At 52.6% G+C, this 69877-nt stretch overlaps 2 protein-coding genes and 1 non-coding gene across 4 annotated transcripts; 2 read left to right on the top strand and 1 right to left on the bottom strand.

The window, feature by feature from the left end:
• Positions 1-18132: 18132 nt before the first annotated feature.
• Positions 18133-18204, top strand: TRNAV-GAC (transfer RNA valine (anticodon GAC)). The gene has a single exon. It is a non-coding gene; the product is annotated as a tRNA-Val (tRNA).
• A 796-nt stretch (positions 18205-19000) lies between these two features.
• Positions 19001-26241, top strand: LTO1 (LTO1 maturation factor of ABCE1). 2 transcript variants are annotated; one of them, XM_063093800.1, is made up of 5 exons: positions 19001-19141; positions 20540-20645; positions 21774-21844; positions 24792-24909; positions 25803-26241. In XM_063093800.1, exons 1-5 carry the CDS (start codon positions 19092-19094, stop codon positions 26022-26024), a joined length of 567 nt encoding a protein of 188 aa, XP_062949870.1. In that variant the 5' UTR covers positions 19001-19091; the 3' UTR covers positions 26025-26241. The 2 variants fall into 2 exon arrangements, with proteins under 2 accessions (XP_062949870.1, XP_062949871.1); XM_063093801.1 differs by having other exon boundaries at positions 25250-25894.
• A 15459-nt stretch (positions 26242-41700) lies between these two features.
• On the bottom strand, positions 41701-51609 carry CCND1 (cyclin D1). The gene is made up of 5 exons (XM_063095379.1): positions 51408-51609; positions 49660-49875; positions 48861-49020; positions 44998-45146; positions 41701-41990 (listed from the first exon to the last, which is right to left on the bottom strand). Exons 1-5 carry the CDS (start codon positions 51603-51605, stop codon positions 41823-41825), a joined length of 891 nt encoding a protein of 296 aa, XP_062951449.1. The 5' UTR covers positions 51606-51609; the 3' UTR covers positions 41701-41822.
• Positions 51610-69877: the final 18268 nt, after the last annotated feature.

Here is a 69877-nt window from a genome sequence, read left to right as displayed (position 1 = left end):
ATAGTGGACTCTTGCTGGGCTCTGGGCTGTCCACCTCTGCCCCAGCTCAGAGGTGCAGGCCGTAAAGACAGCCAGTCCCAGCAGTTCATCCAACAGCTGTCCCGAGAGTCACCTGGTTCTGTTCCCCCAGCCCTTCTGTTTGCCCCTCGTCACCAGCCATCCTGTGGATTGGGGCTTCCCAGCCTCACCCTGCACAGCTCACTCGAAAACCAAGAAAGAGAAAGATTGGAAAGCCCCAAGTCTTGCCAACAACTTGTGCCAGCAGCATGGGGATATCAAGAGTCCTTTCCCCAGCACTTACTTTCCAACGTGATATTTATGAGTAATTTATTTTGATATGTACATCTCTTTTATTTTCTTACTTTATTTATACCCCCGAATTATATTTATGTGTATGTACATGAGGTTGGTTTTCTACATTAAAATGGAGTTTGTTTGTATCAAAAGTTGCATTCTACTGTCCAACTGGGATAAGGTGGGTGAGGGGAGGGCGGGTGGGGAGAGGCCAGCAGCGCCGTCCAGGGAAGAAAGCCTTTCCGTGTTTGCTCTTTACTCTGAGCTCCCGATCACTGCGACAGCCTTCACTAGTGGTGGCGACCACTTGGGACCCCACTGCCCATCTGTGCCTGGGTGCTTGGCTGCCTTATACCACCTTCTGCGCTAGGAGTTTTAGTTGTTAGGGCAGCCACTCTGCCAGTAGTGTTTTCAGCTGCAGGAAACAGAAATACCAACTAGCAAGGGTCGAAATCAGGGGTCTCACCTGCAGTGCTATGGACATTTGGGGCCACATAATTCTTTGGGGGGGAAGGTGTTCCTGAGTATTATAGGATGTTTAGCAGCACTCCTGGTCTCTACCCACAAGATGCCAGTAGCACCCCCTAGCTGTGACAGCCAAAAATATCTCCAGAAGTTGCTGCATGTCTGTGGGAGGCAAAATCACCCCTGATGGAGAACCACTGGCCTAAAATAGGCTTTCTTTCTGTCCAGTAATGAATCCAGAGAGGACCGCTGTTCATTCAGGGCCCAGCGATGCCCAGGAAGTGTTCTCTGTGATTCTTTCCATGTTTCCATCATGCTGTGGCTTCAGCTGAAATGCCTGTGCTCAAACAGGGCGAGGGAATCATTCATTGTGGCCTTGGTCTCGCTGACTGCAAAAGCTAAAGCTTCCTTAGAACTTTCTGGTAAATTCCTGGTTACATCCCGAGAGCCAGAACAGCATCGCAGGACCACCCCCAGCTGCAAGGCAGGCTGGAAAAGCAAGTATTAAGCATGTCACATGGCCACTCTGCTCAAATGGGGACTGTGTTAGCAAGGAAGAAGGGGGACACAATGCAGGGGGTGACTAGGTGGATCCTCATTCTAGATGCAAGTGCATGTAGGTGCAATCAGATACGAAAATGTGCATAAACCACTATGAGCACTAGACATCATAATTCTAAGTTAGTGTTTGCCAGGGGCTAGGGTGGTGAGGAGGGAGAGGGTGAGGAGGGAGCAGCGTGGCTATGACAGGGCGGCAGGAGGGAGATCACTGTGGCGACGGATTGGTTCTGCATCTTGACTGGGGCGTCGGCTGCATCAGATCTGTACGTGTGATAAAATAACAGAACTAGACACATGCCTGGTACTAACATCAATCTCCTGGTTTGTGTATTGCATTACAGTTACCTATGACGTCCCCATGGGGGAAACCCAGTGAAGGGCACATGGGACCCCTTTGTACTGTCTTCGCAACTTCCTGGGAATCTATCATTCTTTCAAAATAAAAAGTAAAAAACAAAACCAAACAACAAAACCCCTGTCCTCTGACAGCGTAAAAGCCACAAACGTTTGCTCCCTAAGTGTGGCTTACTGTGAAGGTGGGCGGCTGGCCCCCCGGGGGCTCCCCAGACCCCCTGTACAAGCTGCTCGCTGACCTCGTCTGAGCCTCTACTTCCTCATCTGTAACTGGGATGATGGTCTCTCCCTCCCAAGGTCCCAAGGATGGAGAGAAACAGGAATGGAAAGCCCAGGGACAGTGCCTGGCGTGTATCAGGGTCCAGTTCACACATTTGGCAGAAACTTCTGGGCGCTGATGTCTGCAGCAGCATTCAGATTATTGCTCAGGTCCATGGAGGCCGTGTCACATGGAGCGTCCCACCCCTAAGCAAAGGGGCCCCGTTCGTCCTCCACACTGATGACATGCCCAGGACTCCTAGCATTGAGCCTTGGTCCGTTCTCTGTGCCATTACCTTTCAAGGAGCCCCTGTCACTCTTTGAGGGTCCTACCTCGTGACGATGCTGACTTGAGAGCCGGGTGGGCAGGGCTGGATGATGTTTGTGGACACAGCATCCTCTAGCCCTGGTTCTACAGATGAGGGAGTGCAGGACCAGAGAGGTGAAGGCACTTGTCCAGAGTTGCACAGCCAGGGAGCAGCATGGAGCAGGGGCTGAGGGGTCAGTGCCTGTTAACTTGCTAGGTCACCTTGAGTAAGTCACATCACCTCTCGGAGCCTGCATCCCCCTGCACACAATGAGATTAACCATGTCTACATCACAGGACTGCCGGAAGAGTCAAATGAAATTATGTCTGCCTGATGCCTGGCACAGAGATCGCGGGGCTGCTGGCCAACAGCAGGGCCTGCAAGGATAGAACTGTCGGCCCTGAGCAATTTCCACTGGTTCTCAAATTTGGTTGCACATTGGAATCACCTGGGGAAAAACACGATGGCTGGATCCCACTCCTGGAGAGTCCAGTTTGATTGGAATGGGTGCGGCTGGGCCACGGGGTTTTGTAAAGCTCCCCTGTGGCTCCATTGGGCAGCCCAGGGTGAGAACCACGGAAAATGAGTTCAAATGCCATCCTTTGTTCCCCAGAGACTAACCACTTCTGGGGAAAAATGAAGAAAAAGGGTCATCAGCACCACCCTCTCTGGAGTCTCCCTGCCTCAGTACCGCTGACTGTAATGAGTAGATGTTGTGACTTTATAAACGAATTCATGCTAGAGTGTTGATGGTTAATATGCTTTCTCTCCAGACCACAGTTTCACTTGACCTGGCAGCGGCAAAGTGGTGATGACTAATTGTGGATGATGCGGACATTTCTGGCAGCAGGTGGAGAAGTTGATTTTTCGAGGCTGCCTCTTCGCACCAACCCCGTCGTCCCGCCCCACTGCCCCTGCTCCTCCTAAGGGGGTAGCCTTGCCCTCTCGCTGCTTCTCCCTGCCCTGCTTTAGACAGGGCTGCCAAATCTAGCAAATAAAAATACAACATGTTTAGTTAAATTTGAATTTCAGATAAACAATGCATTTTAAAAATGTAAGTACGTCCCAAACATCATACTCAAAAATTACTCGCTGTTTATCTGAAATTCAAATTTAACCCGGCATCCTGCGTTTTGTCTGGCAACCCTAGCTTTAGATCCACAGCACTGTCGTGGGGTGAAGTAATGAGAGAAGACCAGGGGCAAAAATGTGGCTGGATTGGATATGTCTGCCCAGTGCTGAGAGTCCAGAAGCAGAATTCAAAAGATCCCAGGGCCGGGGAGGCCTGGGGAGAGCCCTGCTCTTTCTCTGGGCCTGTTGCTGATCTGTAAAGTCAGAATCCTTTCACAACCTCAAGGCCTTGAGACTCTTGGGGATTCTGTCAACATGCTCGTGAGCTGGGGCAGTGCTGCTCTGTGATAGTCTCAGCCAAGAAGGGTGGAACCCGAGACCCTGGTGTTAGGACTCCCACAGGTGCAAGGGACAGAGCGCTCAACTTGCATTGGCTTGAGACAAAAAAAGGAAGGTGTCGGCCCACCTTACTGAAAAGGCTAGGGGACCCAGCTTTGGGCATCTGGGAACCAGGACATGAGGCATCAGTCTCTCTCTGCCAGTTCTTTAGGCATTTTCTCCCTTAGTGAGGACAAGACAGCCCCAGCAGCCTCGGCAGATATGACAGACACTTCTCTCTTACCAGCCGCTCAGCAAGAGTCCTAGAATTGGGTGTCACAAACCCTTCCTATGTCCCTGTGCATGCCAGCCAGGGGTTAGATGCTCTCATTGGCCAGGCCGGTGTCACCTCCTCCAGCCCAGGGATGACTCAGCCCCCAGGAACTCTGGGACTGAGAGGAAGGAGGGGCGTTTTCCCAGGGGACAACCGGTGGGGGGAGGGACGGACGTTCCCTCTAAGCACCTACGTGTGTCAATTCACCATCCGCTCGATGAGCTTCCCTCTTCTGGATCAGGAAGTGACAGCTAGAAAAGTTCCAAAAGGCCAAAAAGGAGGAGTGAGTGGGGATAGGGCCACCCCAGACCCAGAAATTTGTCACCCAGTTACAACGGGCACGAGACAGCATCTTCCTCGCCCTGGACTCAGACTCCCCTCCCTGACTGTCAAGGTGACCAGACAGGAGCATCCACTAGGGGAGTGGGAAGAGGAGGTGTACCTTTTGCCCCTGGCAGAGAGAGAGAGAGAGAAAGAGAGAGAGAGAGTTTTTCCAGTGGCCCGTCACCCTGGGTATTACAATATGCGCACACAATTCATCACGGTCTGCTGCTACCTGCATTTCGACACTTGCAGTCACCTGTAGGAACTTGTTACTTCTATTTAGGTCCCTTCACCTTCCCCACTTTTTAGTTATAATTGTGTTAAGTCTTTCTCCTGCATACATGGAGCACATATATATGCTCAATATATATAACATATATCGGATGTTATAATTTTTACATCAACCATTAAATTACGGTTTTAAAAACTCATGAGGATAGTGCAATATATTTACCCCTATTTTTATCCAGCCTGCTGTTCCTCTTTCCTTTCTGAAGTTCAAAGCCTTCTTCTGTCATAATTTCTTTTTATTTGGAGAACTTCCTTTAGCCATTCTTTGCTTTTTTTTTTTTTTTTTTTTTTTGCAGCTGTCTAGTATGGGTATCCGAACCCTTGACCTTGGTGTTACCACAGCACGTTCTAACTGAGCGAGCGCACCAGCCAGTCTCCTGCAGCCATCCTTCAGCAGGAGGTTTGCTAGCAACAAATTCTCTTAGTTTCCTTCGTCTGAGAATGTTATAATTTTCCCTTTAATCCTGAAGGACATTTTCACCAGTTTTAAAATTTGCATTAACAGTTCCTTTACTTTTCTTTCTTTCTTTTTTTTTTTTTCCTAGTAATCAAATAATGTGCCACTTCCTCTAGCTTCCATGATTTCCAGGGAGAAACCAGTGTCATTCTGATGCCAGAGGAAGGGTTTGGGGAGCCCCATAGCTGGCCTCAACACCCCCGTCCTCTTACCAGGTTCTTGACTCTGCCACAGGAAAGAATTCAAGGGCAGAGTCACAGTAGACAGTGAGACAGGCTTAACGTAAGAGATAAGAAATACAGGTTCTACAGAGAGAGTGTGGCCTAGCTCCAGAGACCAAGCGGGGTCCACACCAACTTTAATACAATAGTAAGTTCAGCACAGACATCAATTCTAACACAAAAGCAAGAAAAACACACTTAAAGTTCAGTACAGAGCGCAGGCTGGCTCAAGAGAGTGAGCAGCCACTTGCTGAAAGTAAGTTTAACACAAAAATAAAGCATACACATCTCAGCCAGCAAAGTGCAAGTTGCCTCCAGGAGAGTGAGCAACAACCCCGCCTTCAGCTGGGATTCAGCTTTTATAGCTTTGCTATCTAATACCTATTCATGCTAACTAATGAATATTCAATTAAGAGGGTGAATCCCTGTTACATAACATAGTCTTGCACATGCTCAGATGGTCTCTTTTTGGAGCACGTTCATTTGTCAAATCCTATCATGCACACCAGACATAGTCAAGAATATTCTGTGCTCTTTAGCACCTCTAGTGCAAGGTCATTCAGAGGATAAACTCCCTTCTACTGAGCATGCTTGGCTACCAGAATTATATAACCCTTCTCTACTGAGCATGCTCAGCCACTGGATTTGCAGAAACCAGTCCCTTGTGGTCTCAATTTCCCCAGTTGGTGCCAAAAATAGGACCAGCAAGCAACAGTAACTTTCCTCTAGGGGAGGGCCTAGAGGAGGCACCTGAGACCTTGGGGAGTGGCTTGAAACCCAGACATGTGTCCTGAAACCTGAACCCAGGGAAACTGAGCACCTCCTATCTTACTTCAAATTGGGTATTCCCTATAAGTAAGGTGCTGTTTCTCTCTGACTGCTTTCGAGTTTGTCTTTAGTTTTCATAAGTTTAATCATTATATGTCTTGGCAAGCATTTCTTTGTTTTTTTCCTATTTGAGGTTTGTTCATCTTCTTGAATCTATAGGCTTATGTCTTTCACCAAATTTGGAAAATATCTGGCCTTTATTCCCCCAAATACTTTTCAGCTCCCTTCTTCTATCTTCTCCTTTTGAGATGCCCATGATACAAGTCTTAGCTCTTTTCCTATTGTTTCGCAGGCCCCTGAGGCTCTGTTCATTGTTTTCTAGTCTGTTTTCTCTCTCTGGTCCAGATTAGATAAATTCTACTGCTCTGTCCTCAAGTTCACTGATCTTGTCATCTCCACTTTACTGTCGAGCCAATCCAGCAAGACTTTGTTGTTGCTATTGTACTTTTCAGTTCTATAGATTCCATTTGGTTCTTCACAACCTTCATGTATTTGCAGAGATTTTCTGTTTCTTGTTTGTTTCTAGAGAATTCACAATTGCTTGTTGAAGCATTTTTATGAGGGCTGCTTTAAAACCCTTGTCAGATCGTTCAATTCCACCATCTGATGCCTCCTGGTGTTGGCATTTGTAGACTCTTTTCTCATTGAAACTGTGATTTTCTTGCTTCTTGGTATGATGTGTGATTTTATTGTGTCCTGCTCCCTTCTTTCCACCCTCTTTCCCTCCCTCCTTTCCACCCTCCTTCCTTCCTTCCTTTCTTCTATCTGCCCTCTTAAATTCCTTGCTAACTTTCTGCTTGCTTTCTCTTTCTCTGTCCATGGCTTTAGGCAAAATGTCACCAGTTCCCACTGTTCCCACCTATGGTTTGAGTTTCCACGTTTAGATATTACCTGTACTCTCTTTGCCTCCATGTATTAGTCATTGAAGTTGGAAGACAAAGATCTAAGAGACATATCACACAGATCAACACATCGACCTTGTTTGGTTTCCAGCTCAACAAAACAGTAGTAAAAAGACATTTTGTGATTGTCGAGGTAAATGGAAATGGTCTGGGTACTGAAGAGTATTGTTAATTTGCTGGGTGGGATAATGGTCTTATGGTTATATTTTTAAAAAATCTATATCTGTTAAGAGAAATGCACTGAAGTATTTATAGGTGAAATAATTTTTTAAAAAGCTGGGGAGTGGATAGCTGAAACACGGACAGCAGGGTACTGATCACTGCTAGAGCAGTGGGCTGTGTGGGTGTGATTGCATTGTCTACACTGTGCGTGTTCTAAATGTCTATAATGAAACTAAAAAAGAAACCAAGAACCAAATCTGTGTTCCTTACTCTCCCTCTTTCTCTAGCAAGCCACCTGGAGGATGTTGCCATGATTGTGGTTGACCCCACCCCTGTATTCCTGTGTGACCACACGGAGCAGAGCCCCAGTGACCCGCACTGGACTTGGATGAGCCCAGTGGAGGAATAAACCTTCATGATCTCCAGTTCTGGGGGTTCAGCATCTGCTTGTTACTGCAGCCCTGCCTATCCTAGCAAGTGCAATCTCCAAAGTATATCGTGAAGTGGAAAAGGTAAATTCAGGACACCATGTATACTATGATATAGTTTTTAATTTAAAAGGATGTGCACTGAGCTGACTGGTTAGCTCAGTTGGTTAATGTGGTGTTAGAGTGCTGTGAAGGTTAATTCTAGGTGTCAACTTGATTAGACTAAGGAATGCTGAGAAACCTGGTAACGCTATCTTTTTAGGTGTGTCCATGAGGGTGTTTCCAGAAGAGATCAGCACGAGAAGCTGAGTGGACAGAGTGGGAAAGATCTGCCCTCAATATAGGCAGGAACCATCCAATCTGTTGGGGGCCCAGAGAGAACAAAAAAACAGAGAAAAAATTCAAATTGCTCGCTATCTGCTGGAGCTGGGGTACACTCTGCTGTCCTGTCTGTGGACATCAGAGATCGAGACTCTTCGGCTTTTGGGTTCCAGGACCAAGGACAGAATTGTCTTCCCTGGTTTCAAGGCCTTCAGACTTGGACTGAGCCACGCTGCTGGCATCCAGTTTGCAGACGGCCTGTCATGAGACTTTTCTTCACAATCGTGTGAGCTAATTCCCCTAAGAAATTCCTTCCATATATTTATAACATATCCTATTGGTTCTGTCTCTCTGGAGAACCCTGACTGATACAAACACTAAGGTCGAGGGTTCGGATCCCCGTACTTGCCAAGTAAAAGGATGTGTACATATATATGTTTATGTGAGCAGAGAACATCTCTGGAAAGAAGAACAGGAAACAGGCACCTGTGGGTGCCTCTGGGGATGGGGGGTGGAGGGAGACTTTTCACCATAACTCTTTTCTCCAGTTTGAGTTTCCTTTTGCAGAAACCATACATGCTGTATATATTGAAGTCTTAATCCCCAGTGCACCTCAGAATGTGATTGTACTTGAAGACAGGGCCTTTAAAGAGGGAATGAAGGTTAAATGAGGTCATAAGGGTGGGCTGTAATCCAATATGACCAATGTCCTTAACCGGAGACATTCAGAGAAGAGGCCACATGAGGACAAAGGAAGAAGACGCTGCCTGCAAGCCGAGGAGAGAGGCCTCAGAAGGCACCAGCCCTGCGACACCCCGATCTCGGACTGCTGACCTCCAGGACTGTGAGACGATCGATTTCTGTTGTTTAAGCTGCCCGTCTGTGGCACTTTGTTATGAAAGCCCTAGCAAACTTTTAATGGGAATATATATGGATGTATGTGTATACACACCCACACACACACACATATACACATCGCCATATATTTTGTTAAGAATGAAGAATGGGTGAGAGATTTAACCTGCACTCGTCCCCATCTTTCTAGAAACTGAACTCCACGAGGCAGGTTTTCGTGTTCCATTCCCCGCTAGACCCCCAGCCCCAGGACTGCAGCGGGGCCATGGTGTGGGTGGAATGGTGGGCCCTCAGCACCCGCCTCTCCTCTGCCACGAGCTCCTTGGGGCAACCAGGGACTGCCCCGGCTCAGCATCCTGCCCCAGTGCCCTGGTACCCAGCAAGTGCTCCCCCACTGAGTGATGGGTACAAACCTAAGTAAGTGAGGATGGCTGAATCTGGCCAAAGGAAGGATTTTAACTTCATCCTGAGAGTCGTGGGGGGCAGTGGTAGGTTTCTGAGCACAGGGGTCCTGCAGGCTCCTGCTCTCTGCAGGTCCTTGAGAAGCTGCATCTGCCTTGGGGTGCAGAACAGAATGACAAGGACGTCATCGCAGGACTCCAGCCCATCAACCCCCCACCTCTCCAGGCCGTGGGATGGGGGTGTGGCCGTTGGCTCCTGGGCACCTAGAGGGACAGAAGAAGACATCCTCCCCAGCCACAGCTCTGACACCAGCCTGCAGGTGATCCACAGTAAACACCCGTGGCCCTCTGTGGGCCTCTATCTCCCCACGTGTAAAATGGGAAGTCAGATTTAGGACTTGTGTACTTTTAGAAGTGTGTATACTTGATTACAATAATAACGACTGGCATATGAATTATTCTCATTGTGAAAAAGCAATTCTGTTGGCAAAGTGGAATCTCTGTCTCCCACTGCACCCCAGCCCCTTCTCCCCCCCCCACACGCGGGGGGCATATTGCTGTATGCGCAGGTACCAAGCTCCACACAGTCACCTGCACTCTCTCCTCCTGCCCTCACCTCCACCTCTCTCCCCAGCCCACCTTCCTTCCTCCACCCCAGCCCCCTGGCCTCCTCACTGTGCCCCCAACCTGACCCCTGACCACTCACCTTTAGGGTCTTTAGTCCCCTCTGCCTAGAAAGTTCTTTCCCCAAATGTTGCATGGCTCCCTCACTTTATCCCAGTCTTTCCCGACCACACCAACTAGAACAGCCCCTCCTCATCCCCACAGGCTCCGTCCCGTGGACAGACGTGCTCTTGGCACCATGGCCGGGTCAGAGGCATGCAGGATGCTGCCACCTGCCCCTCACACCAACAACACTCTAGAAATATCCTTGAGCATGTCTCTGTGCATATGGGCAAGTATTTTTCTAGGGTGGTGTATTTGTTTCCTGTGGCTGCTGTAACAGATGACCACACACTGGGTGGCTTTGAACTCAGTTCTGGAGGCCAGAAGTTCAAGTTCAAGGTGTGGCAGGGCCACTCCCTCCAGAGGCTCTAGGGGAGGGCCCTTCCTGCCTCTTCCAGCTTCTGGGGCCTCCAGGGGCTCGCTGGCCAGGGCCGCATCATTCCAGTCTCTGCCTCCATCGTCACGTGTCTGCTCCCCTCTGTCTCTCCTCTTCTGTGTTTCTCCTGTTCTTATAAGGACACTTGTCATTGTATTTAGGACTCATGCAGGTAATTCAGGATGATCTCATCTCAAGAGCCTTAATAATCTCTGCAAAGACCCCTTTTCCAAATAAGTCACATCCCCGAGTCTCGGGTTAGGACTCGGACATATCTTTCTGGGGGATAGCACACAGCCCACTACAGTGGACAGACATGGTGGCATTGCTAGACTGAAAAGAGCATGCATGTCTAAGATCTCTCAGAGGCTGCCGCTTCGCACTCTGCATCTGTCCAGGGCCAGTTGCAATGCACACCGGGGCGTGGAGTGGGACTCGTCAGGACCAGCCAAGCTCAGTTTACCTTCGGGAAGGCTGAGAACCTCTTGTGGTGGAGCTGGGCCCAGAGCTTCCCCACCACTGATGCTGCCGGGCTGGGAGCCCTGCTTTCCCCAGACATGGGGGCTGGTGGGGCCCTCACAGGGCACAGGGGAGGCCCGAGGCAGGCTGGGGGCTTGGTGGGGAGTCTCTTTCCTTGTCAGCTGTCCTGCTCTGTGGCTCCTGTGGCTGATGTCCGGGGTGGTGTAGGGGAGCCCAGCCTGGCTGAAGCCTGGACCCCAGCGCCAGCCTGGATGAAAAGTCTGAGAGTTGGGGAACAGCTGGGCCCAGACCCAAGCGGGTCACGGGGCAAAGCACCCAGAATGTCAGTGCGCTCCTCCCTGGGGGATCTTGGGAGGCAGGGCTCCACGATCCTGCTTCTCCTATCAGAACTGGTAACCTGTCACCTGGGCCTCCGTCTCCTTATCCCATTGGTGACCTGAGGGCTCTGACCAGGGACACAGGCAGGCCCGGGTGGGCAGGGGCTGGGGCAGCTTGTAACTGAGGGAGGCAGTGCAGCCTGGGGTGGCCAGCCCTGGGCCTGGCTTGACATCTGTCCCTTAGGAGCAGTGTAGCCCGGGGAGTTTCAGTGTCTTCGCTGGGTGATGCTGCTGGTGACTGTCTCTGCCAGGAGCCGTCCGAAGTGCAATGGCGCACCCCGGTGGCAGGTGCTCAGAATGTGCCCGGGTGAGGCCAAGGGCGCTGGGGCAGCATGGCACGTGTCCCACCGGGCCGGTGGCGCTTCACCTGCCCCCGAACAGAGACTTGAAAAGAGTGGAGTCACCGGTGCGAATCCAGCAGCTGCGCTCGCACGCTCCCCTTTATGTGGTCTGCCCCCTCCTGCTCACTTTTGCAGACAAGCCCCCCAGTATCTGAAAAGTCTGGAACACAGCAGGGGGCAAAGGGACAGGAAGGCTCCATCCCTTCCATGACCTGATATTAAACAGTGTTATCAAGAATGTGCTATGTGTATAATACTTATTAATACTTTTACCATGTTTCAACGTCCCAGGTACTCGGGTACCAGTGTTACTCCCACTTTACAGATGAGCAAACTGAGGCTAGGGCGGGGAATTCCACTAATGCTGTCAACAAACATGCCCAGTTGACCAGACCGCATTTTAGATGCCGCAAAAGCTATTGGTGGTTTCCTGGAGCGGCACAACCCACTGACCAGAGGAGGGAATGGAAAAGCTGGTAGGCAGTACTGCCCATCAGTTATCGCACCAACCTCAGTGCCACAGATCCTGTACTTGGCTTGGTTGGGGGCCCCGAGGCTTAGAAAGAGCCACAGCCCTGGCTTTCAGATGTCACCTGCAGATGCGGAGGGGGAATGGTCAGTGCAGGAGAAGGAAGTGACAGAGTTGGCCCCTCACAGCTCTCCTGGCGCTGGGGAAGGGGCCCGGCAGGAATTTCTGCTCCGTAGAGGTGGGAAAGGAGGGCGCCATCCCACCAGCTGGGGGGATGAGAGGACATGTGGAGGGGGAAGGGTCCCCAGCCCTGGGAAGGCAGATGCTGGTGCCCAGAGCTGGGGGCTTCTGAAGAAATGAGCGGGGGTGTTGATCACATGTGGGGACCCTCCTCTGCATAGAGGGACAATCTTCAGGGATGGAGCAGAGCCAGGGTCTGCCGGTACCCCCTCGGTGGCCTCAGCAGAATGGCTCCTGTCTCTGAGCGTCACCATGGTGATAACACCAAGTCAGGAGGCAGAGGCCACTTCCCTTTGTCCCTCCACCCCTTCAGCTGCAGACAGACAAGGGCGCCAGCTCTCCAGGGCCAGGTCGGGGTTTGGTAAAAGGTCTTCGAGCTCTGGAATGAAAACCGTTTACCTGGTTACTCTCTCTATTGAGATGACCTGGATGGAAGGCCACGATCAAATACCATGTCAAACACAGCCACGTGGCCTCTGGCCTGACCTCCTCCAGGTCCCAGGGGGCGTCCTCAGCCACTCTGCGTTTGCTTACTCATCCCACAGCCGTTTGCTGAGTGCCTACGGGGTGCTAGGCCTCGTACAGAGTGAGCTCTGTGCTTTTGGTAACAGCTAACATACAAACTTTCATAGTTTCTTTTAAATCTTTATTTACATCAAAAATCACAGTTCTGGAGAAACGATTTGTAATTATTCTCAGTAAAATGTGTTCAGGACACATCTCTGATGGTGTCTCTTGCATTTTGTCTGGTGGGTCAGGAGAGATGACTGATAGATTCCACCTGTTGTATCACAATGCTGGAGACCAACTCTCTCACCTCTGGTTTCTTTCTTTTTAAATTGGAAAAGCCCTATATTCATAAGATTAAAAAAAAAATCCAAAGATTGCAAAAGCATCGTGGCAGATGCCACAACATCCATGTGCTGTTCTCTGTTTCCTGGGCTCCCTTGCAGCTCGGTTGGGGCCATGTGATGAGTTCTGGACAATAGGATGTGAGCAGAGGTGTTCTGGGACCAGGCAGCTGGGAGCTGCTGGGCTTCCTCCTGTTCCTCTTCCCCTCCTGGGGCAGCAGGGAGGCTCTCGCTCCTACAAGGTTTACTTGTCACTGCAGCACAGCCTAGCCTAATCTGACTGATACAAGGCTACACCGTGAAAAGTTAGTCTCCTCTCGGACTTCCAGTCCCCTCCCACGGAAGAAAGTCTTGTTACCACATCTCTGTGCCACCTTCCCCAAGTATTCTCTGCCTCTGCATAAGCCTGCAGAGAGCTCTCCTGAGACCAGCCAGGCTTCAGGAGTTCTGGTGGGCCCTACCTCAAGCATCTCCTTTCAGGAAAGGAGGTGGGAGTCACCACTTTTTCTCCTTCCTGCCTTTGGATACAATGGCACTGTCCCTGTGGATCCTGGAGCACAGTCAGGAAAACAGAGTGATGAGAGGCAGGGGGCCTGGGGTCACGGGCTGATCCAAGTCTCAGACCTCTTCCTGCATGTCCCTGGCCTATGCCATCCAACCCCTGGGCTCCCTGCTGCCTTGGGGGTGGCCAGGGTGGAGGCCGAGCCCTGCTGACCAGGGCCCCTCTGCAGCCAGGCCGGTGCTCACAGGAGCCCCGACTCTTGGTCCTTGGTCACAGTATTAGGCCCCCCCCACCCCAGGGCTTCCTGAGGAAGCAGGTAGAAAGGGCACCTGCCAGCAGGCTCCCGAGCATTTCTTTTAGGGAAGGGATGCAAGGGAAGCTGCACCAGAAAGGCCAAGGGGACTCAGCCCTTGGATCCTCCTCCCCCTGCCCCATGGGGTCCAACTAGGAGTTAAAGCCCACAAAGTGCCTCTTTTTCCAACTGGGTTGTCCCTTATTTATGACGAATATGGAATGAGATGAAAGTTTAGTTCCTTGAAGTAAGGTTTCCTTAACAACTTCCTTTTAAAAATCTAAAATAGCTTCTTTTTTTCCTTTTTCTGATTCTGAAAGGCAAACCTGCTTCACATAAAACAAACAAACAAACAAACAAAAACACCCCACCAAATCACAAAATATAGAAACACATAAAGGAAAAAAATAAAGCTCACTCATAATTCCGTCATCCAAACAGGACCATTGTAACTTTAGGGATCCTATCCTAGCAGATTATGTCTGTACATGCATAAAAACTTGATATGCTGGAGGTCTTTTTCTTGAACAAAAATAAGAAATGACATTTTTTTTTTTAATTTGCTTTTTTTTGGTCCTAATAAAATGGATATGTTTCCAGGTTAAAAACATGGATCTACAGCTCAGGTGCGATTTGGTTAGTTTCAAAAGCTGTCTAGTGTTTTGCTGCAGAGATATAAACTTTTTTTTTTTGGCAGCTGGTTGGTACAGGGATAGAACCCCAGACCTCGATGTTATCAGCACCACGCTCTAAACAACTGAGCTAACCAGCCAGTCCCAAATTTTTTTAAAAATCAATTCCTATTAGTGAACACTTTTCAATATCAAATTTTGATAGATTTGTTCCTCACTTTAGTTATATTGATCTGGTTTTTCTCAGAACTTGAAAAAGAATATGGGAAACATTTTTGTTTTTAAAAATGTGTTTTCTTTCTTAATGTGGAGGACTCCTGGGAGTTGATTATATCAGTCCCCTGATACCTTGGGCTGTAAATTAAATATTTACTAATAGTGTTTGAAACCGCTGGAATAAATACAGTCAATGCGGCTTTCAAAGAAACTAAAAATTGAAGCTTAGGAAGCTCTATACCTTTCAGAACCTCTTTAGTTTGCCCTTGATCTTGGTGTTATCAACACCATGGTCTAACCAACTGAGCTAACTGGCCAGCCCCCTCTATGATTTTCATTGTATGTACACAGAGTTATCATTTGTGCCTATACAAATTTATTCCATTCAATTAAGTGGGGAAATTCAGTTTGTAATATATACATAAGCAAATATCACAACGGTTTTCTCGAGAACTGGCATAAAACAGGGGGAGATATTAATTCAGATTTTTCATACTTACTTTTTACATGGTCAGCTGCAAAAATAGATATCAAGTTTGAAACCTATTTAAGGATTTTGAAATAAATAATATTTGCACTTTAAAATTCTGCCTTTTTCTACCTTCAAGGCCCTATTTTTAAAGTCTGGTCTTTATTTGAAAAGAAAGCAATTTGTAAATACAATATTGAAAATCCAAAATAACATAATCAGACTATTTCCCTTTAATGTTAAGACAGTCTGGGTTCATAAAAATATTTTAGGAACAAAACCAAGGAACAAATTGGGGGAGAAATCTCTCCAAAGCTTTATTTCAAATTAATAGTTTGAATAACAGCGTTGATTTTTGTAGCATGTCTAATATTTCAATGCTTTGCAAAATTTTTAAAGTTTGAGATAAGATTTATAGTCTTCTGTATAACTATTTATGTCCATTGGCTTTACTTTGTAAGTAGTCTTTTTTTTTTTCTTATTACATCTGTTTTTCAATGCCAAAAGGTGTATTTTCTTTTCTTTCAGCTGATAAATTTATGCTCAAAATATTACATACTTTAAATAGGTAATAAGAGAACAGTTCCTTTATTTGGGAAATGTTTGTAATATAATGTTATGTGAGCAGGGGGAAGGATATAAAATTGTACATATATTAAGATTATGTTTATGTGAAAATTCAAGGAAAAAATGTTACAAAATTAGCGAAAATCAGATGGTGGTCACAGTGTAAGGAGAGTAGATTTTTTTTGCTTGCTTGTTTTTCCCTTTTTTTTACATTCTAAATGTTTTGTGATTTTGTCTGCTGATAAAAAAAAAAAAAGAACCAAAAGTTAAAAGACATTTAAAGAACAAAATAATACAGTCTATTTAATTTCATTTTCCAAAAAATATTTTGGTTTTTTTATGCTTATCAAAGTAACTTACGTTCATTGTGCAAACATGGAATGCTCCAAAAAAAATATATAAAGAAGGAAGTTAAAAAATGACTGTAATTCCAAATCTGGATATAGTCACCAGTAACATGTTGGTGTACCTACTTTCCATGCTTTTTAAGTGAATAATTGTTTAATGAAATTAGAATTTGAGTATATGTAGAGCTTTTATTCCTTTTCCTCAAACACCATGAGAATTTTCCTTGATATCACTTTTGTTTCAAATATTATCTGTAATGGCTGCTTAAGATCTTCAGAACGAGTATCTTATAACCCATGTCATTACTCTACCATTTTGTGAAGTTAAGCTGCTTTCCCTGTCTTGATTTTACAAATCATGCTGCACTGAACATCACTGTACACAGCATTTTCACTTTTCTCTAATTACTTCCTTGAGCTGGCCAATTAGCTCAGCTGGTTAGAGTGTGGTCTTGTAACACGGAGATCTAGGGCTTTGGATCCCTGTACTGGCTGGCTGCAAAAAAAAAAAAAAAAGAAAGAAAGAAAGAAAGAAAAAACCTGAAATAGTTATTACCTTGAGACAAAGTCCTAGAAGTGGAATGACTAAGTCAAAGGGTAAAAAACCTTAAAAATGCCCTTCCTATCTTTTGAACCACCTGACCAAAAGGTCGCTTTAATTTATGCATTTGTGGGCAATGAGTGTATCTTTTAGTTAAAAAAAAAAAGAAAAATATTTGTTTCAATATTTTAAAAGGTAAAAAACCGTATTTCACATTCCTTTCTTAACCTTCTTTTGATTACCTGCAAGGCCTCTGTGCTTACTTCGTCAGCCTCTGTTACCCTTTCTGTGAATTATGGATTTTTTTGCCCACCATCTATACCCACTTTTTTTCCTGTTAGGATGCATTTATTTCTTATCCATTTTAACAAGTTCTTTATAAACCAGAAATGTTTCTCCTTTTGTTATGATCTTTGTGACAAATATTTCCCCGTCTTTGGCTTTTGCTTTTGGCATGCAGAAGCCTGCATTTTCACGTGGTAAGATACGTGGGTTTTTCCCTTCGTGAATTTCTCCTTTGCTTTTATGTGTTAAAAGAGCCTCTCTGTACTCACCTGAATGTTCCATCTGGATTTTTTAATGTCTTATTTATTTATTTTACAGTTAACTCTTCAATTTGCCTGGGATTATTTTGACAAATGATGTGAGACATAAATGAAACCTGACTTTTCCCAAACAGCAAATATTATTTCCATGATAGTTATTAATTCATATCCTCTTTCACCATTAACTTTTGTTTCTTCTTTTTATCATGTGAGGTTTTATATCTGTGCGAGTCTGGGCCATTCTACTCCATTTCATTCACCTGTCTCGTCTTGAACCAACATTCCACAGTATTTAAATTGAGACTATTTTTTCACATCTGGAATGGCAAGTTCTCCATATCATACTTTTTCAAAAACATCTTAGTTATTATCAATTTATTTATGCAGATGGAATTTGGAATTTTAACACATTTTCCCAGATCACATGGAATTTCACTCAGTACCGCATTTGTCCGGTTTTCCTGCACAGAATCATAATGTACCTGTAGTTTGTTTCATACAGACCCTGCTCAGATTGTTAGAAATTGTTATTTCTAAGAAATTTACTGTGACAATTGTAAAGCGGTTTTCCCATCTGCACCCCTAACCAGGCTGCTACTGATTATTGTAACAAAAAGCAAGTGATTTTTTTTTTCTTTTCATTATGTACATAGCTACTTTCTGAACCCTATTATTAATTCTGGGAATGTTTTAGTTGATTATTTTGGGTTCTCTAGATGGGCCATCACTCCTGCCTCTCCCTTTTGATACACTTCTTGCTTTTGTTTCATGTTTTATTGCATTGACTGGGTCTTGCGGAAAAATGTTCTACGGGCCCGTGATAAAGACGTTCTTGTTTTACCCTTGATTTTAATGGCACGCTTCTGGTATTTCACAGGTATGTTCTGTTTGTGGATAGTTTGAATTGGCTTTTTAAAAAAATCATGTTCGGGGTCCGGCCCGTGGCTCACTCGGGAGAGTGTGGTGCTGATAACACCAAGGCCACGGGTTCGGATCCCATATAGGGATGGCCGGTTAGCTCAGTGGGTGAGCGTGGTGCTGACAACACCAAGTCAAGGGTTCAGATCCCCTTACCGGTCATCTTTAAATAAAATAAAATAAAATAAAAAATAAAAGCAAACAGCAAGAATAAACACACACACACACTTTTCTTTCCCATTTTCAAACCACTCTAGCATCTCAGGAGCAGACGGCAACATGCACTCTCCGCCTTCCAGCGAGTACTGAGGTGGTCGGGTTGCTGCGCTGTCACCGCCTATGCTGAGCCGTCCTACCTCCCAATCAGCCTCCTTCCCTGGACAAGAGCCCGGGTCTGCGGGATTCCTGTCAGCGCGGCCCCTGGTGACACCGGCAGCAGCATCTGGTGCTGGACCGTGACCCTCACGTCCCCTGGAAGGGGCCCACGGTCCCCGCTCAGGCTTCTCGAGGTGGGTGACCGGGCGACCCTCTCTGCGTCCAGCCTCCAGCCCGGGAACTGCCCCTTTTCCGACTTTCCCCCCAGACCCCACGGGCAGAGCCTCCTGAGGACGTGGCTCTTGGATAACGTTTCCGATTCCTTCCTTGGTTCTTTCCCAGCCACCTTCGCTAATTCCGTTCCATCTACTGGGGTTTTAAAAAAATGAAAACAGGGGCCGGCTCCCCCCCGCGCGCGCAGCAGAGTGGACGCTCCCGGAGGGCACGGACCGGCCCGTCGCTGGAGCAAAGAGGGAGGTGCAGGGGCCACCGGGCGGGGCTTCGTCCGAGCTCAGCTGCACCCGCCGCCGCGCCCGCGCATGCGTCTTGGCCCCATGCCGGCTGTTTCTGGGCCCTCCCGCGTGCCGTCCTTACCCGGCCTGCCCCGCGCAACCGCTTGCGGAAGTAGACTTCGCCTCCCAGGAAGTGGAGCGTGCGGTTCTAACCTCGTGGGTTGGCGACGGCAGCGCAGCGTGGCCGGAGCTCGACGGGCAGGGGCGGGCCGGGCTGTCGCAATGGCTGGGAGTCAGGACATATTTGACGCCATCGTGATGGCGGATGAGAGGTGAGTGGCGAGGCTGGGCTGGGACCCCGCACCCCCGCCCTGTCTGCCCCTCCCTCTGCTGCTTTGCTGCTGGCTGCGGGCGGGGGCGACCTCGCGTCCCGCCGGCACGTGCGTGGGACAGCGCTGTGCGCTGCTGAAAGCGGCGCGTAAGTGTGGGGCTGAGAGGCTATTGATTCTCCTCGACTCCTCGCCTGCTCTGGCGGGGTCGCGTCCCCAGATGCCCCTCCAGGCCCGCCCCCTTCATTGGGGGCTGCCCCAAGCATCTGCTTGACCTGATGACTCCCTTCCTCCGGGGACGCCCCGTCCTCTGGAGGGACAGACCTTTGCCATCTGGGAGCTGCCACTTTTTCTTGTTCTTGAACCGTAGGACATACGGCAGCAGCGTGTGGCAGTATTCATGGGCATGCTGATAAATGTGTCAGATGTCATCTGGTCCCCTCCAAAGTCTCTGGGGAGCGCCAATGGCTGTGACGGGGGGAGCAGTGGGTTGCCTTTGGTTGTCTTCCAGTGCCCAGCCCACAGGAGACGTCGGTAGATGTCAGTTAAGATAGCGAGGGGACATTTAACAATCAGTTGCTGACATTTGTTTAGCGCTTGCTGAGTCAGACAGGGAGCTCAGTGTTACACCCCAGTTGTCCGTTTTAGCCCTACTTACGAGTTGGGTCCTATTATTCTCCCTGTTTTACAGATGAGACACAGTCACTTCCCAGCTAATAAGTGGTTAGCTATACCCTCTGCCTTATGGAGTGCTCCGAAAAACTCCTTTCATCTTCGGTGACTTCAGTTTAAGATAGTGCCACTTCTTTTGTTGAGCCCTCAAAGTCAGTGCTGCTCCAGGTGCCACGTTCGTTGTACATTTTGTAGTGATCTGATGGCATTTCTCTGTTACTCTAGTGAGATATGTAGAAAAGTACTGTATATATTGCAGAGTTTTTTGGAAACAAGTGACTTGAGTTAGTTGTCATTGTAGAGTCACAGAACTTTGGCTGCCTAAGCTGACTGCAGACCAGAGTCAACCGGGAGATTTTGAAATGTAGATTCCTGGGCCTTGCTCCAGATTTGCTGAGTATCAGAGAACATGGTCTTTGAATTTGTATTTTTCAACTTCTCTTGTGTGTTTCTGGTGCTTCACCAGGTTTGGGAATCACTCACTTAGCTCACGCTCCTTATTGCAGACGAAGAAAATTGGGCTTCAAGAGGTACGGTGACTTGACAGAGAAGAGACTTAGGAAGTGGCAGAGCTGGGAGTGGAAGCTGCGTTTTCTGACTTGAATTTTAGGCTTTTTCTACTATTCTCTGCCTTGTTACTGGGTCTGGGTAACATAAGAGAGAAAAGTTTCTGCAGAAAAAGTACTCTCTTCTGCTTTTTTTATGAAACATGCTGCTTCTCCATCACAGGTTTCACGGGGAAGGGTATCAGGAAGGCTATGAAGAAGGCAGTAGTTTGGGTGTAATTGAAGGAAGACAATATGGCACGCTGCATGGAGCCAAAATTGCATCTGAGGTAAGTGGGAACTCCCATTTAGAAGTGAATCCTCTTCATGTACAGTTTATAACTTACTTTGATGTTCAGTATGATTGAGCCAGAACGTCAGGCCTCTTGAAGCACCAGGACCTTTGTGTGGAAGTTAATAGACTAGATAGAATGACGACGGAGAAGCATTCTTAGTACAGAACTGACAGAGCATGTTGCATGTAGCGGCAATTAAGTCATGCAGGCTGGAGAAGGAGAAAACAAGTCCATGGTCACTTCACTTCCCATTGGAGTGTCATGGTGTCATCTCGTGTCTGAAGACAGCAGAATCCTCAGCCAAAGAATGGGTGCTCTGTGTCATGTGAAAATATTCCATTTATGTTTACATTGGCATTTCATAAAATCGGTAATTTTTCTTCTTTTCTTGCCCTTTGTCCTATGTTGGCCCCCACTTGTGGATAACTGGTCCCAAGTGGCAAAGTCTGAGTTGAGGCAGTCATGATTGTATTAGATATCCGATGCTGTGAAATGGATCACCCCAGAACCTGTTATGGGCTTAAAACAACAAACATTTGTGATCTCACCCAGTTTCTGAGGGTCAGAACTCAGAAGCAGCTTTGCTGGGTGGTTTTGGCTCAGGGTGTCTTGTGAAGTTGCAGCCAGGAGGTCAGCCAGGGCTGCATCATCTGAAGGCTTGACTGGGGCTGGAGGGTCTGCCACCACAGTGGCACGCTCACGTGGCTGTGGGCAGGCCTCTGTGGAGCTGCTTGGGTATCCTCATGACACTCAGGAGGAGTGGTCTGTGAGAGCAAGGCAGAGTGATGTTGTCTCTGTGCGTAGCCTCAGAAGCCATGCACCACCCCTTCCTCTGTGTTCTGTTGGTTGCACAAGCCACCCTGACAGAGTGTCAAGGGGACCGCACAAGGCACGGATGCCAGGGGCGGAGGGTCACTGGGGCTGTCTTGGCAGCTGGCTTCCTCACTGACGAATTAACCTCCTAAATCCATTGCCCGATTGCTCAATAGCTACTTCCAGAGCAGTAATATAGGAAGCACCACTGGCCTCTGCCCCGACCTTTTATTTTGAGATCTTGGTCATTAGATAAAATGTAGCTGGTTGCTTATTAATTTCACTCTTAAATGTTTTTTAAATTCACAGATTGGATGTTACCAAGGTTTTGCTTTTGCGTGGAAATGTCTGCTGCACAGTTGTGCTACTGAGAAAGACAGGTAAAGTTGGAGACTTCTTTCTTTTTCAGTTTATGGACCAAGAGTTCTGGTTCCATAGCTTACAAATAATGACCTTGGGTAATTAACCTGTCTCAGTCTCTTCATCTGTAAAGCAAAGAAAGTAATAATGTCAAACTTTAATGTTGTTAGGAGATTTAAAGGAAATAATAAGTAGAAAATGCCAGGCACTTTTAAGGTGTTTGACGAGCACTGGTAGTTGTTACTTCTCAGGAATTCTTGCTGTCTCCCAGTTGTTACCTGGAATCAGTAGTGTACCAAGTGGCTTTTAGATACCCTGCCAATACGTAATGTTAAAATGATTTTTATCTTCTCATTCATTTTTCCCCTGACCACCTAATAAACACATTATAATAGTCTTAGTATGACTTGGGCTCAGAAATGGTGACTCCATTGTCACCAGTTTTGTAATATAGCCAATTAAGTCTTTTAATGAGATAGTTTATTTAATTGTGTTTAACTCATTTCTGGTACTTTTAAGTACTAAGTAAATGTTAGCTATTATTTGAATTGTTTTTAGCTTTTTTAAACCATTCTTACTGTTTTCTATCTGCTTAAACCCCTTGAGACCCTGTATCTTCTGTCTTCATTGTTAAACTGGACACGAACTCTGAAGTGTGGATAATGAACAGAGCAGGGAACGAACAGTGCATCCCCTGTCCATGTGACTTGTCCTTTTATTGGAAATATTTTGAATTTCTGGAATACGGGCCATACCCATATTCAGATATCAGAACAAGGATGCTTGCAGCTGAGCACATCTCCGACTTGTCCGTGTCACTTGTCTCCTCCATTTGTATGAGCAGCTGGGAGTTGACCAGATTCATAGGTTAGTTAGCAGAGGGCACTTCAGGGGATTTTCCTCTGAGTACTCAGGGAGTGTGGCAGGGCAGCTGGTCAGGTGCAGTTGCAAGAGTTGTTGGCAGCCCGTGCTGCCACCGGGTGGCAGTCTGAGCTGAACTTGGCTCTCCACTCCGGTCCACAGAAGGAGGAGAGGTGTGCTCTTGGGGTTCTCCATCAGTCTTCCTTTCTTCCTTGACTTCACAGTCTGCTGGCCCACGGAGAAGTGCTGTGCTGTGTGTTAATGGCCCCACACCCAGGAGGTTGCCAGCCCTTGCCCCAGAGCAGGGATTTCCTAACCTCTTTAGAGCAGTGCACCCAGTCTGTCTAAAAGGTAGAGGGGGAACTGCTTTGGTTGACCAAGGGCTGGTGGAAGCCCTGCCAGACTCTCCTTGCTGCCGCCCCCACCCCACCCAGCAGTGTTTGGAGTTCTCTTTGGAACCTAAAGCCTTTGTCTTAGAGCAGCAGTTCATAGATGTTTGGATCTTATAAGTCAGTATGATTTTTTTTTTTAATGGTAAAGGGCTGATGTAGGATTTTCTACTTTTTTTTTTTAATGAATGTGAAAATACAAACACTTGCCGTCTGCATTGTCGTTCAGTAGGAGAATGGACATCTTAACACCAAGAAGCTATGGAGAGCAATATCTCAGACTAAAAGGTGGCACTTTCTATTGAGTGACTTTAGCTTCTCAGCAGCCTGAGGACCCTTCCGCACACCAGCACGTGGCCAGGGTTGAGCTCTAGGCTTTAGCACCGTCATTTTGTTCATCAGGTGTGAGCTGCTCACACCCTCTTTGCATGCACTGACGCTGACGGCGTGCCTGGCTGGGTGTGTTTGGAGTAGCGTCACTGACCAGAGAAGAATAAGTTGCTACTTGCAAGTTGAAAGTGGGTGGTATTCTTCATATCATGTTAGAATCCAGCCTTTCCTGCGTTTTGGCATCTGTCTTCAGTCTCCCTAGAAACCGGGTGCTTTGTGGCTTTAATTAACCTGCTTTGACCTTTCACAGTTTTGTGTTTTCTCGGAGAGAGCCATCAGAGCTCTTGTAACGGGTTTGCCATTGGTGAACTTACGCATCTGTGTGCCTAAAAACATTATTAGGTGTACACAGGAGGTCTTAGTTGCTTTGAATTGCTATTGATTCATCCTAAAGATCAGTGGTTTAAAATTGCCTTTGATCAGATATCTAGCACACTTCTGCCACTCAGAGGATTAGGTGTGGTCTAGGGAGGGGTGCTCCTCAGGATCACTTGTGGTGCGTTGAAAAGACCTGGATCCCACCGAGATGTGCACATGTGCAGGTTATTTTTAAACCCCCACAGGTGAGGGCTGTGGTTTCCAGGGTCTGGTGGAAGCCAGGAGACTAACATTTATTGAGCATGTACTCTAAACTAGATTCCAGGCTTCACATTATTTAATCCTCTTGAAAGCCTGTGAGGTCGCTGTTACTCTCCCATGTTACAGATGAGGACACTGAGGTTGAGAGAAGTTAAGTAACTAAGTGTCTCTGCACAGTCCTCAAGGCTGCCCGTCTCCTGAGCATGTGCCCATCCTTCCTGCAGAACCTCCTTGCCTCCCCAGCAAAGTTCATTGTCACTCTTGGAAAGGGGACCTCAGACACCAGAGAATGATTTCTGCCCTTTGGAGGGAGGGAACTTGCTGGTTTGCCGCAGCTGAACTCCCAAAAGCTGTGAGCACGAAGTTTCCAAACGCTGGAAAATCCCCAGATCCAGGGGCAGGCTCGGTTGTGCCCTAGCTATTCTCTTTCTTGCCTCATTCTGTCCATTTCCGTGTGTGACCTCGAGAGCCAGCGTGGTGTGCTCGTGGCAGGCAGTCTCAGTCACTCAGCTCCGTGGCTGGAATACAGGCATATCTGCAAGCTAGATAGGCACTGCTGTTGGGGCGCTGGGTGTGGGCGAAGCACATTGCTAGGTAGATAAATATTATTTAATGAGGAAATTAACCTTCCAGCTTCTGAACTAAGGCATTCAAAGCACAACTATTGCTTTTAAATAAGTAATCAGTATGGTTATTATACAAGTTGAACCTGTATACAAAGGACTGTCTTTATTTCTTTGCTTTACAGTAAAAAGATGAAGGTCTTAGAATCACTGATTGGAATGATTCAGAAATTCCCTTATGATGACCCTACGTATGATAGACTCCACGAAGACTTAGACAGAATTAGAGGAAAATTTAAACAGGTTTGTTGTTGTGTGTTTCTTTTTGCTAGGTGTGCCTGGATGTGGGTCTGAGATGTAGCTGGTGCAAGCCCCGGGGGCCACTTTGTTAATGGTCTTGTGGTTGCGTGTACTTGTATGGGTAGTCAGTAGAGGCATATCGTTTTTGTGTCTCCAAGTGGGAAAACTGAAGACAGTCTAGAGACCAGGTATCAGAACTTATCTCAGGGTTGGGGACTAGGTGAGAAAAGCCACAGCAAGAGGTAGAGTCACATCCTTATTTGTGAGTAAAAATGCACATCCTTATTTGTGAGTAAAAATGCACAAGATTTAAAACCCCATCTCTTTTCTTTTGTGTTTTCAGCTTTGTTCATTACTCAATGTTCAGCCAGACTTTAAAGTTAGTGCAGAAGGTTCTGGACTTTCATTTTGAGGATGACAGATGGACAAAGACAAACGTCAAGGAGCAGATGTCCATATGTTAAGTGTTTAACAACGTGATTGAAGGCAATGCAGCGACGGGCACCGTCGTTCTGCAGGGGCTGTAGCTGGGCCAGCGAAAGGGCTTCCTTCCCCGAGGTTTTCCGCCCGTGTTGCCTTGGTGCCCCCGGGTCCTCCCACACAGGCCTGCTCTTTGTCAGGCCCTGGCAGAGCCCTCGCAGGGCTGCTCACTGCTGGTCCAGAGCATGTGGGCTTCGCCACCCCTCTCCAGCGGGCCCTGGCTCTGCATGGATTACTTCCAAGCCTGGACCCACAGGCACAGTTCTTTTTAAAACGGGGAAACGGGGTTGCTGTGAAGTAGGTGAAGGGAGGTTGTGATGCGTGGAGCCTGCACACCAGGTCCTGTGTAACGTGCTTCGTGTGTTTTGTTTAATCCCTTTGGTAGCTCCTGAGGTCAGTTCTATCCCATTTTACAGATGACAAAACTGAGACCCGCAGGGATTGCCTGGCCTGAGGGCACCCAGCAGCAGAGTGGGACTTCCACCCCAAGGCTCGTGTCTCTGTCTGACACCACGTGCTGCCTCCCGTGGAATGCACAGGTCGGCACCTGCAGAGTTGGGACGCCAGCCCTCAATTCCAGATTGCACAGGTTCCTGCGTGCTTCACGGAGCTCTGGGGAGTTGGCTGTGGCCAGTTAGCCTGGGCATCTGGCTGAGAGGAAAGAGAGGCCAGCCTGATCCCAAGGGAACCCAGACGTGCCCTTCAGACTGTCCCCAAATAGGGGATGGGCTTTGCAGTATTAAAAAATGGTTGTGGGGGAAAGTATTTTGAGCCAGAGACTAAATATTAGGCTGCCATTATGTATGTAAAACCTTTGGAAGTTTAACATTGGGGACACTGTGTTCTCCCTTCTAATATGAGCTCTTTTGTCTTCTGTCAGTACTTAAAAGGCATCCTATACACACAGTGAGATACAGCTCAGTGAAGCAGGTTGTTCTGTCAGTTCTGTGTAAGTTACGTGGATGTATGTGATGCCTTGTGTACATGGCCTCCCACCCATGCCGGTCCCTAGGGTCACCTCTCTTCGCCCCTCCTGTTCCTGAGAGCACTGAGTGGGTAATTGAGGGGATCACCTTGGATCCACTCCAGTTTCTACAACCAATCCAGTGTCTTAGTGCACTGTGCTGTACTGCCTGCACTGGTGGCCGTGCAAGCCAAGCTGGGAGAATCCCTGCGGGAGCTGCAGCAGCGGGTACCCTCCATCTCATCTGGCAGACCTTGAAAGTGTGCTAAGGAAGAGAGAAACGGCTTTTAGTTTTTGAAGGACAAGACTTCAGTTTTATCCTCAAAACTCTGCTAGGTGTGTTGTTCCTCATCTGCCACCTCACCTCGGGGCCAGGGCAGCCTTCGGCCCCTGCCTCTATTGCTTTTGTCAGAGGCAGCTCCCAGAGCCATGAGATCGCCAGTGCTCCCTCTAGGTGGTGGGAGTAGAGGGGCCCTTCTTCTTGTTTCCCTTGGGCGGATTTTTGTGTTTTATAAATCATCTGCTTTGATAATGTGTTGTTTTCATAAGTGGAGAAAAAAATAAACAACATATTTTAAAGCAAAAGGCTGTCTGGGACCTTATGTAACAATATTCAGCCAGTTCACTCTTTACTCCAAGGCATGTGGGATCTGGGTACAAAGGACAGCATGCACCGGATCAAAGCAGGGTAGCTTTCTGTTACGGTTCCGCCCATGCGTCTTCTCAACACCAGGCAGAAAGAGCTGCTGCGAGAGAATGGCTCCTGTCATGTCGGGAACTGGTCAGGTGTCAGGGCTCTGAGCAGCAGGCTGCCGCTTCCTCTTCTGCTTGCTGTCACACGGAGCCCCAGCTACCTCATCGATCATCTTCAGGATTCCTGGACGCTGGACTTGACCTGTGCCTGCCTGGCCCCTTTCTGGAGGACTAGAGCCAGTTTCCAGGATCCTAGACAGGGTTCCCAGATGACGGTATGGACAGAGCCCGCTCTAACAGTTGCTCCCATTCTACCCAGGTGATGCCATCGTCAGCAGTTGGGTCAGGAATGAGCCTGTCTCCTCTCTGGGTAACAAGATGTTAATAGAAGTCTTCTGGGGGTTTCCAGGAAGAGTTGTGTCATTCCTAAGAAAGAGGTGCTGTCTGTTTGGGATGTCATCCCATTGGGAGGGATGTGACACCTGCAGCTGCTACAGGCAGTCTGCACCCGGCTGTGGATAAAGCCACACCTGAGCATGGCAGAGAGTACCAGGGAGAGCCTGGTCCCACGTCTCGCCCAGCCACTGTACTCCCAATCCCTGAACCTCCTCACCTATAGACTTCATGCTCTGGGAGCTGCCAAATGCCCCAGGGCCCCAGGCACTCAAGGCCACTTGGGTTGGGTTTCCATCATTTGCAGACAAAAGTGTCCTGCTTGCTGTCTCCCCAATCCCATCAATCCCATCCTGTCCAGCTTGTTGTCTTGGGTATATTAACCTCTGTCCAGACTGGCCTTGAGTGTGGGAGCTCTTTGGGTTGGATTTCATCCCTTCAGGTAGGTTTCCCAAGGCTTTGGCCTGCTTCTCTTTTCTGTCAGGAGCTCCTACCATATTTTGTGTCACACTGTATTAGTTTCCTAGGGCTGCCATTACAGCGTACCACAGACTGGTGACGTAACAGACGTCCCACAGTCCTAGTGTCAGGAAGTCCGAGATCAAGGTGTGGGCGGGGTTGCTTCCTGCTGAGGTCTCTCTCCTTGGCTTGCAGGTGCCGTCTTCTCCCTGTGTCCTCACATGGTCGTCCTTCTGTATGTCTGTATCCTAATCTCTTGTAAGGACACCAGTCAGGTTGCATTAAGGCCCACCCTAATGTCCTCATTTTGACTTAATTGACTCTTTAAAGACCATTGCTCCAAATACATTCACATTCTGAGGTATGGGGTGTGAGTGCTTCAACATGAATTTGGTGGGGACATGGCTCAGCCTGCAGCAGCCACCCTGTCTGTGGCTGCTGGGACAGGCTGTTAGCTTGGGACTCAGGAGAGAAGAAAGGCATTTCACATACAAGCTGAAGTTCCTTCATTTTGTTTTTTTAGGATGTTAGCAGTTGGGCATAAGCAAGATTAATCAGTCCTCTACTGAAGCTTCCATTCTTGAATTACACGGTCACCATCACCATGGTGGCCACAGAGAAATGTTGCACTAAAGGCCAAGCCACTCTCCTAAAACACGGCCCCATTTTACTTTTTCTTTATTTCTCATTCATCCCTTAGAACTTTGCTTTTCTCCACCGAGTGGTAAGAAAATGAGACTTGGAGGAAGGGATAAGAAGTCCTGTTTACTGAGTGGCAGCTGGTGGCCAGAACTTTCCCATCCTCGTGTCACTGAACTGTCCACTAATGCAGTGAGGCAGGGCTGCTTCCCTCACTTTGCAGGTGGAGACACTGGGGCCCCACTGGGTGACGTGCCGATGGTGGCAGCAGGTGGCCAGCCTCAGGCTTGCTGAGGCACAGCAGGGCCTGAGCGGTTTGCTAACATAACTTCCTCCCTGAAGCCAGCTTTTTAGGAATGTCTCTTCAGCCAAAATGGAGCCTCGTTTTCCTGTTAGTTGTAGCCTGTCATTGTAACCAGTCTTGCATCTAGCAGCTGAAGGCAAAGACAGATGGATTTATGGGAAAGGACCTGTGCTGGCTGCCTATAGGAGAGGCAGCGACTGCCGCCCCAGACCCTGTGAGCAGGTCTCACCCAGGGATGTATGTGGCACTTGGGAAGCCCAGAGGTGAGGTGGGGTGTTCAGCTCTGCCCAGGGAATCAAGGAATGAGAAAGTGGGCAGGGAAGGCTTCCTGGAGGAGGTGGTCTTCACACTGCACATTGTGAGCTTTCATTTGACCTCATGACACCGTGGAGAATTCTCTTCCACCCCAGCTGAAAACATGATGTAACCTGGAGATACCAAAAACTGTGATTGGCACAGGACTTCATCCTAATTCCCACAGCTATTTTCCTTTCTGGATGAAGTGAGGACCTGGTTTGTAACTCAGGAAGCGGAAGCCATTGAGCTCCTATGATTTATCAGAGAGAAATGGGGCACCATGTTCAGTGCCTCTTCACAGGACACCGGAGTCCTACAGATGAGGAACCGGCTCCGACAGGCTTGGTCATCCTGCAAACTGAGGTGGCCAGTGGCTCAGGTGGGGCCTCTCAGATTAATTTTCCAAGAAGGAAAGTTGCTCCTGGCTCATGAACTTTTCCATAACTCTTTCTTTGTGGCTGGTAAAAGGAAACGTTGAAGTCCTAGCCCCTGGTACCTGTGAATGTGAACTTATTTGCAAATAGGATCTTTGCAGATTTAATTAAGTGTGCATTAAGATGAGGTTGTACTAGAGGAGGGTAGGCCCTTAATCCAATATGACTAGTGTCCTTTTAAGAACGGGAGGAGACGTGCAGAGAAAGAAGGCCATGTGAAGACACAGGTATGCAGAGGGAAGGTGGCCACAGGAAGATGGAGGCGGACTGGAGTTATGCAGCTACAAGCCAAAGAAAGCCAAGGATGGCCAGAGACCACCAGGTGCTAGAGAGTGGGGCCCTGCCAACAGCCGAGTTTCACACTCCAGCCTCCAGAACTGTGAGAATAAACTGCCGTGGTCTTAAGTTGCTTCGTTTGTGATAATTCGCTATGCTGAGACCCCTCGCCTTCTGGCTGCAGACTGTCCACCTGCAGGGTGCGCGTGCTGCACGCACGCAACCCAAACCCTCCCCAGCCAGACGTGCAGGGCTGCTCGAGGCACTGGCCTCAGCTCCCCTGGCCTCGCCACCACTGAGGAGCCATGGCAGGGGCACCTCCACCCGGAAGCATGCTATCTCACCAAGTGGGCACCGGGAGCCCACTTGGTCCCTCCCCCAAGAGGCTGCTGCTTTCTGGGGGGCTCAGCTGCCCTGCACATGCGACTGAGACGGGGTCTGCCTGTCTCGAGCCTCTCCCTGGTCTCAGCCCCTGCAGGTGCCATCTGGCCTTGTATCTTGGGACTGGGAGATGGATGTGGTTGGGCAGTTTCTGCAAGTCAGTTTGGTCACATGTGTGCTCTGCACACACACAGCCTGCAGTGGAAGAGGGACCTGGCCAGGAGCACTGAGGACCTCCTCCCTTCAGGAAGAGCAATTTTGCACATACCTTCTGAGGTTTCTCAGTGCTGGACACTGGTGGTCCAGAGATGAGTCATTCCCTGACTCTGTGAGCTCCCAGCCAAGCAAGACAGACATGTTAAAAACCCAGGATCAAACAGTAACTTTGTCAGTGGTTCCTATTGTTTTGTATTAGTAATACATGTTAAATCTAGAAAAGGTAGAAAATGCATATATTCTATAACAATTAAGGATCTTTGAAAACTAAATGGCACAGAGCCCTTGTCAAACTGACCTAATAAAGGACAAGGATTGGCTCCTGGACTAAAAGGGAGATGACTTCAGGAGAGGCTTGACCCAGCAGCTTGTCTGGAGGCATGTTATCCCCTCTGCTCACCAAAGCCCCTCTAGGGCAGCAGAAGAGCTACACCAGTCCCACGCTTACAATGTGTTGCCAGGAGGCCTGAGAAAGAGGGGAAATCACTGTCTTTTCCAGAAGCCCCAGAATATGTCTCCCCAAGTCTCGTTGGCTCCATTAGATTTCACACTCATCCTTGAGCCTACTGCTCTTCCCACGGGTGCAGATGTGTGTTGGATTGGAGTCTATCAGGGCCTGACCTGGAGCTGGAATGGTCAGTCCCCAGAGCAAAGTCTGGGTGCTGTCAGTACCAGGAAAGGGAGTCGTTGCTGGCAAGAAAATCAGGAACTGTCTACTTGATGAGCCAAAGGAGGGAAGCAAGCATGGCTTCGAGGCCACCACCCAGACAGCTGCTGTCCAAGATGCATGGCTGAGGTTGTAATTATCATGATGAGATGACGAGGACGTGTACTGAGCGATCACTGCGTGCCAGGCTCTGTGCTAAGTGCTCCCTACACATTGAGCCATTCAATCCTCGTGACACCCCAGAAAGAATCCCCTCGTGTGTCAAGACCCTGTTCTGTGCAGGGAATTGTCATAGACACCGAAGACACATCAAGACGGAGAGGACCCCCATCAAAGGCTCACGGTCTTGCAGGTTATCCTCATTTTACAGATGAGAAAACTGAGGTTCAGAGAAGTGAAGCTGCACAGCCTGAGAGCTGCAGAGCTGAGATCCAGCCCTGGGTCTTTTACCCTAAAACATGAGTGCAAGGCAAGCATACATGTGTGTGAGTTTTCTTTTCAGACAACGATTGGCTGCCCTCTGACATCCACCTGCCTACCTGGCTGCCTTCTGTAGGGCAGGGGACACAGACACGACCCTGACTGCAGGGGCTGCCAACGGGAAGCCTTGGACCAGGGGGAGCCCAAGTTGTGCGCCCAGCCTTTGGGTGAAAAAATCCAGTAAAGGCTTTGTGCATTTTCTTCTCTGTGAGGCAGCCAACCCAAATGACAGGCGTGCAGGCTTCGGCCACCAGGCCCCAGAGGAGTGCAGGCATGGTCACGTACTAGCTGTGCAGTCTTGGCCCAGTTACTTCATCTCCCTGAGACTCGGTTTACCCAGCTACAGCAGGAGTCAGCAAACACCCACCCTCAGCCCAAATATAGCCTGCTGCCTGTCTTTGTAAATAAAGCTTTATTGGTGCACATCCTCACTTGTTTGTTTACATAACATCAGAGTTTGCTTGCTTGCCATGACAACAGAGTCGAGTTGCAACAGAAAACACGTGGCCTCAAAGCCTGGAAATTCCCTATCTGGCCATTTATGGAGAAATCTGCGGACCCTTGACCTGGAAGATGGCAAGAATTGCACCTGTGAGAATGTTGGCTCCGGGAGCCAGGGCCGCGTCTGTCCCACTTACCAGTGTATGTCCCCACAGGGCTGCTTCAAGATTTGGGGAGAAACTATGTCACCGTTAAGCACAATGCCTGGTACTCAGTACATGCTCAGTAAACTTCAGCTGCCTTTATCCCATTGTGATTAAACAAAGAGAAGGAAGACCGCCCAATGTGCTTGGAGGGGCTGGGGCCCAGACATGGGGCGATCTGGGGTTAGACCACTCGGCTCTTCGAGTGGCTGCAGTTGAGAGGCTCGTCCCAGCTGCCGCCAGGTGAGAATGAAAAGGGTTAAGGGACCCCACCATCTTTGATGGGCTCAGGGCCCACTGAAGCCGCCTCGGCAGAGGGCTCTGTATTTGCTCCTCCCCGGTCCTCCTTGTGTGCCCTGTGAGTGGCGGTGACAATGCCCCCGGATGTGGGCCCCAAGGCCAGCGGCCCCGGAGCTGCCCGCCCACCCGTCCGCCTGCTATTGTCTGCTCCAGCCCGGTGGTGTGGCGCTGGGCTTGTGGGGCCCCAGCGGGCAAGGGGACTGTGGGAACGGATTAGAGGTCCTGGGCTTTCTTTCCCCCTCTTGCATAAACTCTTGATCAAAGACATTCCTGGGATGACAGAGCCCTGTGGCTGCGAAAGACCGGCCCAGCGTGTGGGACACACACCCCACACCTCCGCTGCGCACAGGCTGCCCTTGGAGGGCCACGCTACAGTGTGGCTTTTCGGACTGACCTTGGGGTGTGAGCACTGATGCAGAGGGTGGAAGGGGGTGGCACAGCCGTCCCCCACCAGAGGCAGAGGCCAGGCCCCGATGCCACGAGGCTCTGACGGCTCTGCTTCCTGGGGACTGAGGAAAGTCACATGGTGGGTGGGCGGCTTGAAGGGAGTGGAGGGAGACCGGCCACTGCTGCTGGGCCTGTGGAAGCCTCCCGAGTCCCATGGGCACTGCCCACCTCTGCAACAGGCAGCCCCAGCCGCTCTTTGTCCCTGAAGTGTGGTGCGTGTGCCTGGTCTTCTCGGCCTGGCCTCCCCTCTGCGTCCTCAGGCCTTCCGCCCCTTGTCATGATGCTGCCTGGGCCCCCAGGGAGGCCCTTGACCCTCCTGGCCATGGAGGCAGTCTGCAGGGAGTGGCACCATTCTGCTGCACTTCTCAGCACCCACTGTGCCAGGGTGGGAGCAGGGGGGCAGAGTGGAATCGTGAGACCTCCGTCCCCCAGGGGCTCACAGCCTAGGCAGGAAAGGCCCCGGCATAGCCATCCTGGACTCCCAGAGCTGCAGGCCTGGGCATGGGGCAGGGAGTCCTCAGAAAGGCCTCTAGAGGGGCAGCAGAAATGAAGGGCACTGCAGGCCCAAGGTGGGGGACCAGCACAGAACCGGCGGCTTGCAGCAGCCTGAATGTCACCAGCCAATGGGCAGAAACATCCAGATCAGGGGAGTTGGAGCCAGGGCCCAGGGACCTTGGTCGTAGCTGCAAAGAGACAAGAAGCCCCGGGGGATTTGGGGCAGGGGGCAGGAGTGGATGGGGGCTGCCTGGCTGCAGGGACAAGGCAAGGACCCTGGGAGTACGTGGGGGCTGTGGGGCCAGGTGAGAACAGGTGTTCAGGCTTCGGAGAAGACGTCAGCAGTGACAGGTGACTGCTCGAAGACCTTCTCTCTGAAGATCCTCACAGCCTGGTCTTCACTGTCACTCTATGAATGCAGTGGACAATCCCCCCAAAAGGAATCAGGGACTTCACTACATCCCAGACGGGTCGCAGGTGCCTGGGGTGACCTCGGTTGAGTTTGAGAGTTGGGACCAGTGGCCTTGAGTGGGCAGACAACGTCTTGGGTCTGGCTGCCTACCAAGGGAAGGGGCTCACAGACCAGCAGCACTTGGGCATCACAGATGCCAAGGTAGACAGACAGGGACATGGGAGCCATCGTGACCTCTCACACAGGGCCCAACCACTCTATGTATCTGCTTGTGAAGCTCCTCTGTCCCACTCAGGGCCTCCTCGCTGTGATGCCCCGCTGCCGTGACCCCTCTCTTCTGTCCATATGTAGACCCTTCCCTGACCCCTCTCTTCTGTCCGTATGTATACCCTGCCCTGTCCCCTCTTCTGTCCGTATGTATACCCTGCCCTGTCCCCTCTCTTCTGTGTCCCCATGTATACCCTGCCTTGTCCCCTCTTCTGTCCATATGTATACCCTGCCCTGTCCCCTCTTTCTGTCTGTATGTATACCCTGCCCTGACCCCTCTCTTCTGTCCATATGTAGACCCTTCCCTGTCCCCTCTTCTGTCCATATGTATACCCTGCCCTGTCCCCTCTTCTGTCCGTATGTATACCCTGCCCTGTCCCCTCTTCTGTACATATGTATACCCTGCCCTGTCCCCTCTCTTCTGTGTCCCCATGTATACCCTGCCTTGTCCCCTCTTCTGTCCATATGTATACCCTGCCCTGTCCCCTCTTTCTGTCCGTATGTATACCCTGCCCTGACCCCTCTCTTCTGTCCGTATGTATACCCTGCCCTGACCCCTCTCTTCTGTCCATATGTATACCCTGCCCTGACCCCTCTCTTCTGTCCATATGTATACCCTGCCCTGTCCCCTCTTTCTGTCCGTATGTATACCCTGCCCTGACCCCTCTCTTCTGTCCATATGTATACCCTGCCCTGTCCCCTCTTCTGTCCATATGTATACCCTGCCCTGACCCCTCTCTTCTGTTCATATGTATACTCTGCCCTGACCCCTCTTTCTGTCCGTATGTATACCCTGCCCTGTCCCCTCTTCTGTGTCCCCATGTATACCCTGCCCTGTCCCCTCTTCTGTCCGTATGTATACCCTGCACTGACCCCTCTCTTCTGTCCATATGTATACCCTGCCCTGTCCCCTCTTGTGTCCCCATGTATACCCTGCCCTGTCCCCTCTTCTGTCCGTATGTATACCCTGCCCTGTCCCCTCTTCTGTACATATGTATACCCTGCCCTGTCCCCTCTCTTCTGTGTCCCCATGTATACCCTGCCTTGTCCCCTCTTCTGTCCATATGTATACCCTGCCCTGTCCCCTCTTTCTGTCCGTATGTATACCCTGCCCTGACCCCTCTCTTCTGTTCATATGTATACCCTGCCCTGACCCCTCTCTTCTGTCCATATGTATACCCTGCCCTGACCCCTCTCTTCTGTCCATATGTATACCCTGCCCTGTCCCCTCTTTCTGTCCGTATGTATACCCTGCCCTGACCCCTCTCTTCTGTCCATATGTATACCCTGCCCTGTCCCCTCTTCTGTCCATATGTATACCCTGCCCTGACCCCTCTCTTCTGTTCATATGTATACTCTGCCCTGACCCCTCTTTCTGTCCGTATGTATACCCTGCCCTGTCCCCTCTTCTGTGTCCCCATGTATACCCTGCCCTGTCCCCTCTTCTGTCCGTATGTATACCCTGCACTGACCCCTCTCTTCTGTCCATATGTATACCCTGCCCTGTCCCCTCTTCTGTGTCCCCATGTATACCCTGCCCTGTCCCCTCTTCTGTCCGTATGTATACCCTGCCCTGTCCCCTCTTCTGTACATATGTATACCCTGCCCTGTCCCCTCTTCTGTGTCCCCATGTATACCCTGCCCTGTCCCCTCTTCTGTCCGTATGTATACCCTGCACTGACCCCTCTCTTCTGTCCATATGTATACCCTGCCCTGTCCCCTCTTCTGTGTCCCCATGTATACCCTGCCCTGTCCCCTCTTCTGTCCGTATGTATACCCTGCCCTGTCCCCTCTTCTGTACATATGTATACCCTGCCCTGTCCCCTCTCTTCTGTGTCCCCATGTATACCCTGCCTTGTCCCCTCTTCTGTCCATATGTATACCCTGCCCTGTCCCCTCTTTCTGTCCGTATGTATACCCTGCCCTGACCCCTCTCTTCTGTTCATATGTATACCCTGCCCTGACCCCTCTCTTCTGTCCATATGTATACCCTGCCCTGACCCCTCTCTTCTGTCCATATGTATACCCTGCCCTGTCCCCTCTTTCTGTCCGTATGTATACCCTGCCCTGACCCCTCTCTTCTGTCCATATGTATACCCTGCCCTGTCCCCTCTTCTGTCCATATGTATACCCTGCCCTGACCCCTCTCTTCTGTTCATATGTATACTCTGCCCTGACCCCTCTTTCTGTCCGTATGTATACCCTGCCCTGTCCCCTCTTCTGTGTCCCCATGTATACCCTGCCCTGTCCCCTCTTCTGTCTGTATGTATACCCTGCACTGACCCCTCTCTTCTGTCCATATGTATACCCTGCCCTGTCCCCTCTTCTGTGTCCCCATGTATACCCTGCCCTGTCCTCTCTTCTGTCCGTATGTATACCCTGCCCTGACCCCTCTTTCTGTCCATATGTATACCCTGCCCTGTCCCCTCTTCTGTCCGTATGTATACCCTGCCCTGTCCCCTCTTCTGTACATATGTATACCCTGCCCTGTCCCCTCTCTTCTGTGTTCCCATGTATACCCTGCCCTGTCCCCTCTTCTGTCCGTATGTATACCCTGCCCTGACCCCTCTCTTCTGTCCATATGTATACCCTGCCCTGTCCCCTCTTCCTGTCCATATATATACCCTGTCCTGTCCCCTATCTTCTGTGTCCCCATATATACCCTGCCCTGTCCCCTCTTCTGTCCGTATGTATACCCTGCCCTGACCCCTCTTTCTGTCCGTATGTATACCCTGCCCTGTCCCCTCTCTTCTGTGTCCCCATGTATACCCTGCCCTGACCCCTCTTTCTGTCCGTATGTATACCCTGCCCTGTCCCTTCTTCTGTCCATATGTATACCCTGCCCTGCCCCCTCTTTCTGTCCGTATGTATACCCTGCCCTGACCCCTCTCTTCTGTGTCCCCATGTATACCCTGCCCTGACCCCTCTTTCTGTCCATATGTATACCCTGCCCTGTCCCCTCTCTTCTGTGTCCCCATGTATACCCTGCCCTGCCCCCTCTCCTCGCAGGTCCACGTGGATACTCTGCCCTGGCCTGTCGTCTCTATACCCAGTTCTCCCATCCACACCCTCCCTTGCGTGTTCATCTTCCTTGTGTGGCAAAGCAGTTGTCCCTGCATCCTCCTCCCATCCTAACTTGGACCTAATACAATCCGCAGCTGCTACTCTTGCTCCCCTAAGACAAGGAAAAGCACCAGGCCCACCCTCACAGTCACAGCCACCTGCACAGGCCTCCCATTGTACTCAAGTCATCTGCAGAGGGGCATTAATGAGGCTGTGGGCTGAGTGCCGGGATGTTGATTCGCTCTGTCCCCAGCTCTGGCAGAGGACCTGGCTCTTGCTGGGAGCTGGGTAGTCATCATGGTCCAGAGCTGGACTCTGGTAAGCCACCTCAGAGTGGCCACAGGGCGCCGCCTCTGGCTGCAACTGTTCCTTGAGCTCTAGCTGTATACCACCTCTTGTTAGGGGCCTTTTGGAGCACCGTAAAGCTCCTCCACCCACCCAGCACGGGGCTGCCATGAGGAAGGATCCTGGAGCCCCACTCTCAGGATAAAGAGGCTGGTGGTGACCTGCAGAGGTCTGGAGTCCTCCTGCACGCCACACCTTCCTTCCAGGAGTGCGGTACCTGAGGAGAACCAACACACCGACCATGGTGACCTCCACCATGACCTCCCAGAGGACCGCCATGCAGAGCAGAGAGGGTACACCGTTGGTGCTTTATAAAGGCCACAGTGAATTCACATGTGGCCATGCTTAGCACAGGACCTGGGCTTCTGCTTGGCGTGGTAGACAGCTGTTCAGGGTGAGGACCGATCAGCCTGTGCTGCACACAGGGCCCCCAAGGCCCCGCGGAGCTGAGACCAGGGTCTGCTGACACCATCCCAGGGTGCTCCTGCCACCCACCTCAGGGTTTGGAAAGACATCACATGCATCTGAAATGCAGAGGTGAACATCACTGGTGTACAACGAGGCCTCCCAGGTCCCCAGTGCCCCAGACGGTGGCCCTGACACCACATTTTGTTCTCCCTGAGCTTGGTGGCACCTAAAGACCATGATTCAGCCACAGCAATCAGCAGTCTGCGCCAGGAGGGGGTTAACAAGTTCTGGCTCTGTTTACTTTCCTGTCTGCAAATAACCTGGGAGGGCACACTGGAGAAAGGCGGCGGGGGCCATCCTGATCGATGCTGAGGCCAGAAGCTGCTCACATAGGGTGGCAGAGGCTCGCCCAGCTAGCCAACTGCACTCTTCTTAGGAGCCCCAGGTGCACATGGCCCCTTCCCACTTCTTATCCCGTGGTCTGGACTTGCTCCCAGCTGGAACATAACATGGTCCTGGGTGAATCTCACCCCCCACTGGGGTATTTGGCAACGCCAGGAGACAGTCTTGGTTGTCACACCAGTGGTTCTACTGTCATCTAGAGGGTACAGGCCAGGAATGCCACTAAACTTTCTGTGGTGTACAGGACAGAATGACCTGGCCCCACACCAGTCATGCTGAGATGGTGAAGCCTTACCTACCGCCCCCTGCCCTGGTTCCTATGCACCAGGACCCACACCCCTGGCTTCCTACCAGCTCAGGAAATAGGCAAGCACCACACTGGGGTTTTACCAATTTTATTTCTAGACTTTTCATGTTTGCCTTTTGTTTTCTGCTGGAAACGTGCTGGTTACATGTCTGTGCTGGGAAGCGCCGTGTGCAACCAGAAACACACAGACCCAAACTGCCCGCCGACCAGAGACCCTTACAGGCTTGCATGTCACAGGACAGATTCCGCTGTGCTCCGTGGACCTGCCACCAGCCTTTGGCCTTTCAGCACACACAATATTCCGGACATCTGCCCTCACCCCATCACTACAAACCAACCATCCCTCAAGGATCCCACTTGGTCTAGACAAGAGATGGTGCAGCCAGAATGGTTGAGGTAAGCGTAAGCAGCGTTCCGGAGGGGGTGGGAGGGGTGGGGACAGGCCTGTGCCTGCCGATGGCCTCCGGGGGCAGGGGCCCAGCCAGGCGGGCCCACAAATGGTACAAATCCTTTTGGTTCGGCAGCTTGCTAGGCGACTCGGGCACATAGCACTGTGAGCTGGCTTCATTGAGATTTGGAGTCTCTTTAAATTAGCATTATGCTGTAATTAACAAAACAACAAACACAACACTAGTACATAATAACAGATTAAACACACCCAAAACTTGAACAAATTCCAGAAGCTACTCCAATCATCCCGAATGACAGAGTCCTACGGGCACAGCACCATGGTGGCACGTAAGATGTACTTGTTACAATAATAATAATAATAATAAAGCAACTTTCATAGCTACACACAAAGAATGATACAGCTGTAAAAACTACTACGATGACACATCCCAGATCAGATGAAGAGTCCAGCATAACAGGCGCAGGGAAAAGAAAACGGACACAGCCCGGCCTCCAGACGCCCGTGTGGTTCTCGTGAACTTGACCTTGGTGCTGATCCCCGCCGGGCCCATAGTGGGATCTCGTCTGCGTGTCCGTTGCCCGAGCAGACAACACGACTGCCGGGTCACACATGGCTAAGTGAAGCATGAGGTATTGTGAAACAAGAACCTTTTTGGAATAGAGCAGTAATCACATTAAGTCAAAATTGATCACATAAAAAAAAAAAAAAAAAAAACTACAAAAAAAGGCATCCGTAATACATTTTTTCTACCAGAAAATCAGAACTAGAACATGGCAGTATGACATTGTAAAACCAAAAACTGATCCTCCAATAGCAGCAAAACAATATGAAAGAGATACAGAGAAGCGATGCGAATCTTTTCCAAACCGTGCCAGGAAGTCACCGGTAGCAGCGCAATAAGAAAATGGAGCCACAGCCTGTCCCTCGCGTGGTCACCGCCCGTCCCCGGGAGTCCCCGCTTCCACACCTCTTCCCTCACAGCCTCTCAAGCATCAGCCTCAACGCTCTCACCACCTCCCTTTAACACGTCCTAAGTGGAAATTACAGAAAGGTACAAAGCCAAGATGTGCAAATTGTCTGTCTGCCACTACATTTTTTTAAAGGAGGGGGCAGAAGATAAGCATGTGTTGGGACTGAACTTGTTCCCAGTACCCTAATTTTCCTTGTAGCTGTGATGCCTCTTGGATCGGATCACTTTGGGAAACACCAAACGGGCCGAATCAAAGTCTTCGTGTGGTTTTCCTAAGGACCTATCTTGGCCAAACTGTATTAAACCTGCGACATCAAAGGCAGAGAGGTGTGTGTGTGTAAATCAAGGGGAGATTGCATTACTTTATAAATCATACTGGCCTTATGAACATCCTCTGCAATAAATATTCTTTTTAGCCTTAACTATAAATTATATATTTTAGTGTTTAAAACCTTCCATTGTGAAACATCTAAAGGTAACCCTTAACTACTACCTGTTCTCTAGGGAAACCTTGGAGGTCCCTACTTTCAAACACCAGCCGGCACCAAAGGATTCCTCAACTTCAACTTCTCTACAGGAAAGAAAAGGAACGTAACCATCCTGGCAGTGTGAGAATACACATCTCTTTCTTCCTGACTGAGCATCGCCTTCAGAAACATCCCCGCCACTAACACCGCAGCGACGTGCACTGGCTGTGCAATCCTACCTGCACACAAGGACGTGAACATTCCCAAACCATTCCATTAGAAAATTGCCCCTCCGCACACAACATAAACAGCGAAATTTCCTATCACTACTGGACTGAAAGTGCTTTGAAATGGAATGGTTTTAGAATATTGAGAAGACAAAAAAAAACAAAAACAAAAACAAAAAGACCTGTGGATTTAACCTGGATGTGAGCAGGCTGCAGGGCTGTTGGGTGAAAAAACCAGCATCTCATAAACAGGTAACTACAAAAATAGGAAGATTATAAAAATAGAATATATTATGTCACTATTTCGTTTTCTTTAACGTAGCGTATCATAGGAGTGGGAGAGTCGGCCTTTCCTGGCACTGTCACGCAGGTGGGTCCACAGGACGCCGCGCTCACCACCCCACCAGCCAGCGGCCCGTGCAGAGGCCACACGTCTACCTACGGGATGCAACACACACATAAAGTGACTACATGCACGAGCAAGCCAGGTACAGAGATGCCTAGAACCGCTAATGCTGCGCTTTTTAGGAAAAGCACAAGAATACGTTTTCCTACCTAAAACCCTCTTCTACTTTAAAAATGGTTTGTTGAGCTTTTCTACTTTTTTTTTTTTTTAAATGTTTTTATGCTTTTTTTCTTAAACACATAAAGCATCAAATCTAGTCCTTCCCCTGGAGACCCTTGCTTTGTGTTAATGACTATTCTTACAACACGGGGACACAAGCACATTAACATAAACGCTAGTTGATTACTGGGGTACAAAATCCTCTATTTTTGTAGCACAGCCCCCCTCCCCCCGACGCAGGGTTATGCAAATACTATTCTCTCTCTCTCTCTTTTTTTAAGACTGTTTTCAGGACATATTTTTCTTTTGCTTAAGTTGAGACGGAAGGGGAAAGAGCAAAGATAAAAAACAACAACGAGGAGAACGAAACTTTCCCTTCTGGTAGCGAAATGTCCCGGAGAAGAGGGACTGTCGGGGAGCATCAGGGTCAGCCCCTGCCTCGCTGTGGGGCTGCCAGTCGCTGCTCCACGCTCTGGTGGCGGTGACGCCCGCCGCCGGCACCTCAGATGTCCACGTCCCGCACGTCGGTGGGGGTGCAGGCCTGGTCCACCTCCTCCTCCTCCTCCACCTCCTCCTCCGCGGTCGCCTTGGGGTCCAGGTTCTGCTGGGCCTGGCGGAGGCTGGACTCCAGCAGACCTTCGATCTGCTCCTGGCAGGCCCGGAGGCAGTCCTGGGGGAGACGGGGTGGGAAGGGAGGGTCCTGAGGGGGACGCCTGCCGTGAGGGCCCCCTCCGCCAAACGCCGGGGCCCACAAGGTTCTTCTGTAAGAGCAAGGCTAACCCCAAACTCTCTCATGGCCTGTGCTGCCTTCCCCAAGCCGGACAGGAGAGGTGGGAGATGTGACCAAAACCCCCAGGAAGGAGAAGCACGGTTGGCCACCTCTGGCCTCCAGCCGCCTCCTGGCCTGAGGAGCCCACACGTGGCAGCCAGGCACTGGTGACCCCATTCAGGACCAAATGCCTCCACCTGGCCATCCTCCATGGATGCAGATACCAGACACTGGCCTGCCCCACCTGCCCTGCGGTTGCCTCTCACTGCCAACATGCTGGGGAGGCCCTGGGAGCCCTGCTGTTGGGAATTAACCTCTGGTATGTGGCAGCCCTCGAGGTGAAACTAGCTTTCCATGATAAACTGCCATCAAAAGCGTTAGGTTGTGCATGACTGAGGCTGGGGGCGCCTGGACCTTTGTCCCTCTGTTCTCTCCCACGAGGGCCTGTGTCCTGAGCCTTGCACCACGTGTGTCTGCCCGCTGCAGCCACAGGGGCGCTGAAGTCCCTGGAAGCCCCGCATCACCTTCACCCTCGCTGCACTCCGACTGCCTTGCAGCACTGACCATACCACGCTGTCAATGGGAAAGAGAAGCCACGGGTTCTGGGGGCCCCCATGCCCAGGGGCCTCTCCCAGTCTCTGCTCAGGCCCATGTCCCAGCAGCCTGGAGCTGCTTCTTGCTGCTGTTGGCCCCTGAACAAAGCAGCTGGCTCCAGGTGTTGGGTCATGTGTGTCCTGACTGCGGGATGCCACACCAGGGCTTCTAGAACCAGCAAAGCCTCCAGCCAGCCTGAGAACAGACTTCCCCACAAGGAACAGGGTGCAGCCACAGCCCTGCCCTGCGTGACAAAGGTGCTGCTGGACTTCCAACCAGATGAGGCTGGAGAGCAGGGGGTACAGGAAGGGGCGTGCCCTCGGTGGCCTCCCCAGCCTGCGCAGCTGCTAGGCCCCAGCCCATTCTCCAGCTCTACCCAGCAGCCCCACCCGTGACCAGTTCAGACCCACACCCGGAGGTCCCAGAGCAGAGCTGGACTTGGCTTTGTGCCCTTTGCACCTGTTCCTCTATCCCCACGCCTGCCTGCAATGCCACCCTGGTGGATTGTGCCCTTCACTCATGGGCAGAAGCTTCCAGCAGGATTGACAGCACTTTTCTGTGACGTGCGGCACGGCATACATTACGTCCAACAAAGAAAATTCCAGAAGGTGTGCTCTGCCACACCAGATTCCGTTGTGGACTCACCGCCTGAAGGACACCCCATCTGTGGAAATGGTCTGTGGTCTGGCAATGAACTCAGGCAAAGGCAATTTTGGGGCTGGGGACCCCAGTGCCCTGTGTGTCCACTGGCCGGGCTTGACCTTTGAGGCCTTAGACAACAGGTTAGAGCTGACTTGGCAGCTGAGGTCCTGCTGCACCATGGGGAGACACAGCTCCCCACTGAGGACAGCCCAGGAGCCCCTGCTGCCCACATGGTGTGGAGCCTGGGCCCAGCAACATTTGTCACCGAATGACCAGATGACAAAGTAATTCCAGCCTCAATTAACTCCTCTCCTGTTTGTCAGCTGTGAGGCATTTTACTTTAGATCTAATTAAAACAATCACTGTTCAAATAAGGGGTAACGCAGCGATTTTCTACAGCTCCCTGACCACAGCACTTCACTTGGTGCTGCCACAAGAAGGATGTCGACAAAGCCACAGGTCACGTATTCCAGGAGGGGAGAAAGTGGTTTTCATCTAGAGTGAGGAGTTTGAAATTAAAAGTGCAGATGCAGAATTTCATTTTGATCCGAGGTCTCTACTCTCGGTGCCATGTCCTCAGCGCCACAGGACACTACTGCCCCCTCCCAGCAACCAGGTGAGGACACGGCATCCCCCAGGTGGACACCGGGCACGGTGGGAGGGAGGTTGCAGCACAGAAAAAAGGGCATCCCCGTGCCTCCAGGGTCCCTGGACACAAATAGGTCTTCCTTTCTGGGTGAGATGCACAGGCTGGGCAGCCAGCTGGTCCCTGTGCCCCTGAGGCAGAGGCAGCACTGAGCAGGGGACAGGAAGGCGTGCCCTGAGACAGTATCCACTGCAACCCACGGAGCTTTCTGGACGCTCTGGGGTGGAGCACCAAGAGGCAGCCCAGGCCAAACCTGAAATGGACCTCAGCAGGCCCACGGGACCCGAGCAAGCGGGGTCAAGGCAGTCACTCCCTCCCACACAGCAGGGGCCACCGGGTGACCCGCCAACCTCTCTGGTCTAATTTGGTAAATGCCACAAACCCTTGTAATTGTTATTTTAATTCTTTCTTTAAGAAAAGAAAAGAATTGGGAATAAAACAATGGCATTTTTAAGAAAAAAGACACAGTCAACTCGGGTATAACAGCAGCAGCCTCTCAAAGAGGCCGTAAAAAACAAGGTTGTCTCTATTTGCCTCGTAGTCCGGCTCGGAGACCTCACAGGAACCCTTTTAAAGCTTCTATTTATGGGCTGCGCACATTGTGGCCCAAACAAAGCCCGTGGGGCCCACCTTCACGCCCACCACCGCACGGATCATTGCCTGGGGCCTGCCTGCACCCTCTTGGAAGGTTCACGCGGGAAGGGTCTACGGCTCCTGCCTGCTCCTGGAAGCCCGTGAGGACCCTTCTGGTTGGTCAGCAGGTTCTGGGAGCGCCGAAGCCACACCCTGTCAGCCCAGGGCCACCAGAAAGTCCTGAGCTATGGCCTGTGGCCCAAGGGGCACTGGTCCTGCTCAGTTTCCTCATTGTCCTAGATGTCCTACGCTGCCGGAGGCAGATCTCGAGGCCCCCATCCTGTCACCCGAGGGGGCCTTGGCCCCATCTGCAGCCTTCCCCTGGCACTAGACATGTGCCCATGTGCGGCTGGCCCTAGGAGCCAGCGTAGGCCTGTGGTCCCTGTCACTTACCGGGTCACACTTAATCACCCTGGAGAGGAAGCGCGTCAGGCGGTAGTAGGACAGGAAGTTGTTGGGGCTCCCCAGGTTCAGGCCTTGCACTGCGGCCACCACGCTCCCGGCCGCCACCATGGAGGGCGGGTTGGAAATGAACTTCACGTCTGCGGCAGCAGGAGAGAGGCAAAGGGTCTGTGAATGGAGACGTTCTGCAGGACCCTTGTGATTTAGACACTGGCTCTGAGCAAATGGCATGGCCTGGAGGGAGTGATCAGGTCATGCATGGCCCCATGTCCAGGACCTCCCTGCCTCCAGCAACCACCAGGTGCTAGGGGAGCAGAGCCCAGCCTGGGGATTTCCTCCAGCTCTGCCGTTCACTCAAAACCTAGGCAAACCAAAAAATAGCCACGGAAGAGACAGGCAGGGCCAGGGCGGGGTGACAGGGCACACGGCTGCCCTCTAATCCTTTTAGCATTGTGGGCCCTGCAAATGTATCACTTATTCACAAAAACAAATGTGAAATAAGACGATGCAAACACACAAGGAAGTGGAGAGGTGTGGCTTCTACAGCCCTGACCCTGACCTTGAGTGTCTGCCACCGCCTGGCAACAGGGATTGGACACGATTGTGAAGGGGCTTCCCAAAGACAGGGCCCCAGGCCTGGCTAGAGAATGCTGAGTGACCAGCCCCCAAATCCGCCGAGGGGCGGCGCCCTGATGGTGAGGGTGGGGCTCCAGCTCAGGGCCCCAGGCCCACCAGAAGGAAGAGCCCTTCCCCCAGCCCATCTTCCTCCTCCAGTGGAACTTCACAGTGACCTTCAGAAGATGGACCGGTAAAACCCAACTCCACGCCAGGCCCTCTGCCCACGACACTGTCGTTCTTCTGGCCAATGACGAAAAGGCTTTGCTGGCCACCTGATGTAGCCCACCAATTCCAGTGACTCGCTACATCCCAGTCAGGGAAGAGGCAAATGGTTTTGGCCACTGGTCATGGGGTGAGACGCTTCTGGAAGCCTGGGGGAGCTGGGGCCGAGGCAGGAGCGGCTTTCCTGAGATCCCAGCCAGCGAGGGCCCCCCACTCGGGAAGCCCCTTCAGAGTGGGGAATAAACCCAGGGCTGCCACACACCCATCCTGGAAGGTGGGCAAGCGTGTGACGCGGCCTCTCAGCCTGGCCTCCCACCACCCCAGCTGGGTCTCCCTGCCTTCCTGTCACACTCGAGAAAAAACTGGAGAGCGGCCACCCATTCCAGCATGTTAACCAGGCCCCCAGCAGAGCAGGCTGCCAGCAAGGGACAGATGTGGTGTCCCTGTCCTCCGTCGCCTCATCTCTCACCACTGAGTGCCCAGCAACAAGGGGGCTCGGGTGAGCTGAACGGGAGCCTGCTCAGCTCGAGGGGAGAGGGGCCCCCATGGGCTGCTGCAGCTCCTCCGCAACCTCATCCTGAGAGTAAACAACTTCAGCCTTGATACAGAGAAGGGCACCGGCGAGGGGCTGGGAGGAAAGGCAGCCACCCCGAAGGGACAAAGCCAGCCTCTGGGTGCTGCAATGACTTTAGATGGGAGCAATTCCACCCAGTCTGCATGCTGGAGCCATGAATGAAAACCTTTTCGTTGAGGCAAATCGGAACCACACACAGAAATCCCTTCTGCAGGGAGTGGCAAGTTCCGACCAGCCCCGCACCCCGAGTCCCCGTCTGAAAGGGCACCTGAGTGACAGAATCACTAGGGCCGTCTGATTCTTATTTCCCCAGCTTGTCTCCCCTACTCAAGAGTGGGCGGCCGGGGTGGGGGCTCCACGTGCGTTAGATAAGGAACAATCGAGAATTACGAAGGCCGGAGCTCTGCTGCTGGTTCCCGTTCACTGCTTGGACAGAAGGGCCCAGCTGGCCACCGTGAAAGCAGTCATCGGAGCTCTGTGGAGTGGCTGACTCCGTGAGGCTCAGCTATGAGTCCACGGTGAGCAGCGCTGACCATGTCCTACTTAACCTCCTGCAGCATGAAGAAAGGGTCTGGTGTGCACGTGTCTATACACATCAAGAAAACACCCGATCCTGTGTGTATACGGCATGTGCACACGTGCTCAGGAACCTGGGTCTGGGGGCGCTGGAGCATGGAGACGGGGCCACTCCCCTCATGTTGCCTTTAAATGGAACCCTTCCCCCGTGGATGGTAAAACACCCTGCCAGTCTTTTTCTGATGCCACCTCACTCCACCCATTTCTGACTTTAAGCCGTCTTCATGTCACTCCCGTCTGGTGAGATGTCTGCTTGTTTCGTTCAAGGAGGCAGGTAAGGACCAGGATTGGGAGCGGCCCACCGCGGCCCACCCTGGAGTTAATGCCCAGCCCCTGAGAGGAGGTTGAGGAGGTGCCGGCAGTGCAGCCCTGTGCAGGTCAGGTTGGCTTGCACCTCTCTCTGCCAGCACCCAGGGGTCCTGGGAGGGAGCTCCAGCCGCCAAGCCACCCTGGATGGAGGCTGTGCAAGAACCGTTCCTTGCATTATCTCCAGGAAACTTTGCTGTTTCTCTGAAACCACTTTCAGCTCCATAAAAGGCTGCCTGGAGCCTCCGGAGGCCTCTCTCCTCTGGGGAGCCCCAGCCAGAGAACGCCTCCCTGCCCGCCTGCAGGGCCGGCCCCCACCCCTCAGGGCCGTGCAGGCCGATGATGTCCTTGGCATGTCCATCTGCTCTCCCCCCACCCCCAATGCCTCACTTGGAAGGACCTGGGGGAGGGGTTTACGCCTTGGGCAGGTGGAGAGGGCTAGGGAGGCCAGAGGAATCTTCCCAACTCTTGCCTAAACCAGAAGTTGCTCTGGGATACCAGCCCCCAGGGATACCCGATGTCAGGGGAGCACTGGAAATGCCAGCTGTGGGGGGCTCTGCCCCTCTGGGGAATGGTAGCAGATGCCAACTGCCCCTTTGATGCCACCTTGCCTTGTGGCCCTCAGGTCACCCAGAGTGACCCCTGAACAGATGTGACAACTGAGGCGTGACCAGGGCTAGAGGTGGGCCACAGCAGAGCTGGGCGGGATGGGGGTGCAGGTACCCCCATTGGGGCACTTCGCCTCCTGGGCTGAGGAAGGAAGAAGTCGCAGGGGGTCTGAGGCAGGGCTGGGGGCGGCAGGAGGCAACACCATGTGCACATGTGTGTCTGTCCACACCAGGTTCTGACAGGCTGGCTGCCTGGGGCCTGGGGCCTGGGGCCTGGAGTCAGGGCAGTGCCGGAGGAGGGAGGGCAGGGCCTCTCTGCTGCCAACCGCAGCAGACTGAGCCCAGGCTGCTCTGCAGCCTCTCCCAGAGCTCGGCTCAGCTGAGCTGGCTGTGGCGCCCCTGGTGGGGCCTCAGGCCGCCACTCCTCTGCTGGCCGCCCCCACACTGGGGCTGCTGCTGGCCGCAAGAGCACGTGGTACAGGCACGGCCGGCCGAGCTCCCCACCCCTGTAGGCGCCCCTGGCAGGTGGCCCAGCCCAGGAGAGGCCAAGAGGGGGGCCCTGCAGCCCAGGCTCCTTGAGGACAGGGGAACGGCTGGAGGTGGGTGGGGGGAGGAGGCAAGCCCTGCAGCCAAGGTAAACCCCTTTCAGCATAGAGTGGCCACAGGCTGCCTGGCACGGGGAGAGGAAGCCACAGGAGCTGCACACAGGCAGGCTGGGCCGTCCACACCGATCCCCATGACACTGCATGGTGGCCGTGGCTGGGACAGAGCAGCCCCCCTACCTCCATCTAGTTCCAAGAAATCCCCCAAGTCCTCTGCTCACCAAACTGGAGACTTGGGGCCATCTCTCTGGATGAGGAGACCCAGGCAGAGAGCAAGGAATTGGCCAGGGTCACCCAGGGAGGCCGGCTGGTTGGATAAGGGAGGGACTGGGGCAGGTGCCACCCTACCTGTGGCACAGAGGGCGACGAAGGTCTGTGCGTGTTTGCGGATGATCTGTTTGTTTTCCTCGGCCTCTGGCATTTTGGAGAGGAAGTGTTCAATGAAATCGTGGGGGGTCATTGCCGCCAGGTTCCACTTGAGTTTGTTCACCAGGAGCAGCTCCATTTGCTGTGAAAACGGGGTGAAGCAGCATCAAAAGAAGTGCACGGTCAGACCCTGGGGGCCCTAGTGAGGCAGGGTGGAAGGGAGCCTGGACAGACAGACCGACACCGCCTCAGGTCACTGGCCTCTGCATTTGGTTTGCAGTCCTGGGGTGGGAGGAGGGATGGTGAAAGCTGGGGGGTCCGGAGTGTTGGAGGCACCACGCGATTCCAGATCAAAACAGAAAAGGCGCCGTGTGAAAAGGCCCCTGTTCTCACTATCGACCAGACTGCTTAGCAGTGGGGACAAAAAGACCTCCCACCACCTGGAATTCAACTCCGACAGGCCTTAGCAATTAGCGCGGAGCCCGCGCGCCGTTGCCGCTAGAGGGCGCGCGCCGCCCACTTTTGGGCCACGCTCCGGGGCGCAAACGTGGTGGGAGTCGGTGGGAAGCGGCGCTGCGGGGCCGTGGAGATGGGGGGCGGCTGGGATCCCGCCCGCTCCCCCGACAGAGGGGCCCCGAGCAGTGTGGCCGCCCTCCTTCGGGGCAGAAGATCCGCCAGCGTCGGACCGGGCCTCCCGCACCTCCCCTCAGCCCCGGGGTCCCGCGGCTATGGGGGTGTCGGGTAGGGGGGCATCAGTGGGGTCGGGGGGTCCCAGGGTTACCAGCAGCTCGTCGGGCCGGATGGAGTTGTCAGTGTAGATGCACAACTTCTCGGCCGTCAGGGGGATGGTCTCCTTCATCTTCGAGGCCACGAACATGCAGGTGGCCCCCAGCAGCTGCAGGCGGCTCTTTTTCAGGGGCTCCAGCGACAGGAAGCGGTCCAGGTAGTTCATGGCCAGCGGGAAGACCTCCTCCTCGCACTTCTGCTCCTCGCAGACCTGCGGGGGCACAGGGGGCCGTGACCGCCGCCGCCGGGACCCCCCTCGGCGGCGACCCCGCACCCCACGCCGCTCGCGCCAGGGCTGCCAGTCCCGGAGGGCGCGGGGCGGTGGGGCAGGGGGCGGCAGGAGTGTCCCGCGATGCGCGCCCCCCACCCCGTGTCCCCAGGACCCACCCACCCCGAAACTGAAAGGGAAAGTCCCAGCGAGGCTGGCACAGTGGGGGCGGGAGCGGGCACGGCTGGGCGGCGTGCGCGGCGGCGCTGGCTGCCGGCCCCGGGGACCCCGGCCCGCCTTGGAGCTTGGGAGTCCGCCCGGCCGGGGGTCGGCACCCACGGGGGAGCAGGGCCGCGGGGCGGGCCGCCGAGCTGAGGCGTCACGCTCGCCGCGCCTGCGAGACACAAAGGTGGCGTCCCAGGCCGCCGCGCCGCATTTCCCCAGACGTCATCTTTTCAAAAAATATTTAAAAATATAAAAAAAATAACTGGGCGCGTAAAAAACCCCCGAAAATGACCCTCGGGAGGCCCTTTACCCAGGCCGGGGGTCGGGAGCTCGTTACAAGCTCCGGGGAGAGCCCCAGGAATTCAAACTCCAGGGCCCCCCTTCCCCCTGGGCGCGGGCGCCGCTCGCCTCTCGCAAGGGCACCACGCCGCACTTTCAAAAATTATTTAAAAATACTCGCGGGCCCCTCAGGCCCCCACCAAAAGCCTGCAAATGTGCTTCGGACCCCCGGCTCGCTCCCAGAGTGTCCCCTGAGCCAAGACCCCTGCAGACAGGGGCCATTCCCTGACGTCTTAGGGGCCACGCGACCTTGCAGCCCGGCATGATCTCCGGGCCAGGCTGCCCATGCGGGGCGCCCCGGGACTTGCAGCTCGAACAAAGGGCCCCCCCTTTCCCGAGTGGGGTTCCCCCCAAACGGCCCGCACCGTCGCCGCGCGCCCCTCCCGCCGGCTCCCGGCAGCCGCGCTGCCCCTCGCGGCGGCCCCAGCACCCCGTCGGCCGCTCCCCACCCCCACCCTGCCCCCAATTATTAATAAACACTTTTGCTTTGCAATCAAAGAGGAAAGATGGCGCATAATACTGGCACGAGCGGCCCTTGCATACGTGTCCATGGATATTAATTTAAAAATCAAACCTATGCCCCCTCCCCGGAGCTGACGGCTCGGGGCCGCGGCGGCGGGGAGAGAGGTGCAGCGGAGCCGGGGCGCACGCGGGGGCCACAAAGGGCGCTCCGCCTGCCAGCCCGCACCCTCGGGCACATGGGGGTGCCCCCCGGCACTGGCTGCCCCCGAAGGCACGCTCCCCGACCCCCCCTCCCCGGGAAAGGGAATTTCTAAACCCCCGCCCCCACCCCTTCCTCGTTCCAAAAGTACCCACGATGTCTATTTATTTTGAAAATACAGATTCCTAGCAACACCCCGGCAGACTTCAAAGTCGGAGCGGAAGAGAAAGGAGGGAGATACGGGGCAAAGAAACGTGGGTTTGGGCAACAAGTGGCAGGAATGTCTCGAGAGCCGCCCGAAGCCCCGCACCTCCAGCATCCAGGTGGCCACGATCTTCCGCATGGACGGCACGATCTCCTTCTGCACACACTTGAAATAGGACACGGAGGGCGCGCAGGTCTCCTCCGCCTTGAGCATGGCGCGCAGCACCCGGTCGTTGAGGAGGTTGCCATCGGGGTACGCGCGGCGGATGGTCTCCACCTCGCAGCACAGGAGCTGGTGTTCCATGGCTGGGGCTCTGCCTGGGCGGCCTGGGGAGGGCGGCGGGTCCGGGCTCGCTCCGCGCTCGGCTCTGGCTCCTGCTGCCCCGCGCTGCCTCGCGCCCTTCTGCCGCTCGCTGGAGCGCGCGGACTCTTGCTGCTCGCTGCTGCTGCGCCGACAGCCCTCTGGAGGCTCCAGGACTTTGCAACTTCGACAAAACTCCCCTGTAGCCCGTGTGACGTTACTGTTGTTAAGCAGAGATCAAAGCTGCGCAGAGAATGGGAGCGAGGGGGCGGGCGCAGGGGGAGGGGGCGCGGGCGCCGAGCGCCGGGAGCAGCCGGGGGCAGAGCCCGAAAGCCGTCCCCGAGGAGGCGCCACGCCTGCCCCGCCGCGGAGGTGCCCCCCAAGCCCGTATTGCACAGAAATGCAAATCGCCCTGCGGCTGCCCTTCTCGCCTCCGGAGAAAGAGAGGTGCCGGGGGAGCGTCCTTCCCGAGGGGGTCCCCCGGGATTTGGGGAGTGGGGTCAGGGTGTCTCTGCAGAGGGGGACAACTAGGAGGGCGGGCAGGCCACACGCAGCCGGAGGGACCGCATGGAGGGGGGACTCAGGGGCGCGGCGGCACCCTGTATCCGAGCCGGGGGAATGGGCGCATTTCCGAGACGCCAGGAGGGCACCCTCGGCGAAGAGCCGGCTGAGGCGTCTCCGCGTCTGCATCTTCTTTCATTTTCATTCACACGTGTAAACTTCAGGAACCATTGAACGTGCAGGGACGCAGGACAGAGCGCACAGCCCCGGGGCAGGCTTCATCCCGGCACACGTGGGGGTCGCTGCAAACGCCTAAGGGGGAAACCCTCAGCATTAAAGGGATTTCAGCCTGGCATGCGCTCCCTCAAAAAATAAAGTAACATAAAACAAATGCCCGAAAATTCCAGCAGCAGCCCAAGATGGTGGCCGGCGGTGCTTCCTCCTGCCCTCGCCCGTGGGATCTGAGGGCTGTCGTCCTACCTTGACTAGTCCGTCCTTGCGGGGGTCCCCAAATGTCCCCCCCCAACCCGTGCCAGCGAGTCAACCGGGAGAAACACAGCTCTGAAGGGAAGGCTGAGAAACAGGGGTCTCTGTCCTGACTCCCTTTTTAATTAAAAAAAAAAAATGAAATCGCTAGAAATATTAGCTGTCTCTGCGCTTGGGACAAGACCCCCGGGAGCTCGCTAAGTGGCTTTGTTGGGGTGTGGACGCCCCTTCACCTTTAGGATTTGCCCCCGGGCTGCATTCCTGAGCGTGGGGAGGATGGCAGGGGCTGGCAAGAATTAAAACAATCACAAGTGAAATAAATGGGTGCATCGATCTGACGACTTCAAACAAAATCCATGGGTGCTCGTGGTTATACGCGAGGGTCCCCAATATCATTGCAACTTAAGAAAGAGACAAAATTAAGGACGTCGTGTTTTCTAGGAAAGGTTCTGCCTCTTTGGTGGTTTTTTTTTTTTAAACATAAAAATAAAAGGACATTTTACCCAGTCTTCACACTTTTTCTTCTTACAATACCTACCCCCCAATTATGAAAACTGTACATTTATTTACTTCTTAATATACTTTAGTGTCATCAAACGACCGTATGCCCCTAACAGGAAAAGTTCAAAGAAAACGGATTAGAAAAGCCCCCTCCCCCTCCGCCAGGGTGCCCGCAGCGAGGCGACACCCCCCTTTCGGGGCGGATTCCTGCCGCGCCCCCTCCCCCGCTAGGAATTAGGGTCACTCATATTCGGGGCCCTGGAGGGTAATGACCCCCGGCTCACGTCCGGGAAGCGGTGGGTGGCCGGAGCAGGCTGCACCCACCGCCACGTCCCCCTCCCCGGGCACCCACGCTCGCACCAGCCCCGCACCCCGCCGAGCCTCCGCAGCGCACGAGGGCGGCCCGGATGCTTTTTCATTCATAAAATCCCGACCGGGCGGCCGCCCGGATGATTTATGGGCCCGCGCGCCATCGGCCGGCAGCTCCCGTCCCGGGGGGCCGAGGGGGGCCCGAGCCCTGGAGGCGCCCCGGCCCTGCCCGAGGCTCGAGGCGGGCCCGCGTCCACGAGGGGCAGCGGGGCAGGAAGAGGCTCGCCCGCTCCGGCAAACGGGCTCCGGGTCCCCGGAGGGAGCTTCCCCCCGCCCGGGAGGAAGACGGAGGAAACTGGAATTAGCATGAGCCAATGGGGGCGAGGCGCTGTTACTAGGCGGGCCGGGCAGATCTCGACGAGGAACTTCTTGGAGTCCCTGGCTCAGGGACGGGCGCAAAAGTGCAAGCCCAGCAGACGAGCGTGAAGAGCCGTCCAGGAACCGGCGGGGGAGGCGCTGGGATTCGGGGCCCGGCGGGGAGCGCCAGCCGCCCAGCCTCCACCCCCGGGAACCCTGCTTGGCGGTCCCCGGAGTCCCCGAGGGACCCAACAGCGCCGGGCCCTTGGGGGCCATTGCTTCAAGAAGCGCAGAGGAAGTATTTTGATTTTGATTTTTTCTTCCAAAGAGAAAAGTAACTCGTAAAAACTTTTCTTTTGCAGTTTTAACTTTGCACTGTCTTTTTAAAACCCACCCCGAAGCAGGCACTGCGAGGTCTGGACTCATTTAAAGTGCTCTGCGCTTATTTCTTGGTGACCACTGGAGACAAAGGGCCAGTGGCCCAGTCGGAGGGGAAACTGCATTGGTAGAAAAGAGCATCCAAAAGCAACTTAAGTCACTCTCCTCGCCCCTCGGTCCCCCGCCCCGGGGGCCGCGGCGGGAGCGGGCGGTCAGCCCCCGCGGGTGAATTCCGCCGCCGGCGCGCGTTTGCCACCGTCCCTGGCTGTGGGAACCTCCATTCGGGCGGGGGCAGGGCGCGCGTTCATTCAGGAACCGGCGCGCCGCGGCGCAGACCCCAGGACGCACGGCGACTGCGCGCCGCCCGGCGGGGGGCTCTGCGGAGCGGGGTGCGGGGCTCGCTGCCCACCTCCCGCGGGCGCCCTCCGGCACCGGCCCTTCCCCGGGAGGCGCGCCCAGGTGGGGTCACCTGCAGCCGCATACCTGGCGGCGACTTGAAAGGACTTGGCTCCTGCTCTGCGTGTTTTCCATTGTTAAGTACTTAAGTCGCCAGGGAAAACGCTTCCGAATGCCGGCCCCCGGGTTCCGGGGGCACACGGGCTCCCCTTCCCCCACACTGCACGCTTTTGGGGCGCCCTCGATGGCTCATGTGCTGCGCCAGCTCCGCCCGGGCTACATGGTGCCTACCCCGGGCGCCCCAAAGGTGCGGACTGTCCGGGACGAAGTCGTCCCCGGTGCCCACCCGGGACAGCCACACGCTAGGAACACGGGCGGCCGCACCCCCCAGCGCCCCACGCCGTGGACGTGCGTTTCCGCCTGTGGTCAGTTAATTTCAGCCACGCACCGATGGCGCCGCGTCCCCCGACCCCCAGCGCCCCTGTCGTCTGCCGGGCAGCTGCGGGGAAGGGACGCCCCTCCCCCAGCTCTGAAGGCTGCGGGCGAGGAGGGCGCGGGAGTTAAAAAGCAAACCCAGCAGGAAGGGGGCCCTGCCTCCAGGGACGCATCTGGAGTCCCGAGGGTGAAGGTGCGGCTCGTGCGGTTGAAAGAAGCTGGGAACTCCTCGACGCCCACCCCTCAAAAGCATCGCCCGGTGCCCTGGGCAATAGGAACCCCGAAGTCCGCTAGGAACTCCCCGGCCTTCCGGCTCCGGCCTCCGGCTGGTCTCTGGCCAAGCGGTGGGGAGTGGGCGCCCAGATGGAGAAACCCACCTCCACCCAGAACAGGGAAATCGCGGGGTACGGGGCACGCCCTCGGAGGCCACGTCCGGCCTCCATGTCCCGCGGGGCTCGCGGGGACCGGACTCACGGCACTAAGACCCTCGTGGGCCCCCACGGCGCCCCCACACCCCGCCCGTTCCCGGAGACCGTCTGCGGCAAGCGCCCCGCATGCCCGCGCCCGCCAGCCGCTTCTTGACGCCCGTGAAACTCCAGAAGAGTTTTCCGTCGTTCGCCTTGGCCCTGGAGTGGGTGCGGGGACGGCGGGGTCTTTATTTGAACGGGGGACCCCCGAGCTCTGGGTCTCCGGACACTTACAAAGGCGGGGAGGGCGTTTTTCCTAGTGCGCAGGAGGGCTGGCACCCTTCCTCCGGGGTCCCCCGGAACCGCACTTTGGGGCTGCTGGGGGCCGCGGGTTTGGATCCCTTGGGCAGTTCTAGGAGCGCGGGGTCACCAAGCCCTTCCGGGGTGTTCGGGCGGGCCTCGACTTGCCCCAGCGAGCCCCGGGTGACGGGGCTGGGGACGGGGGAGGGGAGGCTGCGGCGAGCGCTCGCGGCGCGGGACCCTGGGCGGCCGCGCGAGGCCGCACCGCGCATTCCGCGCATTCTCGCCGGGTCTCGGTTCCGCCGCCACGTGGTCGCCCTGCGCGCCGCGCTTACCGTAAGGCTTGGAGAAAGTGCGCATCTGCGGCTCCTGGGCGCGTGCGGACCTCCAGGTAGGCGGAACGCGGGCGCGCGGTCCCTCTGCGGTGCCAAACCGGTCCCCTCCCTGCTCATAGAGAGGGGCTGCTTTTTTCCTTAATGAGGAGAGTTGTATGCTCGCGTGAGAACATGTTCTTCTGTAAAGACAAAGAGAAGGGTGCTCAGGCCCCACTGCTATCTGCAATAGCATGACTGTCCATCTGAGGAACGTGACAGAACAGGACCGGTGACCATTGCACCTTCCCAGCAGTGGTAGAGAGAAGGGGAGCTGCTGACTTCTGATGGCTTTCTTCTCCTTTTCCTTAATGTTCAAAATCAGTCGGTGGCTTAGAGCAACACACTGTGATTGGGAAGCGCAATCTAGAAGGTTCTTAACAAATAGGAAAATGTCCGAAACTGACTATGACTATTAAAAAAACAAGTCCTGGAGGGCCTTTTTTCTGAGGGTCAGTTTAAGATAAAGAATCCAGTGCATCTCTGAGTCCTGAGCCACTGACATTAACCAACAGGATGCCTGCCTCAGCCTCATGGGGATCAAGGGGTGATTGGGGCCCACTGGGACCCTAGCTAGATTGTGACTCCCCCCACTCCAGGCTGGACGGGTCGGAGGAATTCTGCAAACCCTCCTGGGCCATCTTTCTGAATCTGGGCTGGAACAGAGGGCTCCCCTGCACTCACGGGGGAAGACAGGCTGCTGGAGTGCCCGGGGCAGCCTGGGTTGATCCCATGCGCCTTAAGCAGGCCTCTAGCCCTGATCTGCTCCAGTCCCTCCAGTCTACAGGAAGCACGGCTGTTTGCTGTGAAGGCTGTCTCCTGTGTGGTTTGTAGGAAAAGGTTTCACCCACCACCCCTCACCTCACTTCTGCTTGGTGTTCCCTCAGCAAGCCCATCGTTTTCACACACTTAATCTTGGGGAAACATATTTAAAGGGTGAGGAAACTGAGGCACGGAGAATCCAAAACCCTTGTCCAGCTTGGCAGTGGCGATGGTCCGTGGGAGCCCCAGCAGGCTGCATTTCCCTGCATGTCATGGGCACCGTCAGAACAAATTCAGGTTCCTTAGAAGCTGATAAAGATATACTCTACTTTTTCAGGAATTCATGCAAAACCAAGTGCCTTTAAAAAAAAAAAAAAAAGATGTCAGGAAGGTGGCAACCATATTTATGAAACTGCACAAGAGTGTCACACACAGACCTACATCTGCCAGTAGTTGTGTGGCCTTGGGCACACTCTGTCCCCATCTGTGAAATGGGGTACGGTCGTTCCCCTTGCACGGCCACGTGAACGGTAATGAAGGTGTGGTGTGTGAAGCACTTAGCACAGGGCCTGGCACAGGTCAAGGTTGATGAGTTTATCTCTCATGTGCTCGTTCTTACGCAGAATGGAGGCCGTGTGCTGCCTGAGTACATGGAATTAAACATTTCAGTTTATACTCAGGGGATTTTTAAAACAACTTTATCATCTAGCAACTCGTTTTGATTTGCTGACTTCTGAGCTGTTTGTAAACGTGAGATTTTAAATCATGGAACATACTTTTAAATTAAAAATACATATAACCATTTAATCTTTCCTTCTTTCTTCTCCCTGGACTCTTCTACTTTCTTACCCTGAAAAAGGAAGAGAAAAGTTGATTTAAGGGCTGGCCAGTTAGCTCAGTTAGTTAGAGCATGGTGTTCTAACACCAAGGTCAAGGGTTTGGATCCCCTTATCAGCCAGCTGCCAAAAATAAAAATAAAAATACAAAGTTGATTTTTTAAAAAGAGCACATAAATTAAGGGCATAGTGTCAATGCAAGGACAAGGGACAGAAACATTAGGGAGGGTATGTGCTCGTCAAAGAGTCCCAGTAGCGAAAGGCTCTACCCTGGTCTCTGGATGATGGGGCCCCAGTGCCTGTCACCCCCGTGCATAATAGGAGCCCCTCTGCTCCAGTGGAAGAGGAGCAGTCCCAAGTGAAGCTAGCCAAACGTGTGGGCCAGTGAGTGACACAGCTGGGAGCAAAACGGTGCCACTGTCAAGAAGCCACTGAGGCCACGGCCAGCTGATGGCTCACGCAGCCCAGGGCTGGGACGTGGTCTGCCAGGCCAGCCTCTGCCCTCCGTGTCTTGCTACAGGGAGGGGCTGGCTTGAGCTTTTAGCTACAGTTGGGCCCTCTTGGGGAGAGAGGGCTTCTGGGCCCACCAGCCTGGAGGGCATCCCCCGTGCCCCCGGACTCTGGGGACATCCTTTGTTGCCCCTGTGGACGGAGGAGTCTAGCCATCTTCTAAACCAGAGACAAAGCCAGAAGCGCTGGCCAGAAAGGTTTCAGGCAGGATGTGGCGTTGGTGCTAGCAGCTTGGCTGACAGGTTGATGGTCTGTGAGCTCCTGGGGAGCAGGGACCTGGTCTTCTCCTCTCCTGTGCCTGCCCCTGGTGCTGTGCTTGGCACATGGGAGGCCTTCAGCAAGAAGCAGCAGACACGGATGGGGTGTTACTGGCCAGGACAGAGAAGGAAGCTGCTGTCCCCACCCTGGAGGCACTAGCGGGGCATTGGGGGCAGGGACAGGCTCCTGGACAATCATGCACCTTGGGAGACTGCAGTGAGGGATAAAGATCGTGATGATGTTTGTGATCAGGGGTACGTAAGTCTGTGTGTGTGTCCCCAGCAGGTGTCAGTGTCCAGAGCCAAGTCCTAAAGATAGAACTGGATTTGAAGTCCAGCCTCGTGGTCTGCAGGAGACTGACCAGCACCAAGAGGAGGCGCGGGGTGGGGTGAGTGAGCTGAGTGATCCTCCCACCTACTGTGAGCCTCAACGCCTGCTTGGCCACAGGAGTCAGGTGGCGTATGAGTTTCCTGTGGCTGCTATAACAAACAACCACAGACTGGATGGCTTAAAACAACAGAGATCTATTCTCTCATAGTTCTGGAGGCTGGAATCTGAAATTAAGGTGTCTGCAGGGCCTCCCTGCCTCCAGAGGCTCAAAGGGAGCGGCTTTTGCGTCTCCTTCGGCTTCTGGTGGCTCCAGCATCCACTTCCTATGCCAGTGTCATCTCGTCTCTGCCTCCATCTGCACGTGGACTTGTCCTCTGCGTCTGTATCTTCTTTTCTGTCTCATATAAGGACACCTGTCATTGGATTTAAGGCCCACCTGGTAATTCCAAGATGATCTCATCTCAAGATCCTGAACTTGATTACTTGTGCAGATAAGGTCTAGTCACAGGCTCCGGTGGTTAGAAGGTGGACATCTTTTTGAAGGCCACCATTCAATCCCCTACAGCTGGAGAAAGAGAGAAAGATGCTTTGTAGCAGCTTAAACAGAGATCAAATCCTTGTATTTGCTTAAGGGCTTGATTTGCAGGCCTGGTTAGATGCCCAGAGGTAGAGGGACAGGGGCCCAAACATGACTGAGGTATGGCCTCTATCCTCTAGGGCTTTCCCTTAGGGACCTGAGAGATAATGCATGAGAAAGCTTTTAAAAATGAGAGCTTATGGCAAATTGGCAGGTGCCTTCTGCAGGTAACTCCCCAATCTTTCTCTGCCCCACTCCCTCCCAGAGGTAGGCAGGTAGGAGTACTGAGCAGTGCTACTGTCTGCCGTGGCGCTCCCGTTCTCTTCCCTTCCCATTGCAAGCTAGGACGGCATCTCCTAGCTCTGTTGTGGGTGGGTGGGTGGTGGCAGGGGCTGTGAGATTTGTCCAGCTGATGAGATATGAGGGCAGGTCACATGCACGGCTTTTGGGCAAGCATTTAATGGCTGGTGTGCGAGGCTCTGGGGTCCATGCCCAGCCCGGCTCTGAGTGCCTTAGATGTGGAAGGTCCTCTTGCTGACCTGTGACAGATGTGCAGTGTGAGCCAGGGAGGAGCTGGTGCGGTGCTAACCACAGAGAGGTGTGGCTTGCTCGTTACTGCAGCAGAACTTAATCTCTCCTGACTGAGAGCGATAGGAGGAGGAAATCAACAGGGTGCTGGGAGGCCCTGGAGGCCAGGCAGGGCTGGGGCTGCACCTGTGGAGGGATGCTGTGGACTCCAGGGGTTCCAGGGTGCCTTGTCCGAGCTCTGAGCTGGTACCCTCTGATGTTCCCACTAGCATTAAAGCACAGTGGCTGCGAGTGGCTCTGGCAACAACATGCCTGGCTTCTCATCCCAGCTCTGCCATTGCCCGTCAGTGTGACCTTCACGTCCCTTAGCCTCAGTTTCCTCACCTGTAATATGGGGATAATGATAGTGCTGCCCTCCCAGAGTCATACCAGAGTTAAACACATCAGTGTAGGTACATCTGGGCCCATGGTGAGTGCTGCTATTAGTAGCAAAGGCGCCTTCTTTCTCTGTCTTCCCACTATGACTTCCACAGTTTGAAAACTGTATGCATGAAATGGAGCCATGTCATGAAGTCACAACCAGCTCGTCTCCCCATTGTCATTAATCAAAGGTGTATGGAGCTGCCAATGAGATCAACACGAGGTACGCAGCACTGTCATACCTGGTTGTACGCCCAGCCGAAGGCGGACAGATCTTGAGATTTCCCATTAGCTGCCTTGTCCTGGGTAAATACACTGTTTCCTCTATTCTTTTTGAGTTATCGAAAAAAATTAGTCTCGAAATCCCCTTCGTAGCCTCCCAAGTTGGGAATCACAGCTGTCAGCAGGGAGCCACGGAAGGCTATTGAGGGCAGACAGTGGGGTGGGCTGTCATGGTGGTGAAGTCAGAGCGGCTCTCTGGGAAGATGAATCGGGCCTTTTTCAAAAGGAGACAGACCTGGGAGGCCCCCCTGCCTGTCCTGCCCACCTTGGGCCTCCCGCACCGCTCCTGCCTGCCCTTTGGTTACTGGCTAATGAGGCAGCCCTTGCTAGCTCGGAATCCACCCACCAGCGAATTCCCATGCGAGCTTCAAGGTAATAGACAGAGGCTGTTTGGAAAGAGGAGATGAAAGATAAGGATGGTATCTGGAGGGGTGGGGGGCAGGCACACAGCCAGGAGGGTGGGCAGGCGGGGGGAGGGGGAACGGCTGCTCCCAGGGCAGGGAGTCACAATGAAGGCCCATGACCTGACAGCGTGCCCACCAGGAGCTACGTACAGAGCTCTCCCACCTGCACAGCATCTTTGCAGATCTATCTAATTTAATCTCTGTAGCAGCCTCCCAGGAGGGCCACTTACCCTCATTTCACCGGCGGGGAAATTGAGTCCCACGGGTCGCTCAGCTATGGCAGTTCCGAGATGCCATCCAGCTCTGACTCCAATACGCACGGGGAGAGACAGTGAATTACGGAGCACCTAGAAATTACAGGGATCACTTAAAAGAAAAAAACAGCTTTATTGAAATATAATCTATACATTATAAAGTTTACCCATTTAAAATGTACAATTGAACGGTTTCTGGTATATTGACAGATTGTACAACCATCACCACAGTCTAATTTGAGAACATTTTTATTTTCCCAAAAAGAAACCCTGTCCCCATAAGCAGTCACTCACTTTTCCAGGCAACCACTAATCCACTTTCCGTCTCTACGATCTGCCTGTCCTGGACATTTTGTGTAAATGGAGTCATACAGGATATGGCCTTTGGTGTCCGGGTTCTTTCACTTGGCATGGTGTTTTCAAAGCTCATCCATGTTGTAGCGTGTATTGGTTCTTCATTCCTTTCTACGGCTGAATAATATTCCATTGCATGAACAAGGCACATTTTGCTTATCCATTCATCCGCTGAAGAACGTTTGGGTTGTTTCCACCTTTTGGCTATTGGGACAACACTGCCATGAACGTGGGTGTCCAGGTTTTGGGTGGACACCTGTGTTCACTCTTGTGCAGCAGGGCTCGTCTTTAGTCTTTAGTGTGGACTCAGATTGAGCATGGAGTCTTGGGGGTTGGAGGTCTCTGGGCTCGGACCCGGGAGAAACCTTGCCACTTCCCGAGAGGATTTCTCTGCCATTTCCATGCCTGCTGCCTGTCGTGTCCCCTTCTTCCTGCTGTTCTGTCTCTTTCTCTTCCAACTTCCACAGCGAGGTCCTGAAGTCTGGAACCATATGCCTAAGAAATCGTTGACTGCTGTGACCTTCAGCTGCTGATAGGTTGGCACATTGTACTAATTAGCAAAGGATAGGTCAGGGCACTAGGAAAATTGAGGAGGGGGACATTCCCAGCAATACTGGCACGAGCATCTGGGTTGTGTCAGCTCTGATTTGTACCAGGTGAACCTGCACTATTAACATCCCAGAAGTAACCTAGGGGGTTCAGCCCATAAAGAAGAGAAGATAATCTTAGATATGTTTGCAGACATTTCCCCCTCGTCTCTCCCAGCCTGGGCCTGCAGAACCCCGGGGCAGCTGAGGCCACTTCAGCCTCCTCCGCTGGCAGCACAGTGTCCATGTGTCGGGTATGTCCACCAGCGGCTTCTGATTTGTCTCCCCCACCCCAGCCCTTGGTGTCTGAGAGCAGGCAATAATGAGACAGGGCCTGTGGGCAGCAGGAAGTTAAGGAAATTCCTGAGCCTCAGCTGATATAGGAATTTGCTCTCTATCCTGCCCTGTAGAGCTCCTTACCCAGGAGGGGACCTCAGCCTCCTCTTTTGTCTAAGGGGAGGTTGGAGTAGATCATCCCTCATGGAGCCAATAAAGTAAATCTGTCGTCTGCCCCATCCTGCCAGCTCCTGGGGCTTCTATTTAGAACAGGCAGGGCCCCTGTTCACAAGAAGCATGCATTCTAGAAGGGCAGAATGGGTGTGCAGTGCCTCCTGTAAGAGGGCAGTGGGCAGTAGCTCAGGAGCAGGAAGGAGGATGCCTGGAGGCTCTGCCTACAGGATCAGGGACACTTCTGGGAGGAGGGACGCCTCCAGCTGAAACGAGGCAGTTTCAAGGGTGTTTACAGGTGTATTAGTTATGTACTGCTGCGTAACAAATTACTCCAATGCTTAGCTGTGTAAAACAAATAGCATTTATCTCATATGTCTTCTCTTCCCTGGTGCTCAGACAACAAGGCAGCTGCCTCTCAAAGAGAAAGAGAGTCCAAGACAGATGCCACAGTCTTTTAGCACCAAATCCTCTGCTGTCACTCTGACATGCACATGCTATCGGTCACACAGACCAATCCTAGACTGTGGCAGGAGGGGACTGCACAAGGACGTTAATGACCGTGGGAGGCCGGGGTCCCCGGGGCCATCCTGGAGGCTGGCCACACCCAGACTGATGGAGCAGGTGGGCGTTCCAGGCGGAGGGAGCCCAGGTGTGGGAAGAGCATGCTGGTTGCGGGAGGAAGGGCCAGCACCTGGCCCAGTGTCTCACCTCTACCTTCAGATTCTCGGTCTACCCAGAGCTGAGTTTTGTCTGTGGTCTGACGTAAAGGCTAAGGTTTATTTTTTTCCACATGGACATCCAACTAAACCAGCATCATTTCTAGAAAGGACTGTCCTTTCTCTGCAGCATCAGAGTGGTAACTCAGTCAGGTGCGGGTGCGGGTGTGTTTCTGGACTTTCTTTTCTGTTCCACCAGTCCTCGTCCTGGTACGGTGACTGCAGGTGTGTATCCCTGTGGCTGTCGGGTGGTCCAAATCTCCCAGCTCTCTCTCCTTTGTGACTGCCTCGCTCTTCCTGGCCTTTTGGTTTCTGTCTACACTTCAGCATCAGTTTACACACACACACTGCTGGGATTTTGACTGGGACTTCATTAAATCTGTAGATAGTTTGGGAAGAATTGATACCTTTACAAATTGAGGCATTCAATCTGTTCATGGGTGTGATAGTGCCTCTGTTTATTTAGGCCTTCCTTGGTTTCACTGCAGTCGTATGTGCGTGGTATGTGTTTTGTGCATCTTTTGTTAGATTTCTTCCTAAGTGTTTGGTATTTTGACATTATAAATTGTTTCATTTATACATTTCATCTTTTTTGACCAAGATTTTGAACTGGGAGCTTGTAGTGGAAAGAATCAGAGAAGGTGGAAAATCCCTTCAAGTGTAGGATTGCGGGGGGAAGGGAGGGATGTCCAGATTCAGGGGCAGCAATGTCTGTGATGCTGTCATAGGGTCCTGGGGCCCCGTGACAGGGTCTGGGCCTCAGCAGTGGGGCTAAACGGTCTGGTGCTTGTGTGCCTGGGGTGGGCTCAGTGCGCCCTTGCGAGATGGGATCCGGGGCATGACTTGGTTGTGATTCTTGCTATCTCGCCTCCCTTGTTCCTGCCCACTTTCTATATCTGGTATTCCTTTCCTGCTTAAATCCACCAGTGTTGGTTTGTGTCACTTGCAACCAAAAGCTAGGATGCCAAGGCACCCAGATTGAGCACGTTTGCAACTTGCATAAAGACCTGCTGCGTCCCTGCCGAATATTATACTTGCGAGAGACACCCCGGAAACAATCTCATGTCCAAGAAGAGGAAAATGGGAAACTATGATGTATTTGTGAGGTGGAGGAACATTAAGTGAGAACAGCAGGATGTAATCTCACACACGCAGCAGTAACTCAGCAGGAGAAGCACACAGCTGCCTTGAAGGACACGTGACAAAATGGTAAGAGCCGGGGCTTTTGGGGTGATAGGAGTGATTTTTTCCCTCCGTCTGTGCTCTACTATGCACTCTCCATGTACTGTATTCTATTATGAGCAAATACTACTTTTATAACCAGAAAAAAGAATCCAACCAGAAAACTACTTCAAAAGACACCTGGAATTTTCCAGGCCCCAGGCAGCTTGGCTGTCCTGGGAACACCTGGCTGCAACCCCTGTGGCTTGTCAGGCAGTGGCCACATGAGAGTCTGCTTGTCCTGAGGGGGAAGCACTCGACCCGGTCCCCAGTTACCAGGCTCAGGAGGATCCTAAATGCTCACATGACCTCCCTTCCAGCAGACAAAGGAGTGGGAGGCTGGTGTTTAGGTGGAATTTAGCTGCTCCCAGGGCAGACAACACCCGTAAATGCAAAGCCAGCCCTTCACATCACTGCCTGGCGACAGCTTAGGAGGGTGGGGGCCTGGATTCTGCCTCCTGCTCTGCAGGGCATGGGCTGCAAGCAGGAGGAGACACAGATAGGAACGACAGAGATGCCACATACCGTGCAGTGCTGTCTTCACTGTGGCCGCTGCATGGTCGGGCAGCTGTCTCTTCCTTCCCATGGACTTTGACTACATGATCACCAAGAACTCATATGGTCCTTTGGAGACACGCGTGTGTCTGAGCCAGCTGTCCACTAGGACACATCTGGATGCCTTGAAGGAAGCTAGACCTGGAGAGTCCCCCACCCCCTGGACTCCCACCAGGAGCATGACAGAGGCAGAATGTCCTGGGGAAAAGGTGCTGCTGCAGGAGGAGGATGCGTGGCAGGTATGGCTCAGTGTCCTGTTATCTCTATTTCCCTCCTTCCATACAAATAGAATTTCTACCTGGGCACCAGCTACTCCCTTGAAGACTACATTTCCCAGCCTCCCTTGCAGCAGGGTATGGCCATGTGACCAATTCTAGCCAATGGGCTGCGAGTACAGGTGATGAGTGATGCTTCTGGGCTGGGGCATTAAAAGGCGGGGTCGTGTCTTCCACTTCACCCTTCCTTCTTCCTGATGTAGCACAAACATGGCAGTGAGCCACCTTGAGCTATGTGGCTGAGGAATGTCAGAGCCATGTGGACCCTTTACAGCATGGTAGAGTAGTGCCACCCTAGCACATCAGACATATACATGAGAAAAAAAATTAGACTAATTCCTTGTTTAAGTCACTTAGCATTAGCAATGTTGGCCATGGAGGAGGTTCCCCAGGTAGAGACTGGACAGGCAAGAGGCTTGAAGAAGGGGGTGCTGTAGATGAGAGGAGGTGACTTGGAAGTGTCCAAGCTGGGTCCTAGGGCACAGGGACAAGGGGACCCTGTGGAGAGCTGGGCTTCCCACAGTGCCCCCCAGGGATGATGGGCAGCAACCCAGGTTTAGAGTTTAAACCATTTTCTCCTGTGCTGTGATGCCTTTAGGTCTCCAGCCCTCAGTGCAGCCTGGTCTCTACATAATGTTGAGTTGTGCTGGATTGGTCTGTTTTGCATTACTATAACAGCATACCTGAGACTGGGTGCTTAATAAAGAAAAAGCATTTATTCTTACAGTTCTGGAGGCTGGGAAGTCCAAGAGCATGGTGCCAGCATCTGGCGAGGGCCTCCTTGCTGCATCATAACATGGCAATAGGGCAAGAGCATGTGTGTCAGCCCAGGTCTCTCATCCTCTTTTTATAAAGCCATGAGTCCCACCATGGGGGACCCACTCTGATGACCTCATCTAATTATTGCCCCATAGCTCCACCTCCAATCAACATGAATTTGGGGATTAAGTTTCCAGCACATAAAATTTGGGGGACACATTCAAACCATAGCATGTGCAGAATAAAGAGTAAGAACAGTGAAGGGGCAGGAACACTATTGATGACAAAGTGACAGTGGCCCTTAGGGTCAGGATCTGCAGGGAGAAGCAGAAGGCCCTGGAGCAGAGCTTCTAGGGGATAAATTAGCCTTGCTGTAAAGGGAAGGACGTTGGAGAGGTAAATGGGGTCAAAGCATGGTTTCTATTTTCTTTCCAATGGTAGAGATAACAGCAAGCTTGTTTGTTGATGTAGAAAGGGAAAATGCTGATGCAGGGGAGAGGTGAACATTGCTGGGACAAAGTCCTTGAGAGGGCTGGGGGCTGTGCCCAGTGTGCAGGTGGAGGGACTGGCTCTGGCTGGGAGCATGGATGCTTGTCTGTATTAAGGGAAGAGACAGTAGAGTCTGTCGTCATAAATGCTGGGACATAAATGTGTGGGGTCTATATGAGGCAAAAGCACCCAGATGAGGAGAAGAGTCCCTGTTATAAGGGAGGGAGTAGGAGCTGGCATTAGCAATGAGCAGTAAGGGACAATGGAGGTCCAACCAGTGTTAGTGGTAAAAGAGGAGACATAAAAGTTGGAAGGTATTTATTTATTTTTTTAATTTTTCGGTTTTTTCTATTAGTTGATGATGAGCATGCATTTTTATAGGAAAAAAAATGAAATTAAGAATAAGCTCTAATTTTTAAAATTGTGGCAGACAGTCTCTAAAATGGCCCCTGGTGATCCTGCCTCGTGATAGTCATGCCCTTGTGTGATACTCTCCCCTTGAGTGTGGGTGGGACCTGTGACTCCTCTAAGGAAAAATGATGGGACGTCCCTTCCAAGATCAGGTTACAAAACGATGGTGGCATCTGCCTTGCTGGCTCTCTTGGAGCCCTTGCTCCTGGAGAAGTCAGCTGGTATGCTATGAGCTCTCCTGTGGTGGGGCTATGGGAAGGAACTGGTGTCTCTGGCCAACAGCCATGTGCATGAGCCTGGAAGTCAATCCTTGAGATGGCCGAAGACACCTTGACTGCAGCCTTGTGAGAGGCTGAGTCAGAGGACCCAGCAAAGGCCCCACCTTGATCCCTGACCCACATCACATATGCAATAATAAACAGGTGTTGTTTTAAACCTAAACGTTTTGGGGTAATTTGTTATGCAGCAACATGTAGGTAACTAACACACAAGGAAAGGTATGTTTCTGATCCAGGATCAGTCCTTTCATCTCTAAGCAGATGAAGGCCTCCCTGTTTCTGCATGGTGGGTCACCAGCTATCCAAGTAAGGCAGTGCAGAGATGACCCGAGTGGACTCCGGGGCCAGCCCCGCTGGGTTAGAATCTCAGCTCTGCCCCTTGCTGGCCACATTGCCGTGGTGAGTCACTTTCTCCACATGCCTTGTTTTACTTCTCTGTAGAGAGGGGATAACAAAAATGAGAGGACTTAACCAGGTAAGGCCCATAAAGTGCCTCCTGACCCAATGCCTGGCACACAGGAGGTGCTACATAAGGTCTTAGCTGCTGTTATAATCCTTACTCAGCTTAAGGACTGTGCAACTGCTCTGTGTGTAATTGGTCCCCTTCCCTACCCACCTTGCCACATCTGAGGACTCACGGTGCACTCCCTGCTCAGGCACCCTCGGTGGCTCCCCAAGGCCCCTTGAAGACATTTGTACATGTTGCTCTGGATAAAGTTGTTTTCTAAGCCACCCATCCCCTCTCACGACCATCCTGGCCTTTCCAGGAGCTCAGGAGAGGGAAGGATCCCAAGTGGCTGGCAGCTCAGGGCAGACTTCTCTTTGGGGAAGGCAGGACTGGCTCTGAAGCAGACATGGGGTGCCGAGTGGCAGGGGTCCTGTCTGCAAAGGCAGCTCACTAAATATCGTGAAAACACAGAGCGGTCATGGCCTTCACGCTCCTCATGATAAGAAGCCCTCACTGAGCTCCAGGGTTAGATGAAAGCCAGACCCGCAGGAGACCCTACCCAGACAGAGGCTCAGCAGCAGCTTCCGACCACGCTGCGTTTGCTGTCGCTGTCGTCCTGCCTGCCATAGAACCCTGACTTGCAGTACGCAAAACCTCCTCAAAAGCACATGAAAAGGAAAATTAGAGGGAGCCTGCCGAGGTACTTTGCAAAATTGGAAAAATCAGCGTGCTCCGTATTGCAGAGTTTGCGGGCACATCCCCTCGACTCTGATTAAGGGGACTTGGTGTTTGCAGGGGCGTTCAGCAAGAGCCCTCTGATTGGGAGACAATTTTGTGGCTTTGGCCTGTAATTTGGATGCAAGGGATCAGGCACAGTGAACGTGATAACCTTGCAGACCTCTGCGTGTGACCAGACACAGCACAAGGCCCCACGAGCAGCCTTCAAAGCCGGGCTGCAAGCACTCAGCCTCTGAGGTCGGGGCAGGCCAGGCGGGCTTTGGAAATTTGGAAATAAAAGTCACTGGTCTTGTTTAGCATTTAGTTCTAAATGCACCCCGCTAGTGAGTTTCATTTTTGCTAGACATTGGTGTTGGATACTGTCCTAGACTACGGACATTTTGAGGCAGGAGAACCAGGCACATTCTACCTTGAGGTCTTGTGCACTGCAGGGGCTTTGCACAGGTGGCTTGGAGCAAGGAATGAAGGATGGATGGGATGAACGGTTAAAAGACGTGTTTTGGGCTTGAAGAGTGGCGATCATATCCGGTAGGGTGCTTGCTCGGAGAGATCTTCCTGACGGTCAGGATCCTTCGAATGTCACCAGGAGCCAGGAACACACGGCTTCTTTCTGGCCAGTGACCACTTGAATACACTTCTCTTGTTTCTTAAATCACCACGAGTAGAAGACAGTGAGAAGCCAAACTCTAAGAGTGTGAGTGTGTGTGTGCGCGTGCATATGTGTGTGCACGCGCGTTTGTGCACGCGCGTGTGTGCGTTCGTGTGTGTGTGTGTGTGTGTGTGTGTGTGTTTTGAATGTCATAGAAAACTGAGAGGGATGGGGTCGGAGTGGCAGAATGGGTGAGCAAGGGTGGAGTAAGGATCAGGGTAGGAAGGAGATGGGTTGGGGTGAAGGAGTCAGTACCCACAGCTGCGGGTTCCCACCCTCTGTCCCCGCGAGGTCCCCTGGATCGGCGTTCCCCACACTGCCCACGTGAGCACAGGCTACACATGGGCGTCTGTGTAGTCTTGGAGGCTCTGGTTTTCTACCGATGTTTCTTTGGTTCAGCTCCTCACACCCCAACGTGACCGATGTGGGGTGAATTCCCTCCTGCCCTCCCTTGGGCTGGGAGAAGGCTGGAAGCTTTCAAACAGCGGTGCTCGCTAGGAAGGCAAAGGCAAGCACGCCCGCAGAATGCGAGAATGGGTAAGACACGAATGACTTTCTGCGCGCGCATTCCTGATCCTAACTTTAACTAAGATCTAATCAGGGTCAGTTAGCTGAGCAGACACCATTGGTGGGGAGCCGGGCTCCGGTTTCTTCCCCTTTCTAAAGGTTGACAAAGATACGCAAACATCTAGCGCTAAGTATACTTTCCGGTTTGACTTGGGCAGGGCATGTGATTTTCGATA

The sequence above is a fragment of the Cynocephalus volans genome, chromosome 4 (assembly GCF_027409185.1).
Source record: "Cynocephalus volans isolate mCynVol1 chromosome 4, mCynVol1.pri, whole genome shotgun sequence".
In the NCBI taxonomy this organism is placed as follows: domain Eukaryota; kingdom Metazoa; phylum Chordata; class Mammalia; order Dermoptera; family Cynocephalidae; genus Cynocephalus; species Cynocephalus volans.
The sequence above is the reverse complement of the archived record's forward strand: the minus strand, read 5'-3'. Positions and strand labels throughout refer to the sequence as shown.

Coding starts and splice junctions, on each gene's coding strand:
- CCND1 (XM_063095379.1), bottom strand. CDS start 51,605: ATGGAACACCAGCTCCTGTGCTGCGAGGTGGAGACCATCCGCCGCGCG. Junction 45,147..48,860: donor CGTCGCCCTCTGTGCCACAG/GTAGGGTGGCAC, acceptor CTGCTGCCGCAG/ACGTGAAGTTCATTTCCAAC. Junction 41,991..44,997: donor GGGTGATTAAGTGTGACCCG/GTAAGTGACAGG, acceptor CGTCTCCCCCAG/GACTGCCTCCGGGCCTGCCA.
- LTO1 (XM_063093800.1), top strand. CDS start 19,092: ATGGCTGGGAGTCAGGACATATTTGACGCCATCGTGATGGCGGATGAG. Junction 19,142..20,539: donor ATCGTGATGGCGGATGAGAG/GTGAGTGGCGAG, acceptor TCTCCATCACAG/GTTTCACGGGGAAGGGTATC. Junction 21,845..24,791: donor TGTGCTACTGAGAAAGACAG/GTAAAGTTGGAG, acceptor TTTGCTTTACAG/TAAAAAGATGAAGGTCTTAG.